We start from the raw sequence: 69,349 nt of genomic DNA on the forward strand, positions 1-69,349 counted from the left end.
TCCGTCACGGACGTCATCAGTGACGGACTTTTCGTCACGTCACGTGTCCAGACTACCCCGTCACCGTCACGGGCAATACGTCACCGTCACCGTCACTGTCACGTCATCCGTCACAAGTCCGTCACGGTGATGCGTGACGTGACGGATGACGTTTGGCAATCCCTAAATTATTTGACAAGAAGTTAACGGTTGAGTTGTTTATTATGTCTTTTTAGAATTTTGAAATAAATATCTGGGGATGGAAAAGAAACTATAAATACTTCGGCCTAACAGATCAGGAAGTTATCCTTCTCTTTCTCTCCAATCGTCTGGCGAGCTCGCGGGGAGCTCAGCAGTGGAGATGGCGCGCACCTTCGGATCTGTCCTCCACTTTCGATCGCTCTCCGCTGCGACAGCTCCTACGGAGTTCTTACTCCCTGCGAAGCCGCTCGCTGGATCGTTCAAGCTCTCTTCTTCTCGCGAATTGTCTTCATCCTTGGTGTATTTGCGCCATCTGAATGCTTGCCGTTCTCCAGTCGTCCAGCGAGCTGTCGCTGTGAATCAGGAGCAGACGGAACGGCTTCAGTCGGATGTTGTAGTCACAGAGACAAAATTGCCGCGCTCGAGTGTGAGTATGCTGATGAACACCGGTTCTACGCTCGAATTCCGCGGTTTTGCATGGATTTTGCGAAATTCCATGAGCTGAGCGTGTGTCGTTTGAAGGCTAGCGATTCTTCTCTGTTGTACAGGTCGACATTGATTGTTTTTCTGGTCGACGGTACTTTTGCTCAATTTTCGACTTCGATAGTGGATGTAACGAAGTACTGCTTTTCTCTGATTGTGGATTACGTTTTATTTTAGTCCTTTCATGATCGCCATTGTTCTTTTCCTTTTTGATGTCTCTAAAAAAACTTGCATTTTTGCTTTAACCGACAATTGTGTGATTTTGAGTCAGCTGACTACATAATTTTTCTGGTTATTTCAATTCAATAAGCTGTTGAACGCATTAGAGCGTGCAACTCATATTCCGCTCATTATAAATTTCCAGTAATGTTTTTAATTGATTATCGCTCTGACATAATCTATTTTCTTCTTTCTCTCTATAGGTTAGGCTAAATGTAGAGGTTCCGACTTCTATTTCTGAGCAATGTTACAAAGAGGTCTTGCTGGAGATTTCGAAACGCGCAAAGGTGTTTTCCAGCTCCAAGTATAAATGCATTATCTCATTTTTACCAAGATTTCAGAAAACCATTTATGTTTATAGAAGCACGCTGAAATTTCTTTTATTCATCTTTATACTTTACTTAAGACCTTTTGGGTAGAGTTACAGAAAGCTAAATCCTTAGATTTTCATGTATTTATTGCCAAAGTGGATTATTATGAATGGTGTGGTGGCATGTGCTTTTACCAACCTGATATTTTGTCTTTTCTCTCTCTTCAGTTTATTCATCATGGTAAAGTGGCTGTACCAAAGATACTTCATTATATCCCTATTTATTTCAGTTTCCAAAGGCAGTATTAGTACCAAAATGTGTTCTCTAGCTATTCAAGTCTTAGCGTTCATTCATTTCTTTTGTTTCTGTGTTGGACCTTAAATGTTACTCAATCCATCCTTTCAGATTCCTGGTTTCCGTCCTGGAAAGAAAATTCCAGAAAACATTCTTGTCAATTACGTTGGAAAGCAGCAAGTCCAAAATGCAACAATTGAAGCAATTCTCAAGAAGACCCTTCCCAATGCCACTTCCACGGTGTGTATTAATTAATTATAATTTCTAGAGCTAATGTGCTCCTGTAACTTCAGGGCTTTATGTTTTCCATTCAGGCGACCACTAATTTATACGTTTTAATTCACCTGGGAGGAATGAAGAGAAGCGGGCACATCTTAATACAGATATATCTTGTGTTATTTTATTCTGATTTTAGGCTCCTCCAGGAACATACATAAATTTTTTTGATGGCCCTCATCATAGTTGTTTTACAAAAGAATTTGTCAGATTTTCGGTTTGATGACTTTCACAGTTATTCCAGTTATAAAAAAATATGACATTTGTTTTCTGTTGGAAATTGTTATTCCCATTCCTCCAGGTAGAAGGAAGAGCATTGAAGGACACCATTCGAATTGATACTAAATTTTCAGAGATGGATGAGAGATTTTCGCTCAATGATATTTTCAGGTGAATCTTCTCGTTTTCCTTTTTTTCTCTCCTGGCTGACAGCTAAGAACAAACGGGTTAAGTCACCATGTAATGTTGCTAATCCTGTTTTTCTTCCCAGTCTATCACTTAGTTTTTCTTTCCCCAAAGCAAAAGGGATCATTTATTTCTTGAGCCAGATCCAATTTCGTTGCTGATTGTACACAGACAAATCTTATGTCACAAAGCACCGTTTCCAATTAGATTTCTGCAAACATATTGGTCGTTTCGGTCACTTTCGTATTATTTTCCATGAGTTTTTATGATTTTTAATGGTCTAACTCCTTTTTATTGCAGATACGATGTTCTCGTTGATATTGCTCCGGAGGTCAAATGGATAAAAGAGAGCGGTTATAAGGGCTTGAAAGTTGTTGTAGCAATAGACAACGAGATATTGGCTGAAACTGCAGCTGAGTTGGAGTTGAAACGACGACATAAGTCTTTAGGAGCCCTTAAGATAGTGACAGATAGAGGACTCGAGGTATATTATTATTCTTCAGTGTTGAAGTAATCCTCTAGCACGCCTTTGCTGGCTTCAATTTCAGGTTTTTGAAGGAATAATTTCACTCTTACAAATCTGAGCATAAATCGAAATTGAAAAAACTCAGGATGGCGATCTTGCGGTTATTGATATTTTTGCTACAACAATCAATGAAGATCAATCTGATGGCGAGAAGATTCCTTCTGCAGAAACTAAAGGTCCTGCTGTCCATATTCTAATCTTAATATTTAAGAGTTTATTGCATCACTTGGTTTTGATATTTAATTTTTCCATATGTTTCTTGTAGTAATTGACTTTTCGATTGTAATTATAATAAATTATTTCTTTTCTAGTTTGAATGACCGTCAATGGCTAGTCTTTCCTTCGTCCTTATATGCGGCTGCTCACTACCCTCATTCTTCTGTCTTCTTTTCATGTAGGAAATAAGTTTTTCGGTTTTTAAATTATAAACAAATGAGACTAAAAGGTCTCTGGCGCCCTGGGTTTTATAAATTGCTAAGTTTGGAGATTGGTTGAAAATGCAGAAGAAGTCATTGGATTTTCTTTGCTCGGCAATCTCTCTTTCTGGTTTCCATTCAATTCTCATTGGATGGAACATCCAGATAATTGTCTTTAGTTTTGTTTAACTTTGAAGAGGTATCATGTCCACTAGAGAGTTGGGGTAATTATTTATTGTTAATGATAGACTATCCCTCATGGGCTAATGGGCCCTATTCTATAAGCCCATTAGCCCTATTATCCTCTCTCCCTCTTAGGGTACATATACCCTTACATGTACTCTGTTCAAGTTATGTCATTATCTTCTTCTTCTCTTCCCCAACATGGTATCAGAGCTCCAGAGCTCCTTCCCTAGGGTTTGACATCGCCCACCTACAGCCGCGCAAGACGACAGCAGCCGCAGCCCGCAGCCGCCAGCGCACGCACAGCAGCCGCAGCCCGCAGCCGCCGCGCACGCACAGCAGCCGCAGCCCGCAGCCGCCGCGCACGCACAGCAGCCGCAGCCCGCAGCCGCCGCGCACGCACAGCAGCCGCAGCCCGAAGCCGTCGCGCACGCACAGCAGCCGCAGCCGCAGCACTACCGTAGCAGCGCCGTAACAGCACCATGCCGTTCACCGAGACCGACTTCCTGGAGAAGCCACTGTCCTACAAGGTGGCTCATCCGCTTCCGTCGGTCCCCGAGACGACACTCTTACGGGGCCCGAATCTACTCCCGTGGATGCGCTTCGTCGAGACCACCTTGAAGGCGCGCCAGCTCTTCAAGCATTGCACTGAAGACCCCCTTACCATCGACCACCCACATTATGCAGCGTGGGACGTTGAGGACCAGTTCATCCTCGGCTGGATGTATGCGTACACCCTGGCTCCAGATTTCCGCGACCGTCTTCCGCATCAGAAAACGGTGAAAGGCTTCTGGGATCAGGTGCGCTCTTTCTGTGGCCGGGAAAGCGACTGGTGGCGTCTTTATTCCCTTGCAAGTCAGGCCAGCAATCTCCGTCAGGGGTCGTTGACGATCTCTGAATATGCACTTGCCCACAAGAAGATGTGGGATGAAGTGGATTACTACCTACCGCCCGACGATCCGACGTCCAAGACGTTCCAGAATGTGCTTCTTCTGCGGATCATGGGCTTCCTCAATGGCCTGAACCGCGAGTATGATGACGTACGTCGTCGTGCCTTGCACCGCAAGGAAGGTCCTCCTGCCCTCGAGGAGTTGGTGAAGGAGCTTCAAGAAGAGGAAAGCCACTTCCTCCTCCATGGGACTCCCTCGTCCGGCCCCCCGGGTGAGTCGACCGCACTACTTTCTGCCCTCCCTTCAGGCGGCAAGGCACCGTCGATCCTCCCTACGCCCACCTCCGCCGCTCCTCCAGCTGGGACGACGATTTGCTCGTATTGCGGCAAACCGGGCCACGGGAAGAACAAGTGCAAGAAGCGCCTGAATGACTGGCGAAAGAAGAAAGAGGCCGCAGAAGGCAAGGCCATGGTGGCCCATTCTGATTCCTCCTCCACTAGCCCCTCCGCAGTGACTATGGACCAGCTTCAGGCAGATTTGGCCCGCCTCCGTGACCAGATGGCTGCCCTGCAGAATCCGTCCACGGCCTACTTCGGCGGCTTTGGTGCATCTTCCCTTCCTTCATCTTCAGATGCATGGTAATGTGGCCATACGGCCTTCCACTCACCTGTCGTCTCCGATACGACTTGGGTCCTTGATTCGGGGGCTACCGAACACATGACCCCGAGCAATGCCCGGTTTGTATCATATGAGCGGCATCGTGGTGGCCGCACTGTCCTCATGGCCGGGGGTGGTCCACAACGTTCTCCATGTCCCTGACCTGCGGGCCGTGCTTATGTCTCCGCAGCGCTTAGTTGATGCTATCTCCTGCTCCTTCCACCTACAACCTGACGGCATGTTTCTGTCTGACAAGGTGGGCCGGACTACACCGATTAGGCGGGAGAACGGACTGCTGATGCTGGACGATGGAGGCCGCTCCCAGTGCTTCATGGTGCACCGGACTCTTCTCTCGGTGGCTGAGCAGCGTCGGGGATGCCTTCTAATGGAGCATCAGCGACTTGGACACCCACCTTTCTCCACTTTATAGCGTCTTTTTCCCTCGTTGTGTTCGTGCGTGGACCTTAAGACTATGCTTTGTGAACCTTGTCAGTTAGCCAAGCACCGCAGATCCTCCTTTACTTCATCCTCGTCTCACACATCGACCCCGCTGTTCCGAGTCCACAGTGATGTTTGGGGGCCGGCACCGCAGATCAGTCTGAAAGGGCACCGCTACTTTCTACTCTTTGTGGACGAAGCTACCCGCTATACGTGGGTCTACCTCCTGACTGCGAAGTTGGAGGTTGCGCAGAATGTTCGACACTTTTGCGCCATGGTACAGACACAGTTTGGTCGAGGCATCCAGCGTTTTCGTTCCGACAATGCTCGGGACTTCTTCAACGCTGACCTCGCCTCCTTCTTTGCCGACCGGGGCATCCTCCACGAGTCCTCTTGTGTGGCCCCGCCCGAGCAGAATAGCATGGCTGAACGTCGCATCGGCTATGTTACCTCGACGGCGCAGACATTACTGTTGGACTCCAAGGCGCCGGGGCGTTATTGGGGAGAGGCGGTTTTGACAAGTACTCACCTCGTTAACCGTATCCCCACCCCACTCCTGGAGTTCTCCAGCCCCTTGGACCGGATGACTGTGGCATTCCCGAATGCTTCTTTGCGGACGGGACTCTTGCCTCGTATCTTCGGCTACACCACCTACGTCCATGATACTTCTCCCACACGCAAGAAGTTTGATGCACGCGCACTCCGGTGTGTGTTTGTGGGTTACTCTTCCCTCCAAAAAGGGTACCGGTGCTATCATCCGCCTTCTCGGCGGTTCTTCATCTCGGCAAACGTCACCTTTGCCGAGCATGAACCCTATTTTGGGGACTACTCTACCTCATCACGCCTTCCGCTGGATGAGGCTCCCTCGGCCCCCCCCTTGGGGCCAAGTCCGATCGTGGAGTCCACCACTCCCACTCCACCCTCCTCACTTCCGGATCTTTCTCCCCTTGATTCCTCTTCCTCACTTCCTCCTGCGGGGTCCTTGGACGTGTCCTCTACCTCTTCTTCGTTACCTACCCTTCCCCTTTCGGCTGCTCTCCCTCTCCCATTGGTCTCCGTTCCTCCTTCCGGCCCCCATCCTTGTCAAACCCCGGTGCGTCACCCTCCTCCTCTCTCGGTGACCAACCCTCGTCAACCCCCCTTCCGGTCTACCCTCGCCCTCCGGTGAGTCTCCTACGACTCCCGGTGTGTCGTCTACTGCTCCTCCCGGGGAGTCCTCCATTGCTTCCGCTCCTTCTCCTATCGATGGTGACGATCAGTTGGGGTGGCCTATTGCTCTACGGAAAGGGGTCCGTCAGTGCACTAAGGCCCCCCTCTATCCTCTCTCTCATTACCTCTCCTTTGACCGGCTGAGTCCTCCCTACCGGTTGTTCCTCACCCGCATCGAGTCGGATCCCGTTCCTCGACGCTTAGCCGATGCTATCGCTTCTCCCCATTGGAAAGCGGCGATGGACGAGGAGATGCAGTCTCTCCTCAAGAACCACACGTGGGACGTCGTTCCACTACCTCCGGGCAAGAGGGTAGTGGACTGCAAGTGGATTCATGCCAAGAAGCATCATGCGGACGGTACTCTCGAACGCCTCAAGTCTCGGCTTGTGGCTCGGGGGTTCACTCAGTCCTATGGCGTGGACTACTTCGAGACGTTCTCTCCCGTGGCGAAGATGGAGACTGTCCGGCTTCTTCTGGCGCTTGCAGCGCACTTCCACTAGGCCATCCGCCAGTTCGACGTCAAGAACGCCTTCTTGCACGGCGACTTGACGGAGGAGGTGTACATGCAGCAACCCCCGGGCTACTCACTCGGCCCCCCCGGTCACGTGTGCCGACTGCGGAAGTCCCTCTATGGACTCAAGCAGTCCCCGCGCATGTGGTTTGGGAGGTTCTCCTCTGTTCTGAAGACCGAAGGGTACACTCAGAGCAATGGAGATGCCTCTCTCTTCTTCCGTCACCGCCCGAACGGTGTCTCCATTCTTGCCGTGTACGTCGACGACATCCTTATCACGGGATCTGATGCTGCCGAAGCTGTCCGCCTCAGCACTGCCTTGGCTAAGGAGTTTGAGATCAAGGCCCTAGGCCTTCTTCGCTACTTCCTTGGTCTTGAGGTAGCCTACTCCCCCTGTGGGATCTTCGTCTCGCAGCAGAAATACGCCGTCGACTAACTGGCACTGACAGGGATGACCGATTGTGCGCCGGTGAGCACTCTCATTGATCCCAACGTGAAGTTGGGCAAAGGGGAGGATTCGCCGCTGACGAATTCCCACCGGTATCAGCAGCTGGTGGGGAAGCTCCTCTCTTGACGCACACTCGGCCCGACATCGCCTTCGCCGTCAACCTGCTCAGTCAGTTTATGCACTCCCCACGGGAGATTCACCATCAGGCCGCCCACCGGGTCCTTGCGTACCTGAAGGGCTGCCCCGGAAAGGGCCTGCTCTTCCCTCGCAGCACTGACCAGACAGTGAAAGTCTACACTGATGCTGACTTTGCCGGCTCCGTTGTGGATCATCGGTCTACCACGGGCTACTGCACGTTTGTTTTTGGCAGTCTCGTCAGCTGGAAAAGTAGCAAGCAGGACAAAGTCTCCCGCTCTAGCGCCGAAGCTGAGTACCGCGCACTCGCCGATGGGGCCTCTGAGGGCCAGTGGATTTACGGCATCCTTCACGATCTTCGCGTGGAGTATGCTGGCCCGATTCACTTCTTCTGCGACAACAAGTCGACGATCGCGTTGGCCAAGAACCCTGGACAACAGGGCCGCATCAAGCACATGGAGCGCAACCGCTACTTCTTCAAGGAGCGAGTTGACGAAGGATCTTTGACCTGGACTTTGTTGCATCCGCGACCAGGCAGCGGACGCGTCCTTACCAAGGGACTCTCCGCCTCTTCTTCAACGTGCCGCCTCCAAGCTCGGTATGGAAGATATCCATACTTCTCTTGCGGGGGGGTGTTAGTGATAGACTATCCCTCATGGGCTAATGGGCCCTATTCTATAAGCCCATTAGCCCTATTATCCTCTCTCCCTCTTAGGGTACATATACCCTTACATGTACTCTGTTCAAGTTATGTCATTATCTTCTTCTTCTCTTCCCCAACATTTATAATGATGAGTTATGCTTTCAGATTCAATAAATTAAGTCATTTTTTCCCTCAGATGAAAGAAAAGTATCTTAATTTGTCTCTTTAGGGCTCACATATTTATAGTGTGTTTTAGTTAGTATTTCTTTCTTCCACAAAATTTCCTTTATACTCTTTTCACGATGAACGGCTGATGTAATACTGTTCTAATAAGTTTATAAAAAAAATTCTGTTTATCAGGTTTCCACTTGGACACAGACGAATGCAGCAATCTTTTACCCGGATTTCTTGACTCACTGAAGGGGATAAGACAGGGCGAAACTAAGTCATTTCTTCTAACATTCCCAGAGTCATGGGAGCAAGAAAACCTCCGAGGCATTTGTGCTCGTTTCACTGTAAGTTTTCTATGATAATTTCCTATAAATTTTCTCCTATGCTTTTATTAAGAAATTAGTATCGCACCCTAGAGGCCATGCTAGAATCCCATCATACTGTCTCAGATGTATCATAGGGTGGGGAAATCTGAGCGCTGATTGGTGTGGTTGGATCAGCCAAACTGCGCATCGATCTCTAAAGTCAAGACAATCAGATGATTGAACGTCAAGTTTTCATCAGTTAGGTTTGTGTTACGATCCCCATGGAGATCTAAAAAAATCAAGAAACAGGACGAGGGATAGAGAGGAGAATAGAGTGATGGAAGAGGCAAGAGAAAAGAAGAGAGAGCGATAGGAGAACAAACTCTCAAGAACCTCCAAATCGGGAGTTCTTGCCCTCACGAAAGCCGGATACAGCTACTCGTGCCAAGAAACCACAGGGTAATCATTCATCAAAAGTCCGTCTAATGACCTTACAAGGGGGTATTTATAACCCTACGATTTCAAGAATCGGTTATTTCATGAGGACTCTAACAGTTTGCTGATTGGATCGGGCTTCTCGATGATCATTAAGGGTAAAAGCTAATCTGATCTATTTCTGATTGCTTATTAGATCAGGGGGACTAAGAATTTCTGAGTTTACTATCAGGATAACTTGTTCCCCTTCCCCTTTCAAAACACTGAGACCATAGGCGCCCTCTGGAAACGCGCAGCTTGCACGGAGTGTCTGTATTCAGTCTGAAATCTGCGGGCAGCAAGCTGAGCAGTCAGCGGATATGATATCCTGGGGGGTTTACATGAAACTCCAGCCTGGTAAGGACTCATATTTAGGACATTGGCGTTATGCAGAGAAGCCTAGCCAAGACTGATTGTGAGTTCTGTTGCTTTCTCTCTCCCTTCATGGCATGACCAATACCCTTTAATAAGTTCCAAACATTCTTACCTGTATGTCAGTGGCATTCATCTGGAGCTTCATGAAGATCTACCTGCGGGCTCCTCCCTCTATTATTTCCCTCTAGTTCCAGTCTTGTACTTGTTCGGCCCGTTAAGATTATCATTGGAGATTTTGGAATTGAAGTTGAATCGAGTTTTTATTCATAAAAAAATTTCACACTACAATTTGGATTACACCGTTACAACCCAGGTCATATCATCCAAATGGGAGAGGCATTTAGCTTGGAACATTCATGGGCAGTGAGCATTGAGCATGTGGCATGGCGATCAGGTGATTGATCAGATCCGGGTTGATTGATACGCTACCTTTGATCTGCGATCCACAATCAGATCTTGATATGATCATGGCCCCTCATTACCTATCTGATCCAATCACGGGACTGATTGGCAGAAGTCCAATCAGATCACAAACTTCTCACTGTGATCATCAAATTTCTCAATCAAAGGATGTCTTTCAAAATTTAAACGATCAGATCTTTTCTCTTATCCCTACTTGACGGTGGAAATGCTCTGCCCACAAAAGGATATCTACCCAATTTCGGAACGAGGAGAGGTTATATCACAAATAAAACTATCTCAAGGATATTTACCTGACTGTCCAGAGTTGGTATCTAGTGTAGCTGTATGTGTCACAGGTCAAAGTGTCCCATGTACACCCTGGGGTGTTTTAACCTGTTATGCAGAATTTTGAACTGTAGGTGTGGCTGAACCATCAGAGGTCAGACTGAGATGACTTGGGAAATTTCGAATCTGAATCTGGACAACCATACATTCAAAATTCAGTTTATGCTGAGGTTTGAACAGTTGAACTCCGGGAATTTCAAATTCTGGTTGAAGTCCCAGGAGCTACTGATAGACTTGATCACAGAGATCATAGTCCGTTGGGTAATCGCTCAGTTTGCTAACGAGATCACAGGAACTGCGGTAACATGCAGGCTGGGGAATAGTGGCTAAGGAGATTGTCATCCGTCAGCGTGCAGGCCAGAAAGGCACCGGTGTTGGCAGAGCATCGTCCATTGACAAGATAATTGCAGTGGGGAATGCCTTCTAGGCAAAGCATTGTCCATTGATGGATATTGGCCAGAAAGCCACAGGGCAGGCAAGGCATCATCCAAACAGTTTCATCCGCCCACAAGATCAGTCCTGAGCTCTGATAAAGTGATAGTTGAGAAGGCAGAGAGAAATGAAGAGAAGAGAGAGAAGATGGAACTCCGATTGAATAGACAACTAGGGCAAATCGATATAACTTATCTACTCATTATAAGTGATAAATTCATGATTGTATTGGGCGGGACTATGCATGGCCCAGGAGAAATTACAATTGGACGATAATGGTCGTATTTGCCTCAACTGTGTAGCATGTGAGGGTCACATGCCATATAATAATGGCATAACGCATTTTTAACCATACGATACATCGCTGAAGTTTGTTTTCTGCTGTTGCAGATTTTGTCTCGTAAATAGTTTGATTTTTTTTAAGAGAAGCTTCCTAGAGATTTTGAATAAACTTCCTGATTTATCTGTTAACTTTCTTTAGGCTGTATGCAAAGAGCACTTTTACCGGGATTTGCCTGCCCTGGATGATTCCATTGCTGAAAAGCTACTCCCGGGATGCAGCACAATCGAACAGGTTCCTAAATTTTTTTAATTCCTGTGGACTATTGAAAGATACTTGTAAGATGCATAATTTTTTAAGGGAGTATGAGAAATACAATTGTTTTTCTTCTCAGGTCAAAGAATCACTTTTGCAAAGGTGCAGTGAAATAGAACAGAATGCTAAGGAGCAAGCTACAGATAACGCTATTTTGGACCAGCTTTGCAAGGTGATTAGCAGTTCAAGATATTTACATATGAATTACCGCACATTGATGTGGCTTACAATCTCTCTCAAATTTGGTTTCCAATGCCATTTACGAAGAGTACACCCTATGTTTAATAATTCATCATATTGGTGGAAAATCTTACAATAAATAATTTCCGATCACGTTTCTCATTTTCTGACTAATCTTTACCTTAAATACATAGTATTGTCTGTCATCCCGGCCCATTTTTAATTTTGACAACACCATTGAATCTTTCAGTTGATTGAGGTTGATATACCAAAGTCCTTATTTGAAGAACAAGGTAGGGAGCTGTACGGGGCGCAGCTGCTAGAACTACAGGTATGTGATTTTGGGCATGGTCTTTGTATGAAAGGCCAGTATTCATGTACAAATGTCACTTTCATGCAGGCTCGACGGGCAATTGATGAGAACCAGCTGTCTTATCTTTCAAGTGAAAAGGCTGTGCAGGAGTTTTTAGAAATCCAAAAAGAAAAGATCGAAAATGTTGTGAAACAGATGCTGGCCATTGGAGAGATATTTAGACGAGAAAATCTTCAGGTTAGTCTAGTTATTTTTTATTTATACTTAATACTTTCTCATTTTCTGTATTCAATTTCTAGTGTTGATAAAAGTATGACTAGATTTTTTTCTCTATAGAATTTATTTCTATTTTTTTCTATGCATTAGCTGATACAAAGTCGAGATAAGTCACACAATGCGACTAACTTTAGATCACTCTCGATTTTATTTTCCAATCAATCACTTTTGTTACCAAGTTCAATATCTTATTTTGATGCGTAAACTTTAATTTTTGAAGGATTGAAACAGTTTAGGCGGTTATTCATTCTTTTTAAAAAGGTCAACTTCAATATTCAAAGTCAGATTACAGCTTACAACTTGTAAATAAAAGATATATCATAAATACTTGAACCTTAGATTGAGAGTTGTTTTATGACCTTAGGCAGACACAAAGTGTCAACATTGCATTTTATCCTTGAAATATTAATATGAAGTGAGATCTCTAGAAAGTGAATGGATATAACCTTTCTTAATTTTTTTGGTTTCAAATATATATCTGTCATATTTGCCACTAAAGGTTGATAATCTTAATTAACCACGTCGGTTACAGCTTTTAACTGAAGACCTGGTGAGGGAGGTTGAGAACTCTATTGAAGAGTTCAAACGACAAAACCAGGAGTACGACGAGGAGCGAATCAAGCAGCAGGTTCCTTAATTTTTTATTCATCAAGAAATCACTAAATAGTATAAATGCCTCTTAACATTTAAGATCCCAACTAGTAGACTATTCTTGACGTTTAACACCTCATTTTACTTTCCAGGTGCAGGAAGTTCTAGAGGGTGCAAAGGTTTTGGAATGGCTCAGAGAAAATTCAGACATTGAATATGTCTACCGCTAATTTTTGAGATGATCTACCCACCATCAGGTTTGAGATGATAAATCCTTATTTATGCAGAGATTTGCAAGGTTTGAAGAAAAAAGAATCTTCAGTTCCGAGAAATGGCATTATGTAATCCAAGTTTAATCTAGAATATTATGATTAATGTCAGATTGTGGCTTTGTTGTGGGAGCTTGTATGAGATGAGAAAATATGAAAATTGATGGGATCAGATCCAGATAGTGCACATTTACAACTGATTTATTTGTTATTTATGACTAAGAGCGGACATCTTGGTAAGATATGCATTCAAGAACATTTATCCTTTGATTTGCAATACAATTACTAGAGAAAATATAATAATTTCAAAAGGCAATGATAATAACTTTTTGTATTAGGTCTATATATAAATGTTTTGGAAATATTTTTTCGATGTACTTCTATACAGATCAACACTGAACATCCTTCATGTACTATGTGATACTAGCTAATCAAGTTGGTTGTGTTTGTGTAAACCATTGGAATTCATGACTGAGAGCAAAGGATCCTACTAATGACACCTTGGTGTTTGATTGGAACCAAATTTAATACTTATCATAAATTCAATAAATATGAGCAAAAGTAACATGAATGAAGTTATAACAAAATGGCTAATAAAAACACTTCTTGCTACCTTTCCAAACAATCAGAAAAATGATTTTACTCATTAATAAGGGGTTGGCGACTTTACCATCTGGTAATAAAATGGATTGAGATGTTTGATCAGATAACAGATTGTACCGGAGAGTTGGTAAATAAATGTGGACCATTAATTGACATAACAGTAAAATAACTAAGCTGACTTCTAAGATACCAAAAAGGTATCAATAGGCAATATATCATTAAGTTAGTTAAGTGCATGACATGATGCAATCAGTTCCTTTTCTACAACATCCACAGACCAGATGCGAGGAAAAATTGATGAGATTTTAAATCTGTAACATGTTTTATTTGTATATGCACAATGTATGAATAGTTTAACTATGTACTTCTCAATGACAATAATAGCTTGACACATATATGGAGATTTCCCACACATATTAACAACCAAGAGGTTTATTTGTAATGTTTTCTCCTTTATGATGGGATAAAGGATAGTTTATTTCAATCGAGAGTTTTCACTTGCAAGGTCCAGAAACTCATTTCACATTTTCATATCGACTCATAGTTTGATCAATTGTCGTTGTTTCACCATTTCAATCGCATCAAGAGGGGAGGGCACCCAAGGAGATAAGAAAGAAGAAGGTTGGACTAATGAAATTTTTGTTCTTGGTAAAACTTCTTTAGGGACTTATTCTATTTATACTTGGATTTTTAGAAAAACTCTTTAACTTAAATTTTCATTACATGTGACCCTCAAGGCCCATCCATCACTCTGGTTAATGACTCAAATAGCCCAATAAACTTTATTGACCAACCTTATTAACTATCTATATCAACATATATATTAATTAATCAATGATCCATTTAACCCAACCAATAGTTACTATAGACATAGACTCCATCATCCATTTATCATTCCTTAGATGACTCACCGCATGGTCAACTATCAAACATTAATTATTCCTCCTATCCAGTTGATGCATTGAGAAATAATTGTAGTACTTTTCTCTAATATTCTTTTGTCTTGGCCAAGAATTTTATCGCATCATTTTGACTTTTCTCTTCTTGTACCAAGGGTTGACAATCCCACCATGACCGTTCAAATCTTCTTGGTGGACCTCTTGCTAAATTTAAGCTAAGATGGTTTGGAATCCCTTCAATAGAAAATTAGAAATAAATCTTTAGCCCTTCTCAAGTACTCCATAATTTAGAAATTAAGTGTATGTGGATGCATTTCACTGCTACCTAGTGTTCTTCTCTTGAGTATCCATCAAATAGGAATATTTGGATACTTGCAACACTCATCGCAAAGCAACATCAGGCATAGTACATAGTATTTCTTACATAACTGACCTGATAGCCAAAGCATATGAACATTTTCCACCATCGCTTTATCTTAAGGAGTCTTGGGCGAGTGTTTCTTGGATACTTGAATGGTCCCAATTTTGTCTATTACTGAATTTCAAATTCTCCAAAACTAGGGTTATTTTGTCCCTCGTCAAAAGCCTATAAATTGGACATTCCTATATTGAAAAAGGGGGTTGTTTTATGTGAGAATTTTATCTCAAGAATTACCTTGAACCCCTCTCTATTTCTGCCCCCAGTGCTTGCTGCCATTGCGTAGAAGGGAGGGGGACTTATCATATGTGTTGCGGTCGTCCCATGCAGCCATCACATGTGTCGCCATCACCTGCAATGTCATCATCCGTGTCCAGCCATGTTGAAGCAGGCATCATCAGCTTCAGCCACCAAACACTTCTCTGACTCTCCGCATCACCTTATCACACAACTCAAGTGCCAAAGGTCCACTCCCCCCTCTTTCCCTCCGCAGTCAGACTGAGTACAGTAGGTTAATTTAATAGCTTTATGCCCTCTCATGTCCAACCATTTGACACTTGGATTTGGAGCTTTTATTACACCATGACGGTCATAAGACAGTCTTCCCAGTATACGAAGGGAAGGGGCTGCACAATCATCATCATCTCTGGCTTTAAATGTTTGAATTGATCGTGTTGATTTGTAGTTTGTTTTATCCCTCCTTTGGTGGCCTTTATGATGGATATTATGTGGTCTTCAAGCCAATCACACTGACATGTTTATTTAAGTTCATTGAATAAAATATTTGCATTCATTATTATTCGGTGTGATGTTTATAATGAAGTCCATGAATACGTGCAATGGCGTATTGAATTATGATGAGATTATAATACAATGATCACTAGTATTTAAACATGTATTATAAATATTCCTATTTGATGGATAGTCAAGACAGACATTGAATTATCCAGATAGAATAGCACTAGTTGATCCTACTTATACGATAAGTATAGCTTATCTTGTGGTTATTAGTGTGGCGACACCAAGGACAGATAGTGAGTGCTCTTTGGAGAAAGAGTTCATTGAATTGATCCATACGAATCCCTGAATGATATTATACGTAAATGTCAATCAGGTTGATTTAAGTCACGGTTGTATAAGTGATCCACTGACATGAGACACCAAGGACATCTCGTGAGTGAACGACTATGTTTTGACTATGACTTACGAGCCTCTAATCATGGGATTCAAACAAGTTATAGATCGGATGTAGTAAGAAGCTTACGTAGATGATTGAGTGGTCAAGACGGGATCATCTGCCCTTGGTATAAGAGGAAATTGACTCAAGGAAGATGATGTAGAAAAATCCCTAGCCAGGGTGGTGAGGATATTGGAGAAGGCATTCTCAAATGATCTCCATTACGCATTAGTACTAATTGAATGACAGATTAGGGTTTGACAGTAATCTATACCCTAAGTCGTTTAAGAGTCTCGCGCGGATGATAGATTATACATATATGGTAATCGATGATAGTAAAGGTTCCATGAGAGAGTTTAAGACTACTCGGTATCTTCTAGAGCACGAGGTGTAGCTTGGCACCCCACGGGCTGAAAATGTAACCTATCGATTGGGTTAGATCTATCCTTATTTAATTAATCTATATATTGATATAGTTAATAAATAAGGTTGTCAATAAATATTATTGGACCACAAAAGTTATTAACCAGAATGATACATGGGCCTAGAGGGTCACACACACAAGGTCATAAGGGCTTTGGTGGATATATTTTACATTGTAGGGTTTTTGAGAAAAACCTTTGAGTGAAATATAAAGAGGGGAATGGGTCTCATTTTAAGCACACATGCAAGCCTGATTTGATAGCCCCTCCCTTTCTTCATTCTCTACATCAACCAAGGAGAGAATCTCCAAGAAGAGTTGAAGAGGAAGAGATGGAGATGCAAGTGTCAAGAGATCACATGGATTCTTCTAGAGGCCGGACACGTGAACGGCTTCAGAACGATCTCAAAGTGAGCATGTCAAGGGTGGAATAAGTTCCCCAAAAAGGTACATTCAATGTGTGTTTTAAAGATCAATTTTGAATCGATCAACACACTTCTGCATCCATGGAAACGTGTTTTCCATGGACAAACCAAGGCACCAAACCCAACACTTTAGTCATCCCCACCAATGTTAGTCCTAGTCATCCTGCATCAAATATGTCAGAATCTAACTTGTCTCTAGCCCAGATCCCGCACCTCCTCCTGCACTTTCTCAACCACATAATGATGTATGTCGCATTTTAGAGATTGTCCAAAATGTTTTCCATTACATTAGCAGCCGCAAACCAATCTGTAACCAATTCTAACGAAGCAGTTAATGAGTGAACTCACCTGTTAGAGACTCGAGGATGTTTAATGATTCACCATGATCGTGGTGATTTGTATCCACACAAGGAACAGGTTCAACCTCGCGTTAAACATCTTTATGAACATGACAGACCTCCACTTGAGTATAGAACCAAAGGGCATGATAAGAATCATTCTGATTATGAGTCTCCATATCCAGCTGAGGACATACCTTGAGGTTGTGATGGGATTCGTCATGAACATAATAATCCTCCTCCACCCGAAAATAGAACCAGATGGCATGATAGGAATCATCCTGATTATGATGGTCCATGTCCACTTGAGGATAGACCCCACTGTCCTGATAGAAAACATCACACTCATGATTAGTTTATCAACTTGAGGATAGACCCCAAGGTCATGATAGGAAATTTCCCAATCATGACGATTTTATCCACCTGAGGATAGAGCCTGAGGTTGTGATAGAAATCATGCTGATCATGACAATCCTTATCCAGCGAAGGGTGGATAGCACGCTCATAATTGCGGTCTTCCTCATCTAGATCATGACAACCAATGGTAGAAGATCCAAAAGATTGTCCAGTTCAATGTTTCATACTATGATTACCTTGACTGGGAGTCTAAATTAAAAAGATAGTTCAAATGGTATGATATACTTTAGTGACAAAAGGTCCAGTATGCTGAATTGAGGTTGGGTGGTCATGCAAATATTTTTCTGGGAGAACCTTGATTTTTTTATCTATAACCAAGGTGATGATCCTATAGAGGGTTGGCCACAAATAAAGGATCAAAGTGTGAAAAGTACATGCCCATTTCATATTTGAATAACTATTAGATCAGCCACATAAGTTGCAGTAGGGAAACACCGAGTGACCAAGTATATTACATAGTTTGAATAGTACAATATGAGATGTAAAGTAGAAGATAACCCACATGTTTTCATCTCATGCTTTCGGATCAGCCTTAGTCCATATCTTGAGACTGAGTTTCTTGTCCAAAATGATGAGATACTTGATCATGCCTATCATATTCTAGAAGATCTGGCCTGATGTCTGAGTCTTCATAATAATGCATATTCTTCAAACTCTACAGACAATAACATGTCTCTGCGGGCAATAACATTCATATATATTCTCAATGAGTATAAAGTCACCGACATACATAATCACGAATGTGATTGCGCTACTACTGGTCTTCTTCTATACACATGTCCATCTTCATTCTTAATGAAGTCATAGGGTAATGATAGCCTCATCAAATCCAATATATCAACTTCTCAAAGATTACTTTAATCCATAAGAGATATTTGCAAACTCTTTGGATGCATAACCCTCGGGTTGTGTCAGATACACTTCTTCCTCAAGTTTTCATTAGGGAAAGTAGCATTAATATCCATTTGCTAGATCTCATAGTCATTGCATGTAGCTGTAGGCAATAAGTTAAATATTTCAACATAGTCACCTCCTTGCCTTTGACAAGAACCTTTCATAACTAGTGATGCATTGTATGCATCAAGTTATCCATCTGTTCTGACATTTTTTCGTAGAGATCCACTTACACCCCATAGGTACTATACCTCTAGGAAGGTCAACCAATTACTATACTTTGTTTTATTTATGGACTGATTCAAAATATATTTCACCTCATCATTTCATAGCCCTCCAAGTCTAAGGAAAAAACATAATCCATATATCAAGGTGACTTTCATTATTTCTTATTTATGTATATCCAGATTTGTTGAAATAAAAAAAAGAATTGGAATATTTTTGGTAAATCTCAATTCATGTAACATCGTAATGACTTCCAAAAAATCTTGCATTTTATTTGAATCCTTAATTCTCGACTACTTCATTCATTTTAAAAAAGAGATTACATAAAAAAGGATGATATATTCAAGAGTCTAATACACCAAATTGGTCGTACGAGATGATAGAAGGATTGTGTTCTTGGTGAATTTTACACGATAACATGGATAATTATATAAAAGTATATTCTTAGAATGGCTCAAAGATATAACATTAAATTAAAAAAATTTAATGACATATTTATAGCTGATTGTTGACAGCATTTACATATATCTTAAGCTTCAAAGGAATATTTATGTTTGTCTCTTGTCATAATGCATCATTTTTTCTTGAGAATGCATGAATCATCAAATAATGGTTGAACTGAATGTTAGGAGGCTACAAATATTTTACGTTGGTTGTGGTGAAAAATTGTGAGCAAGGTACTTTAGTGCAATGAAGTTCATATTTCTATGTAGGACTTATTGTTATAAAACAGAATAAAACATTTTTTATATTCAACCAAATTTTAGTTATGCCTTTAATGCACGAAAATTCTTAATATCCATTTGATGTGTTTTTCATGATGAGTTAATAATGAATTTAACTACTCATACACTACGTATGAATTTTTGAGGTAACTTGTGCTTTTATGTAAAAAATTATTTTCTCTATTTGACCTTCAAATTATAGAAATCAGTTTATTTTCATAGACTTATATGTTGTTACATGTGTGTTGATGGGCTAGGCTATGATCGAGAATTTGCAACAGTGGATAAAAATCAAATGGAACATTTCAAACAAAAGCTAAAACTTTTTTGTGATCAAATCACTCACTGTGTGGCCAAAATACACTTTGGAAAAGTTTTCTGATGCTGCATATACTTTATGCTTCTATATGTATCGCTTAAGTTTTCCATCCCTCAGATCTCATGTCTTAGACTCGACTATCAAGGATAGAGAGCGAGGTAAATAAATTGCACTATTTTACTTGCAACAGAGGAGAGAAAAATTAAGATAGATAAAGGGGATGCCTACTGACAAAATTACATGGTGGTTTCTCAATTAGGACTTTGATTCACTTGACAAAATTGCATGGAGGAGGTAGATATATTAGGCGCACAAGTATATGTGTGATTAGCTTGAAATCATATTATTCCATAAATCTTCCTGATGTAACACGATGAGCTTGCCGGGATCGGTCGGCTCGTGTTACAACACAGGTGAGACGACAAATGAAATGCAAGTGATACAATGTATGCAAAAGTATGGTGAAAAACTAATGAGAAAAACATGGCAATTGCTGATTAGATCTACAATTGACTAAAGATTCGAGAGTGGACCATTCACGGTGAGACTCCCAATGACTCCGTCTGACCAACTAGATGTACCAAGTGGTGAGGGACACGAGATGTTCAGCGGCATCCACTTCGTTGCTAGTGAACTTAATTGCTACCTCAAGAAATCCCTACCTCTTGACAAGTATGTGGCTAGTCTTATATGTTAATATTAGTACTAGGCAAAGGAGCATGTAGTGGAAGACGACACTGAAAGAAGTAATAATAACGCAAATTAATGGGGAAACGGTGGTACATGATGGTTCAAGGCCCGGAAGTCAGTGGCGAGGAGTCGTTTCATGGAAGATGATGAAAGTCGTGGGCGGGCAGCGCACGTGCATGGCGACGCGTAGGCACGCAGCAAGAGCGTTCAAGCGGGGACTCGGCATAGTTGATGCTTCGGGAGGAGTGATCTTGGCAGTGAGAGAAATGAAGAAGCCCCTGTCGAATTGTTCTTGAATCTGATCCAAGAAACTCCATGAAGTAGTTTCTTGGAAGGTCGTCAACCCACGAAGGGTTCTTGGAGGCAAGGAGGAGACACGATCGTCTAGAACGGAGCCAGGACGATGACGAGCAGTAGGAGGCCGGCATACTTCTTGTAGGCCGTCCGTTCTTGGAGATTCAACTTCTTCAATTTGCTCCAAGAAGCTCCAAGAGTTGGTTTCTTGAAGGTCATCAAGCCACGAAGGGTTCTTGGCGGCGAGGTGGAGGGGAAATCGTCCAGATTAGAGCCAGGACGATGACGAGTAGTGATAAGGTCAGTGTGCTTCTTGCAAGCCGTGCGTTCTTGGAGAGGTAACTTCTTGATTGGGCTCAAAGAAGCTCCAAGAAAGCTCCAATAAGTGGTTACGTTGTTCAAGAAGTGACGATGGTGAACTCAGGTTAGGTGTCATCGTCAACGCAGGCCTGAACCCAAAAAAACAAGAATGGACATCCAAGAATAGACGCTCTTGGAATTGATCTCCAAGAGAACTCTTCTTGCACCAGCTTCTTGAATGTTAGCTTTCAGAAGTCTCCAAGAAAGAGGTCTTGGCACTATGGTGGTGCACGTAAGCGGTGACAGCGTGGTTCTTCCTCGGAGGCGTGGCTCGACAAGGTGAAGATGATGGCAGCAACATGCGCTCCCAGAATCTACTCTCTAGAAAAACTGTAAAGATAACTCTCAATGGGAGGAGGCGAGAGCCTAGATGATGAATTTTCTCTCAATTTCAAATGAACTCCAAGCTTCCTTGGGCATGCCATCCCTTTATATAGGGGAGGGAGGATGCCCAATTGGGTCGGACAAGGGGAAACCGTCTCGTGAAGAGGGATTTCCCCTTAAACGTACATCAAAACAAACAAAACAAAAAACAACGGATGATTCCCAAACACAATGGCCCATCCGATCGTTTAAAAATCAAAATACAAGAAAATAAAATAAAATAAATCAACGCTCACGACTGTGAGTACTTGAAGTCAGCGTCGTGGGCGTCAGCTCGGGCTGCACAGTGAGGTTGTTGGTGTCCCATGGTTCGGCTAGTGAGATGGTCACCCATCACTTCCACTTAAATAAAGCTAATCACTTTAAGAGAATATCATTGTGGCTTTCAAGTGATGTTCAAAAAACATATTGGGCCAATGACTTTGTCAGTATATCTGCTATATAGTGTGTTGATATCATCATGATATCTCCACCAGCAATGTCCTACCGAATCAAGTGAAAATGTCATAGAATTTATTTTTATTCTTATGAGACTGGCTCTTTTGTTTCTGTAACAACACCATTAGTCTCTCACTATATTGAATCAGATAATGACTAAGATCAAAGATGACTAACACCTTGTGGCGTTGAGCTATAACAATGCACTTAGCCTCAACCACTATTTTTTCCATGGTGATCTTCTTTAAAACTTTAACAAACAAGATCTCCATTTAGTGTATGTAAGCAAAAAACTGGATGTAGACTGGTCATCATTTGTATCCAATTTATCATTGGAATCTGAGTAATCGTGTAGTTTGAATATTCCTCCATAAACCAGATATATATTTGTAGTGTTTCTCAGTGTCTATAAATACATACCTCATCCTTCAAGTTTTTCTTAAATAGATCTATTTTGAATATTCATATAACATAGAGTGTTGGCCACATCAACCCTTGAATATAAAAAATAACATAAGATAAGAGTCTTGGCCAGGATATTCACTGTTAGAATATGTATAGGTATTGATTTCATTCAAGGTCAATTTCATGGATTTATTGTTCTAGGAGATTTTGTGCCTGCTGGATTGTGCAAGTTGCAGAGGAGCCCCATCCATATCCACCATCTTTCTACCTTAAATTATGTCACAGAAGACCTTTCAATTTTGTGAATCTGATGGAATTTATGAATTCCTTGATAAAATATCTCTTAGATCTTAGATTGCTCAATAGAATGAATTATGTTCTAAGCAATCAATTAAGCAAGATGATACTTTCAATATCTGGAACTGTTCATACATGGAGCTTAATTTTGTCTGGCTTTGGACATAGGATTCACCTGTGTTACTGGGACCATGATCAGACTTGTCCAGAACCGGACTACGACAGGATCAAATTCAAACTTGAACAATATCTACTAGGAAAATTATGGAACTGTTACTTCCATTTGAGGCCTGATTAGTTGTCCCTGTTATCTTTAGTCACCAGGGTAAACAATCATGATTCAAAATTATACTAGACATTTGAATTTTTGTAGAAAAAGAAAAACAAAGACCGAAACTTTGAGACCGGTGATCGTTGCCTGCCAGACCACCAGCTACTGATGAAGAGATTGGAAGACTGCTTTTGTTGCATCATAAAACCACCTGAAAATGAATGAAAATAGGAAAGATTAAGCAAAAAAACCTAAAAGCCTAATACAATCAGGAGGGGGGGTCTATGATCTGATCCAAATCTTTATTAGATTGATACAATCAAATGATCTTATAAACTGATTGATCTAGCTGTCTGGATAAAACAAATTGATCAGGTAATGATCGGAATGGCCATTCCTGGTAATTTCAATATGATAATGGAGGGAGCATTTTGGTCCTTTGTGGCCAACTTTTTTCCCAAGTGTCACATACTCATTTATTTTAAAAAAAAAATTATCTATCAAATCGTTTGGTCAGATGGGTTGATCACTGTTACGAGGGTCAAGATTAATTGATCAAATACCCATTTTTAAGTGGATCTGGTTCATCTGACGATCCAATCAAGATCCGCTAAGCTCAACAATCGGAATAAATTCAAGATTTTCATCAGAAATTGAACTTAGAATTGAATAAATGAGATTTAAGGAACGGTTCAAAATATAGAGGTAGAGGACAAGAAACGGAGTGAAATATGCTCACCTGTACAAAAAAAGGGGATTCGATCCAGCAATCGAGTTATCTTCTTGACTCTTCTCTATTCTAATGTCACATACTCCACTGAGCAAATCCACTCTGATGATTTGTACAACGTTGGTATCGTATACCTGAAATTTGACAATTCACAGAATTTTCAAGACATTCGCAACACTTAGATTCGCATAGCTTTTCGAAGTGAAAACATAACTTTTTTGTTAGAAGGACCTTTCATGTAATTTTCCGACGGTTCTGATAAGATCCCCATCGTATCAATGACATTTTCGTCATTTAAATCCATAGGGGTATTTCGGTACTTATTTTTGCTCCGTATTTTTTCCATTTAAATAGGTCGGCCCTCCAATAGAATCCTTCCAAGTATTTATCAAACAAGGAGATTAGGTGGAAGAAAATCTAAGAACATGCGAGACATGCTGCAATGCAAATAAGAAGGGAGGGTTATTTATAGGAATCAAGAAGTCTGTTACCGAATTTGGAAAGGGAGCAGAGATTCTCACGCTCGATGTGAAAGGTGTTCCGATCCGGCTCTACCTTGACATCAACACTGAGAATTGCCGATTCAGTATTCTGTCCACTAAATCATCATCAGAGATCTCACGATAAGTGAATTCCTTCTAGTGAAGTTCTGGTATTGTTCGCTACTGGACATTACCTATTACTATGCTTCTTCGAGAATTTCCCAAATACTCTTCATTCTCCAATGGGGCAAACGTTCTCTACATTGGTTACCCTTCAAGACATTAATCTCGATCAAGCTCGAAACACCCTCCCATTAGGGTGCAGGCAAGCAATATCAAAGTGGATTTGGTTCCTTACCTCTTCAGGTGGCAGGCAGCTTCAAGTGCACACAACAGCAGAGCTGCTGCAGCAAAAGATGATGCCAACCCCAGTGGATGCCGATGAGGTCAGGGCACAGGCCACAGCCGAAAGGGCCGCCCCCAGCCCATCCACCTTGCGGCAGCACTGTAGGTTGGTGATACATTCTTTACAAGACGAATTAGCCAACCAGAACACACGTGCGAGTCCTCGCACGTGTGAACCAGTTTAAAATAAGAGGTAACCTGCGCGGGAGAGGGATCCGGCATTTTTCTTGGAAGTCTCCCAGAACCGGAGCAGCGGAGGGACCATCCGCGGCCAGAGGGACTCGCCCATCAAGGGCAGTCCATCTTCTATCTTTTTCTCTTTGTTTTGCTTCCATTTGATGACCTACTTCTCTTGAATGGAATACATTTGATCATGTATCTGGATACATGATCGTATCAGTTGGTAAGGCGATAACAGTGTGGCAATGGCAGACAGTGGTGTCAGCAGAGATTGGCACTATGGCAGAGGCAATTCTGGAAGTTGAGGTAACAGGGAGGATGGTGTTGGGCCAACGACTCCTGCAGCTGAAACTGGCCTAACACGGCCAGGCCCCGAAAGCAAATTTTGAATCCGAAGTTAGGACAAGAAGGTTCGGATCCCACATAAGTGGAATCTGCCCCAGCAGCAAGCTTGGGGGCTCCCAGGTCCACAACCATCTGGGAGCACCCTTCCCTATCCATCACGTGGGGACCCATCTGATCATCTGGACAACCATTATTAGGGTTTTATTAATTTGAGACCAGTGAAGAAAGCAGAGTGTCAGGCTGTTATTTGTGCTCCAGTCATTCGGAGCCAACAGGAACTGTCACTTTCAGAAGCAAAGGCAGCAGTTGCAGAGATGCAAATGACGTCGGCGAAGGGGTTGCAACTGAAGGCTCTGCCACACAATTTCCCTTCTAGCCATGCTCCAAGCCCTCAACTGTTGGTAGTCCGCTGCTGGTGGTTGGACAAGAAGCCATGGCTGATGGTCATCGTGTTACTTTACACCTTGAAGATGAAGCCTTCTGAGTGTGGAGCTCATCCAACTTCCTATGCATGGCCACTAATCCTCTTTGATGGTGCTCCTTTCAATCTTCACTTGGAGATAAAAGAAACATGGGTCAAATTTCTTGAGCGCTGCTTTCTGGACCCCTTTTGATTCCTTTGGGATGATAATTCCCTTTGGCACAGTCTCGTGATCAGATTGTTTGAGCTTGGATAACATTGACATGAACCCAAGAGTTCTTGTCAGGGAAGAAAGGGATAGAAAAAGAGAACCTGGGGTATGATCGTTGCCTGGAATTTAGTGAGAGGGAAGAGCGCCAGAAAGATCATTACCTATGGAAGAAGAGTGAGAACATTGCGTGGGAGAGAAATACAGCAGCCAAGATACCTCTGATTTGCTTATTCACTGCCCCCTCAAAGGGAATAAATACATGCAGAGAGTAACATGAAAAAATTACAAAAGTGCCCTTGATACGATGAAAAAATATTCGCCTTGGAGATCATGTTCCTATCCTGACAAAAAGTGTATGGAACCTAAATGATAATGGAGTTTAGGTTTATTCCAAGGGCCTTCCTGCTCCTCTATCTCCGTGATTCTTTTTTTTTCTCAATCTAGAATTTACCTTTCATAATTACAAAGGGAAACTAAAAAGCCGAATGTGAATAGTTCAAATTTTAAACACCTAGAAGTAATCAACAAAGAGAGGATAATTCAGACCGAGAAAATGGCAATGTATGAACCTCTAATAATGTAGCGTGATTTCTATCTCGACCCATTTTATTAACGAATATATAAAAAATAAATACACAAATTAATAATTCATTGGAACACAAAGAAATATTAATATTTAACGTACGACATATCTTTTCCCATAAAGTGATTTTTTTGTTTTGTTTGTAACAAACAAATTTCTAATGACTACAATCTCATATTAGTCCGAAAGGTTTCTAGGTTTATTTAACACGTATACGTAAAAATCCTATTTCATTATTTAAGCCACCTTTTGAAATTGGTAAAAACTAAGAGGAAGCGAAAGAAGTCAAATATTACCTCATTATTCCAGGGAATGTCAGGCGCAAGAACGTTTTCAGGAAGATCGCTGGGATAATAAAAGCGACGGACTTTAGCCCACTTGATCCCAGTGGTCTTTTCTTCCCAAAGAGCCTGACATTGAAAAAAAAAAGAATCAGTCAAATAAATATAGCTGGATAAAAGAAATGAAACTCCATAAATGTTAAAAAGAGGCACACCTCAAGTTTAGACGGAAAAACTTTGCCATCACTTGAAGAAATAATAACATGGCCTTCCACTTTATAGACTACATCCTTTAGGGAACACGAGTGGTAGTACGACCTGTCTTCAGAGACTTCTACAGCTTCCCCAAGCCATTCTGCTACTTGGCGACCAAATGTAGGAAGTTCTGTGGATTCTCTTTCAGATATTTCTCCTCTATTTTTCCCCTTGATAACTTCTTTTTCACTTCTGACTATGTCAGTTTGCGGAGCACTTGACTCATGGCATGAAGAACTTTCATGATCAAGAAATTTGATGTTTTCATTTTTAGCATCATGATCTGCACCATTGAAACTTTTCATGAGGTCAGACGTGTTCTGTTCGACACACCGGACTTGGGCTTGAACAGCATTTGTTACTGAATCCTTATTGGACACATGAGATGAAGGATAGGCGTGAAGATGGGTTAACTTAATCTCTTTGGTTGAGCTGTTCTCAGATATATGCTGCTGCATTTGGCAAGGTAACAGTCCACTATTTATGTGATGTTGTTTGGAAGGAATACTGTTCGAATCATCCCTCTTTCTTTCAGAGATTGAAAATTCTTCCTCACTAAAAGCTTTCTGATTCCCTGTGTTTCGTTCATCGGCTGATTCGATTTGACTGCCCCCGACAGTGGAAACCTGCAATGAACTAGGCTCACCATCAACTTTTGATTCCACATTTCCCCTTTTTTCAGTCCCTTGAACGCCACCAGAATGCGATGAAGCCCTCGAGGTGGTGACGCTTCTGGTTACACGGCCATATTTAGGAGGTAATGGTTTTCCATGGCTGGAAACCAAGCACTGGGGACAATGCCATTCCCCTTTTGGAACAAGTCTTTGATTGAAAGACGATAGACATTTCATATGTACACCCCTCTCGCAGGCATCACAGACAAGAACACTCTCAACATCATTTATAGTAGCCTTGCAGATCTGACACTGAAGGGGCCTGTTTATATAATCAGTTGGAGGAGGAACCCAGTTAGGCTGCTCAATTGGCCTCTGCGGCAAAACCCTTTGAACTATTTTGGTAATATCATGATGGCTGTTTGCTGATGATTGATCATAAAAGATCGTTCCCGGAGGAAGTGGGTATAAAAGATGTTGATTTCCAGGAGTGTGAGCAGCATGGTACTTGGCATCCTGTTTTTTTTTACTTAAAGGAAGTTAACCCAGTGGACACGTAGACATATTAATCTGATATGCATTGAGCACAAAACTATTTTACCAGGGCAGGGCCCGCAGCTGACAGTAGAACTCCCTGCGCTGATGGCATCAGCAACTTCTCCGGCAACTGAGACACTGAAAATAAGAATAAATTTCAATATTTTGATAATTATGATTAGCAGACCCTGGACGAAAATCGAGAGACCGATTTTCCTTTTCAAACCGTTGAATTCTAAATTTGCATAAAGAAATAGGATAAAATCAACAGTCAGTTAAGAGCTTCGAATTGATCACTGAGAATAGATGGACTACAGCACAGCCAGTTTCGGTTAGAACAAAGATACAATTATTTGTTCAATCTAATGCCTACAACGCATTTGTGCGCAATCATCCTCCAGGAAACCTTATAAGGATTAACATTATTGGCTTCAATAAAGGTGTCTACCAGGCAACGCTGAAATTTGAACTAATTTTATGAAAGATGCATCATGCTACTTTGCATTCAAGAGCGACAATGAAAAACCTTCTAAAGAAAATAAGAAAACCGAGATAAAACCCAAATGGACAAACAAAAGGGAGAAACAGTTAGCTCGTTCATTTTTCTTATAGTGGCTAGGAACCTGGTTTATCTGAGACAATCTTCTGAGCTGCATGGAGCATTGAAGTACGACTCTCAGGCTTCACTCCAAAGCTCACAGACATAAGCTGAGATGCTTGTCCTGATGACTGAACTGCCATTTCCCTTGCTTCTTCCATCTACGAAAAGGATGACAATCAGAAAACAAGACATCTGTAGTCTCCTGAGTGAAAGATAGATGTCTATAACCAACTTGCAAAACCATGTAAAATTTTTTTTTTCTTCCGAAGAAAAATAATAATCTCCCATAGAAGAAAAATAATTGCATGTTGGACGATAGATTCACCAGATAAGATTATTTTTAAATATGTACGCACACTGAACCATATTTAAATATGACTGCCAGGTCATTTCTCTTGCTTCTTCAATCTACAAAAAGGATGACAAATAGGAACTCTGACAGCTTTAAATACATGAGTGGAAGAAAAATCTTTACAACCACTCAGGAAACCCATAAAGCAATTTGAAAGTTATATTTCATCACAAAAAAGAATTGCCTCGTCACAAAGTTCAAGGTCCTCATAAAGCAATTTGGGCAGAAATATTGCCTGTCGGACGATTGATTTACTAGATAAGATTATATTAAAGTACTTTATGCATGCTGAACCCCTCAACCAACACAAAATAACGGTAAGTAGAAGACATCTATCTATAACCCACCGTAGAACCATTTGAAAATTATATTTCTCCTAGGGAAAAATATTGCAAGTTCACTAAGATAAGGTCCTCGGAAAGCAAATTCAAATGAGCATTGCATGTTAGAAAATTGATTCACTAGATATGATTATTTTGAAATATTTATGAACACCAAACCCCACGACCGCTACAGAATAACGATATTATCCCGTTGAAAGTGTCCCATAAATGCTAGTTTCTTCTACGGAGAAAACTGTAAAGAAAAACGGAACTTGAAATTTATGTCAATTTCGGAAAGGGAAGAAACCTTCTTCTTAGTTATCGTGACTTTGTCGGCAATAGATAGCTTTGGAGGTCGGGGAACGTTGTCCTTGGGAGGATTAAGACCATGATCAACAACGAGCGCTATCGCCATCTCTTTGGTGAAAAGATCCTTCCTGCTGGACATCTCCATAGACTCACAGAATTTGGCGAGCTTCTCTCTTGCCTCAGCCATGAGAGCCCTCTCCGCAGCCGTCGGATCCTGACCTCCTCTCATCTGCCCCATGGCGGACAACACCATCACGATCTCCGCCACCCTGGCGAGATCCTCAGACCCCGATGAACATCCTCTTCTCCTCTTCCGAGATTCTGGCCCCCCCGCAACGGCAACGTTTGCACCGCCATCCTCCCCCATTTCTTCCCTCAGAATACCCAAATTTAATTGCAATTCTAGAAGAAGAAATTCACCAATCGCAATAACGAACGCAAAGATCAAGCCCTAGAGGGGGACGATCGAATGAAGAATTTGGATAATCAACACAACTCCGCGATTAAAATATCAGTAACGTGGAAATAATCAAAAGACAATCCGCTAATTATCGTCGCGAGCTTGAGCTGACACCGATCGCCCGCAGTAGAATCTCCTCGGACGATGCTGACGACTTGTGAACTACGAATTTTTCAATCTCCCAACATGAACACCCGGTATTTATACCACTCATGGAATGACGCGTAAAAAATAATTATTAAATTCTTTATTTACGAGGGTAAAACTATCATTTTAAGCAGCAACTACCACTCGGGGGTAAAACTATCATTTAAGCAGCAAGTACCCCTCGCGGTAAAACTGTCATTTAAGCAGCAACTACCCCTCCGGGGTAAAACTGTCATTTAAGCAGCAACTACCCCTCGGGGTAGGTAGTCACATCACAGAAGGAAAGGTTTAACGAATTCATACCTAATTGAGGATTAAATGGGAATTATTGGTAGTTAGTTTACACTATAAATAAGACGGTATTTGTTTCTTATCGCTCTTCATCTTCAGCAGTTCAGCCATGGCTCCTCTCAGATCCTTCGTAGATGTTCCTCCGGAATCGCACTTTCCTCTCGAAAACTTGCCCTACGGCGTTTTCAGATCGATTTCTGGTGGCGATCCACGCCCCGGAGTGGCCATCGGCGACTACGTCCTCGATCTCTCGGCGGTTGCGGAGGCAGGCCTCTTCGACGGACCTCTGCTGAAGAATTCGTCTTGTTTCTCGCAGGTTTTTCATATGTCTTTGTGATTCCTTGTCTAGAATTTTTCAAGAGTTTTCGTGCGTGATTATTGTTTGTTCTGTTATCCAATGGTGCCAGCTAAGTGATTTGTGGTGTTGATTTGTTGATAGACCTCCCTCAAGAGTTTTCGTGCGTGATTAGTGTTTGTTCTGTTATCCAATGGTGCCAGCTAAGTGAGTTATGGTGTTGATTTGTTGATAGACCTCCCTCAATAAGTTCCTCGAGATGGGACGCTCTGCGTGGGAGGAGGCGCGGTTGACCCTGCAAAAGCTACTTTCTGGTAATTGTTTACACATTGATTCCCACTATTTAAAACTGCGGTGGTAAGAGCGGAAAGAACTGACGTGAAAATTTATACTGAAATCGATATGATTGTTAATTGCTGATGCGCATGTGAATCTTATTGAGAGATCCTTAATCACAGCCAGTGATCCTTTGACTTTCCTTAATCGAGAGGGTTTTTTAGAGTGTTTTGGGCTCTATAGCAAGTCAGTGTGATTAAAAACTGTATTGTATGGGATGAATCCCTGGAAAAATAATAGGGGCAACGTCTTTGCAGCTGATGAACCAACTCTTCGGGATGATGAGAAATTAAGGGAGAAATGCCTGTTCCCAGTGGTAAATTTACTACTCAAAATCCACAAAATTTCAGTTGTTTGACTTTATTTATTTTGCGACAATTTTTTTTTTTTTACCCAAGCAGAGTAAGGTGAAACTCCTTCTTCCTATGGTGATTGGGGACTACACGGATTTCTTTTCATCAATGCATCATGCAAAGAACTGTGGGACTATCTTTCGTGGCCCAGAGAATCCTATCCCGCAGAACTGGTGCTTATCCATCAATCTGATTGACTTATAAACCGTGATATTGAAAGTAATTTCCAAATGCTTCATAAATTTTAAAATTAAATATTACCAGGTTTCATCTACCTATCGCTTATCATGGTCGCGCCTCTTCTGTTGTCATTTCGGGGACAGACATTACCCGTCCAAGGTTAATTCTCCGACACCAAAAAATTTATTTTTTTTCAATAAGATTTCCCATTTTTAGCTTCACTCAATGTAGGTTCCTATCGAGGAAAATATTCTCCTTGTTAGATTCAAGCGCTTACCATTTGTGCTAAAAGCTATAGCTTTTTGCACAGTAGGTAAGTTAATGAATCAACAATAGTATCAGAGTTAGGTGGTAGGTTTAAATCCCAAATGCAACACACTGCATGTTTAGGCCATAAACAGGTCAGCAGCAGGTGTTGTGGGGGAGTGTTGAAGTGCAACATTGAGCTTAACGATGAAAGTAGTGTCCTTGCTATCAGCTATAGTTTTTAACGCTGTTGGTAAGCACTTGAATATAACACTACTTATGGTGTGTAGACAAGGATAGGCATTGATTGGGGACCAGCTATCTGGAGATATTATGAAGTAGAGATTGTCGCAAGGGGAAGGGATCAAAAGAAGGGTCAATGGGGAGAGAGAGAGAGAAAGAGAGAGAAAGGGAGAGAAAGTAGACGAACCTTCTAATTCTGCTTCTACTAATTCACTGTCCTCAGGACTCAGGTTTGACTACAGATTTTTAATAGGATAACTACTAAATGCAAAAGACTAAAAAACCTCATGTTTGTATAGTGACAGAAATACTCTTAGAAGGGTTGGGGTTCATATCAAAAAGATCATTTTTGAAGCGTGATCCTTTTTGACCCTGGAGTTTCACAAAGTGTGGCATCTTTCTCTTAATAGACATTTGCTCACTGCCCCTGTGCTTATTTGGCCGAGGATACTTTTCTCGACAGAGGTCAAGCATATCCTGCAGCTAACTCTCCACCGTATTTTGGACCTTCGAAGAAGCTGGATTTTGAACTCGAGATGGTCAGTATTTATGTGATCAAAACCCTCTTGTTGAGATATTTTCATTATAATGTATAATAAATTATGAAAAAAGATTGTCCTGGATTTTTTTCTTCAGTAATTGCATAAATTGTCTCTTCGGAGGTTTCAGATAAAATTGTAGCAATACAGAGAAGATTAGCATGGGCCCTTTCCAGGAATGGCACAGAGAAATTGAGAAAGGGTCCAAATAATTGTATATATTCATATTCAAACTGTGTCATTTGTTTGGTTGGTTCGTTACCCAGTAGACATGGTTGTTCGGTTCCTTTCGTGTGAATTGTTCGTTCTGTTCGGTTTTACAAACAGAACAATATCAAATTCAAACAGAACAATATCAAATTCGCACAGACCCCTGTGCGGTTCTATTGTTTGCTTTGTGCTAATTTTGTTCGAATGTGCAAATTTCGTTCGTTTTTGCACAAAAAAAGAACAGAACAAAGAACAAGGACCTGTACGGTTCTTTTGTGCGAATTTTTTGTTCGTTTCAAACAAACAGAACAGAACAACCATGTCTATTACCCAGTAGCCTTTTGATTATCTGGAATCATATGCCAAAGAATGTCTAAAGTTTTATCTCTGATTACAGGCAGCCATAGTTGGGCCAGGAAATGAGTTAGGACATCCTATCAACGTCAACAATGCTGTAGATCATATTTTCGGGCTCGTATTGATGAATGATTGGAGTGGTGAAGATTTGTTTTCTTCTGTGTCGTCTTTAAGTTTTGCTTTCAGTGACCTCCAAAACTGATTGAATGTAGATGCTTTTGGCAGCCAGAGATATCCAGGCATGGGAGTATGTTCCCTTAGGCCCTTTTCTTGGGAAGAGTTTTGGTAAGAAATTATGTATAAGTTCAATAGTTTCTACCAATTTTCCTTTAATTCTCATCAGTCAAAATTTATTTTCGTGTTATGATATCTTTTAAAGGAACATCGATATCTCCTTGGATTGTCACTCTGGATGCTCTAGCACCATTTGCTTGTGAGGCACCAAAGCAGGTACTTGACTTTCACGAATTACATTTTTGATCTGTGGCCTGTTGCTAACTTTTTCTTTTTAAAGAGTTGTTCCCTTTTTATTTATTAAACTAATTTCAATTAAATTTCCGACTGATTATTTTTGTGAAAACAATGCTAAACGTGCAGGAACCCGAACCGCTACCATACCTTAGTGAAGCAAGACATGTGAACTATGATATTCCCTTAGAGGTGACTGCCATTCACCGAGACCATGCTATAAACTTTATTTTTAGTATGCATATTTTATAAGTAACTTTATGATGACAGGTATATATCAAACCCGCTGGCCTGGAGCATCAATTTCTAGTCACAAAAAGCAATTTCAATCATCTGTAAGTAAACAATGTTATAAGTTATCGAAGAATTCTTTAAAATGATTTATCTTGGGAAACTTCTCGTGTGGGTCAGTTATTGGACTATAACCCAGCAGCTGGCGCACCACACAGTCAACGGCTGTAACTTAAGGCCTGGTGATCTTCTCGGTACTGGAACCATCAGCGGACCCGTAAGTTATATAACTCACACACACCATTAATATTCTATTTATCAATCTCTAAATCTCTATATACATCTTTCTACCCATTTATCGTCTTACGAAACCACACTTAAATCAATACATTGCGCTCACACCATGTAAAATAATTGAAGAGTGCTTGAATCATGAACAGAATCAAGAATCCTTTGGCTGCCTGCTTGAGTTAACATGGAATGGGCAGAAGCAACTTTCTGTGGGGGATTCTTCACGAAACTTTCTAGAAGACGGAGATGAAGTCACATTTACTGCGTGCTGCAAGGTGCCACTCTAAACAACCGTTCAAGGTTTTTTAATTCACGAACCTTATTTGTAGGATGAAAATAGAAATCTAATCCTCTCTTTACTACGTATAGGGGGACGGATATAACGTCGGATTCGGAATATGCACTGGGAAGGTTCTCCCCTTGAGCTCTTGAAACCGTTATCTATGGACGAATAAAGAAAGAGTCTGTTCTAACAGAATTCAGCACGCTTTATAGCGCTAACCATCTCCAGATGTCGAAGTAAGTTTGATTACTTTAGCTAATTTTCCGACAAGAATTGAATATGGGAAGAACGTACGCGGTAAGCTTTGAAAAACTCTTTGATAATGAAATCCTTAATGTAGTCTAGGTTCCTTCGTGGTGCTCGTCGGATCAAGAATTGAATGAATAATCAATCAATTTGGATCGATCTACTTTATCAGTGGACTATCAAATTGATTAATGATGTAGCAACCAAGACGGGTGGAAAGTCTCAAAAGTATGTGAAACATGGAAGAAAGAATCAGGCGAAAGACGAAAAAATCCCCTTAATCAAATTTATGAGATTGCCATTTAGATCTCCAACCAGTAATGATCCGATCAATTTGATCAATCAAAATGACTAGATCCAGATTCAATCTGATCAAGAGACTGACGGTTGAATACATTCGATTTTCATATTATCATTTATGTCAGATCATCAAAACCCAATGAATCTGAAAATCACCATAGCAATACGTAAATCATTCACTCGTGAATCAAACATCGTAATAAGAGTTCTGAAATCAACCACCATGAATGTACAACATGTACAACATGTAGTAATATTTAAATATCCTGTCTTTACAACTTATGAACATTTGTTTGACATGTACATTTCCTTTGTTTGAACATGCCTATATGGAGTAGATCATATGGGAGTGTGGAGGGGGGGAAAACATGAAATCTGTGCATATATCAATTCTAGAATCCCAAGATTGTATGCTCGCATGCTGAAGCGTGAATCCGTGGATGATTGGCAACGGGAAGCCCGATCTGAGCCGAGAATTCACGTAGGGCACAACAACATTGTTTAGGAAAACTCGCACCACTCCCTGCAACGAAGATTCCAAAAAGCTGATTCTTTTTTCTGTCGTCCTTTTTCCAAGATAAAACTTCTTTTTATTTGTATACCTGGATTAGGGACATGTGGAAATTTCCGATTTTGCTCCATTTCAGGCTGAGAGAAAAATCATCCATCGCAATTTTGCCGCCGAGATTATTGCCTGAAATCTCTGGAACTCCAGAGGCCAATACGAGCTGCAGTAATTAAGAGAAAAATGATATCAAAACCATGGTGAAAAGAAATATCAGCAATAAGAACAAGAGGATGCTTGCGAGGTGACGCTTACCGCAGAAATGCAGGCCACAGACACATCTCCTCCGACATCGAGAACGACAACGGTCATATCGGCTAGAACTTTTGCATCAAATCCCACACCAGAGATCTTTATGAAAGGCGGGGCCGTCAACGTGATATTGAGCTTCATAGCCTCATTAGGATACTTTCTGTACAGTTGCGGGATGATGAATCTCCATCCGGCCGTGTTCATCAGAGCTTGGTTGGGCTCGTTATCCACCGTCCAATGCATCTCCCCACCCTGAAAAACCCTCCGAAAATTTATATACCATATTTTGAAAAGGGAATGTGGAGCCAAATGCAAGAAAACTAGTGTCATGGAGGATTACTTCAAAGTAGGATCTGGAGGCAGAGCTGAAGACCTCTTCTTGTAAGGAGATTCCAAGCATTGGAGAGAATTTCTCACACAGAACATAATCTGCCACTTTCCTCGTTAACCTTCCTGAACCTGCAGGCTGAACACGACTCTGAAAGAACAATCCATTGATTGCTACTTCGATGGAGGAGCTCTTCAACACCGGCTGATCGACGACGGTCACATTAAGGGAGACAGCTTCATCAATATTGACAGACTTTGGAAGTTTCTCCAGAAGCAAGTCAATCTTTGAGGTCCCATCAACGATCTTCTTCTTGATCGCCTCTTCCACAGATGCTCTGATTTGTTCTTCGAATGCATCTAGCAGCCTGGGCGGTGCAGAAAATCATAGAACAAGTAAGATAAAGATGTGTGTTCAATTATGTGATGGTGGGCAGCAGATAATGTGTTGCACACCCTTGATATAGCCAAGAAGCTCCTCCCTCTAGGACAATCGAGATGTTATCCATGGCGCATCCGGCTTCCAACGCTTCCAGTCTTAGAGTCCCTCCGTGATTCTCCAAGCTTGCCGTCATCCCAATTTCCAAACCGTTGACCTAGATCAGGGTAAGAAATCTTTAATCCCCCACACCTCTCTCTAGAATGAATCATCTCACTAGATTGTGGATGGCATGGCTGACCCATCTCTCTCAACTCAAAAGTCTTAAGAATGACTCATCACTAAATTATATAAATAAGCGCTCAACTCTCAAGATTCTTGGGGCCTGAATGACCCATCTCTCTTGATTTTTCTCTCTCTCTAGAAATCAAGTTACCTGAATGGAGGCCATGCCGCTGTCCGAAAAGCCAAAAGGGAATAACCAGCTGGTATATGAATAAAACCAATCCATCGTGACCTTTGCCGTGGCATTCGAGGCCACGATGGTGACACCAGAAGGGCCAGGCTGGATGGTAGAAGAAGAGAGCTCAATACGACAAAGCGTGATGTTGGAGAGCTTTGCATAGACTTTCCCTATGAAAGGGATGCCAAGAGACTTTTCCATGTTATGGATATGCAAGGGCACTAGAATGTCAACCGCCTGTTCGACCACCGAATCTTTGATGAAATCCAGACCCCTTGCCGTGACAAGAGATGAGATTAAGCCGGTCTCCCCAGCCTCGGTAGCAACTACAGGCTGAGAGAAGAGTGAAGGCAGCAGAAATGCATAGAGCAATAGAATCAATGATGTTGATCTAGAGTGTCTCAAATATTGGAGACGACTATCATGGGCTGATACAGCCTTCTTGGACAACCTGTTTTCAGACATATGCTGCTGCATTGGGCATGGTAATAGGCCACTAAAGATACCCATACATTCAGAGCTACTTTCAGGCATCCATGAAGACACACCTGGAAGATATCCTTTCACATAAAAACCACTTGAATGATCCTTCTCACATGGATCACCATGACTGCTATAGGATGATGGATCAGAAGAGCTATCTCCAGTAGGAAGCTGGTGCATGAACTCTTGATTCCCACAAGCGTATCCTGCACAGATCTTGAGGCCATAATCCTTGTTAATTCGAAAGCAAGCTAAACTTTTGCATACCTTAAAATATACGAGCTGATATAATTTACCTGAGCAGAATCCTCCGTCGAATCTACAAAACCCTGTCCTAACGGTGCTGAAGACATTTCAGGCAGTTGAACCACTGTTGATGACAAAAAAAATCGTTTAATCCTTCTCCAATACTTTCGCAGTCAAAATCCACTGAATTTCTCAGAAATCAGATGTCAGAGCATTTTAAAAAGTTCATAAATAATGTTAGGCGTGATTACAGCCAGTTTTGATAAGTGGGGAAGTATAATGATTGCAGAATTTAGTGCCTAAGTTGGCGTGTGTGAGTGGCCTTCACACTAGGAACCTTGCTAAGAGTAAATGATTACTAGTTTCATTCAAACTATTCATTATTTTATCCACGAACACTGAAATTAGTCCGGCGAAATCATACTCGAGAGCTGGCATCGTTGATTTCTGGTTTCCGTCGCCATAGAGAGAATATCCAAGGAAAACTCACAGAAAACTAGTCGTCGAAGGATTTTTTTTTGCGAGATAAATCTCGTTCCTCGTTATTTAAAATATTGACTATGCCACGAAACATACATAATTTCAAGTCATTTGAGTGCGATCATTAGGATATCTACTGTCCATGGAAAATTCAGAATAGAGAGAATATGATAAATTCAGAATAATTTTAAAAAAATACTAAAGCATACTCATGAGTAGTCGTCCCTACTTTCCTTCCTCACAGAAAAAATCTACGCAGAAGTTTAACTGATCAAATGATGGATTAACTTGATAACGAAGTGAAATTCGGAACAAGTGAAATTAAGAAAACGAAGAACATATGAAATTCGGAAGCGTAGGAGAATAAATTAAAGTCCGTCTGCAACCTTACAAATCCGAGATCCGTAAGACAAAAAAACTGTGAGATCAAGTTTGAGCAGAGGACGATCGATCGAAGGAGATTCCACAACTAATTTAGGGATTTGAATACCAGTTTTGAGCTACAATCAAGCTCCTAGTCTCATCGAGAAGCTGAGCTGCCACCAGTCTTCGAAATCGCCATCGCCGTGCAAATGAAGCTCAGGAGAAAATCTCCAAATAAGATCATCTTAAAAGCATCCCTCTCGCTCGAAATCTGACCGTCCGATCGGTGGACCCTATTTAGTGAACCCACCCTGGTCAGTTGGCCGTTGCCCAGTGGAGTCTGGTGTTATCTTACTAGGTGAAAAAATCGACACGTCACTTATGATAAATAATTAAACAATTATCCAAAATTGCAGTCATACAGATTATTTTTCTTTATGTTTAAATGGGATTTAATTCTGCTGTTTGACGTTATCACCATAAAAAGTTCAAGTTTGTGCTTATTTTAAGCCTGTACAACCGATATATTTATTTCATTAAATTGAGTTTTAAAGAAGACTATGTATATATAATTCTAGCATTTTTATAAAGAGGGGAGCAAAGAGAGGTAGGAACCAGGCCCCAACAATTTGACCACTGAGGAGCCAGGTTTAATCTGCAAGTCCAAGGGTGATTTTTTTGTTAGGTTTCTTCTGAAGAACTTATATTTTTTCAATTTTTTTTTCTCTTGATGGAGTTTCAAATTTTTTATTCCTCAACTAATGTCTGTTCATCTCCAAATTCTTCATTTCTTATATTTATCAAAATCTGTAGTCAAGCTAAAATTAAGCTTAGTCCTTCTATATTTTTTACTATAAAATTTGATGATTAATGGTTGTCTTTGTTAACTTCGCTCGGATTCAGATGATATTATGCGATAAATCCTTTAATATTATTTCTTAATGGATTTTAGTGAAACGGCAGAATGTCCTTCGAAGAATATTCATAGTGGATTAGGCCAAGTCAAGCCTATGTCAATTTGTTGACTTCATTAGTTGCATTGACGGTTGTGCACTTCATATGGATTGAATTATGAAATACACACATCCATTTGATGAAGTTTTAAATGGTTTTATTAGTGTAAATGAAGATAGGTAGCCTCTGACCGACATATCAATGTTTCAAGTCATTGAGTTAGGACTCAAGAGTTGAAAACATGTAGATCAACACCCTATCTCTCATTAGTCAAATTATAAAGTCAATCAGACATCATTTGACCAATAAAACATAATATAATGCACACTCATACACCTCTCATATTTATATATATTATGGCAGTTTAAAATTAAATGGGTAACCCCTGTCATAATTTCCTTCACACATTTAATCATTTTATCCCTTTATATATTCCTAATTTTTTCCAAGGCTTTCTACTTTCAATATCAGTTAGTAAACTGATGCACCCTAAGCTTCCTTTCATGAAGCATACAAGATGAATTTAATTTTACATTCGACATGATGATCTTTATAACAGAAGTCCAAATCCATAGGATATAGAATTGTATTATTTAGTGCAGGTTTCATGAAGTTACGAAGGAAGTTTTCCTTATGGAAGTCTCAACATCATGATCTCTGTGATAATATTATGTTTTAAAGATTATTATTAAGCAATTTTTATCCAGCAGGAAATATCTTTTCAGAGAAATAAAACATATAAAATGTATACACATGTCATTTGATCATGGTTTTGAGACTTTACACGTAAAATATAATTCGTCTAGAGAAATGACTCTCTCAACAAAATTTTTAATATGATTCTAAGATCTATTTTCAGTTTATATTTTATAAAAAATTATGTATACTATAAATAAAAAATCATATGAGTTCAATTATTTCATTTGGTGCAAGCATTAAAAATAATTATTAATTATAAGCTCAGACATCGTAAATAATCTATTAGAGAAGAACGTGAAAGGGGCGATGACTAGGTAGAAGAACAGGACAAAATGTGAGGGAGTTATGTTTGAAGGGAGGTTGGTTTGACATTCCTAAATCTTTTTCATATCTTATATTTTAGCTTAGTCACACAAGATCATCTAAGTCGTCGCATATTCCTGCTGAAGCTATTTGATAAAGATATGCGAAAACTAGTGTTTGTGAAAGATCATATTGATGTTAATCTTTGAAAATATCTGAGAAATGTATATTGATATTGAGTGTTTTCAAATCTCCGAGTTAATTGAAATATTTTGTGCTTTTGACTATAAAAATAAATATCCTTTTTATTTTTAATATACTCCAAATTAAACATGATTTTTGGATTTCTTGGAAACTTTTTTGGAATCTTTGGAATTTTTTAAGTAAAAAAAAAGTAAAATTTGAACAAAAAATATTTGGGTCCGTTCAGGGGAGTTTGGCCAAAAAAGTAAGTTTGTTTCAAACTGGAGTATTGAATTTGAACAGGTCACTTCAAGTTGACTCAATCGTCAGCCGAGTTGAGCTGGTCGGAACGGTGGATCCATTGATTTCAGCCATTGGTTCAGCCTGCAACTGGGTTGTCCATTACTTTCTGGCATTGCAGACTACAATAAGCAGCAGCTAGCAGGGGATGGAGGGTAAGTAGTGGCGATGTAGGATAACTTGGGATACATATTGAATTATGGGACAGGATTGTGGTATTGTTATGATTTAAGTTAAAAATGTCCTTCCTATTTTTTCAGTAGTGTAAATAAGTAGAGAATTCAAAAGAGAAAGATAAGAAATCACTAAAACATTGTTGTCACTTCCCCCAAGAGGCGGGTGGTAATTTTTCTCCAAAAATTTTGATAAAACTTGGACCCTCTTAGCCATAGTCTTGTAGAACAAGAGCAGAGTAAAGAAATATTATGCACTAGGCCCCTAACAACAAGTTGGGAGCAGAAATCCAAGATGGTATAGAAAAAGAGGGGAGAATAATTTAAATATAAGTGATCTAACTCTCAAATGATTGGATTTAACTCTAGTGGTTTGGTGGGCGAGACTAAATTCATTTCAGTCTGTAACCATGAGCCCTCAGTCTCAGATTATAATATAGACACTCAAGTTTAAATTGCGGAGTAGTTCAACAATAATTGTCTTTATTTGACCCACTTCATAAAAAAGGACTCAAATGAGCTTGAAGGATTGAATTCCTATGTATTGGACTTATTTTTATGACATAGGACATGTCTTGCATTTCCTTTCCTGGTCCAAGACATGTATTGGGCTTCTCTTTTCCGTTTGCGTTCACTATTCATCATTTTATTTACCTAACTCCTGTATTTCAAATAGCACTCCAATCCGATGTGAGAAAAATCCAAGGTTAGTCTTGAAATTTAAAAAAAAATAGACTTTAGGAAAATAAATTATTAATTTCTCAGATGGTGAATAATGCAAGTGAAAACTTAAACATAATAGGAGAAAATGAGGTAAAAAAGCAAATTCAGTTACCCAATTTGATGTTATCAGTTTTCTTTCTAGGTTTTTAGGTTAGCCTGATTAGATTGGCCACCTCAATATATTTGCTTAGTCATTTTCCATGTAAATTGATTCTATCAAAAATATAGTTATTGGTTCCCATGCTTTAATGTTCTGTCTGCCCTCTAGTCTCATGTGTTTTGCTTTGAGTGGGTTAAATCCTTGTGCCATGGGCATATTACGCAATGATTGTTTGCACAAATAAAATGAAGACATCAAACTTCTCTTTTTATCGTCACATTAAACATGCTGGTAATTTTTGCCCTAAAAGTTGCATCAGATAGACCTAAACATGTTGGTGTCACTGAGGGATAATGATTGTGCTTTAGGAAAATAGTTAACTGAATTGACCCATCTGAATAGCTTGATACTATTGTATCTGAATGTCAACCAGGTCATTTACTATTCATTATGTAAATGATCCTTAATACCAAAGACACCAAGTACATCTTGTGGAGAAACTGTTGTAATTTGGCTATAAACAACATGTTCCGAATCTGGGATTCTATATTGCCCAATCTTGATTTGAGAAGGTCAATAAAAGGTGGTGTGTTCACAATCAGATGAGTGAATTCATTATCCAAAGTATCTGAAATATAAAAAATGAGTTTTTTCATGATTTCCTTATACCTCTATTATGATTACTAGGGTGGAATATTGTGGTTTGATAGTTTACCATGCCCTAAATTTTCAAAATAGTTTTTTGAAAATTTTATTTTATATGTTAAATTCACGAAACAATTATATCTAATATTATCAACGGGAATTTTTTTTTTGGAATAACTTCAATTTTTATTTTAAAGAAAAATCCAAGTTAATGTAAAATGACTAAAACTTAGCAATACTATTTGTTATATAGCTGATGATCCGGTCAGGAGGATCACACAGGTTTTGGATCTCATTTAAATATTCAGAACTCAAGGTCCATCACCCAGAGGCAGCCACCCAACAGTGTGGTGGCAGGCGTGAGCGATCAATGGCATAGGAGAGGGAAAACTAGGATCTGAAGGGCCAGAAAGAATAGTTCTTTGCTGAAAATTTGAAGAGAGATACTATACATTTAGTGTGGGGTTTAGAGTGAAGAAATGATGGATCCTATATGTGATAGAAAGAGAAAGTTGTGGAAAATGAAAGAAAAATGGAGGAAATGGATGAGAATGATGGAGGAAACATATATCTAAAATTTTGAAGTACTCATGATTATGTCTTGACTCCTGAATGTCTCAACTTGGATCCTTATGTTTTTACAGAATTATACATTTTTCTCTATAAGAAAAGGACGAACACTTATAAATAATTGTATAAACCAGAATGGAATAAGAGTGAGATGAAGATAATATTTATACTGGGGCATGATTTCTAAACTGTCCTTCTATCATTACCCAATTTCTATCAATGCTATTAATTCTTCTTTTCTAATTTGTTGAGGGCTCCTAACTTTGATTTTGTGTTCTCGTTACTAGGGAAGTTAAATGAATATTGGAGGGAGCCCCTCAAAATGTTGCGTTGAAGTTCACAAAAAAATGCTCGAACCCGGGCCCATTGCCCATATAGTTAGCTTTAGAACTCTCATGGAATGCCCCTCGATAATCATACCATTTAAATCATGTGAAATTATATACACACGGAACTTGCAATTTTTATAACTAATAACATTGCTTGAATACAAGTCAACCAGAGATATATTACATGTCCAAAACATGCATAAAATGATAATTGAATGGAATTCATGAATATTAAAATAATCTAGTTTATACATGATAAATGAAGTATAGATATCCTTAAATTCATATTGAATGCATGAAATCAGTTGCACAGCTATTATGTTATAAATATGATGGTTAGACAAACGATGAAGAGACAAGTAGAGGCAAAGGACCACATGTAGTGGTACCCTTGGGATGCAAACTTATTATATTTAAGGGCTCTAGAACCTATTTTACTGTAGTATATTTTCTCCATGAATCTTTGATATAAATAACTCATGCAAAAATTATCTTTGACTTTGCTGTGAATCCATGATAAAAATAGAATATTTTGCGTACTAAAATTGATTGTGTCTCTCTTTGAATTAATCTTTTGACATAAATTTTGACTATCACTTTTAAACTTTGAAAATGATTTTTGTATGGAACTGAATCTTTTAGTAGGTTCTACCAAAGCAAAACTAATCATTGACCGAAGGTACTGAAGTTTAGGAATACGTGTTTGCCAAAACTGATACCAAAACCAAACCAGTCATTCCCTTAATACATCATAGTCCTTCATTTTCCCAGTTTTTCCTATTTTTAAAAGGTTTCAATGATATCGTAGACCATCATTACAAATAGGATAAAATGGAAAAATAAAGGACTTTGATGCATTTTTCAATGATATCGTAGACCATCGTTACATCCTGTATCCAGAGTCGTCAGTCATCTGTCACATCACATTACCATCACTGATACATGGTAGATTCCTCGTCAACTGTCACATCACTATTGATTGTTAATAACACTCATGTAAGTAACGAAGAAGTGACGATTCCTATTGTCAGCTTAATTTTCATTTGCTGAACCATATTTGGCATCCCTTTTGCGACGGTAGCAAGGGTGACGTACATTGCTTGTGTGAATAGACAACTTCATTGAAATGGCAGGCCAAATTACGAGAAGAGATGTTTTATCCCGACATATAAATAACTATCCAAGTATTCCCCTAAAGGATTCCTCGTTGCAAGATGCACCGATTTCCACCATGAGATGATTCAAGGAAATGTGTTCTTCGCATTCTTGCATGAAAGTTCAGTGATTTAATTAACCGACTCCACGATGAGGCATAAATTATACTTTTTTTGGACCCCACATAAATTTTGAAATGGGTCAGTTCTAAGATTGAGTTTTCTAAGTTGACATTAATGTGTTGTTATTTATCGTGCGCTGTAATTTAATCCCTCATAAAGTGATTCAGGAAAATAATTGTGAGAAACTCACTTGGAATAAGTCATTTTATTCAATGTGGGTACTTGATACTTGTGTAGTGGCCTTGTCTATCACAGATACAATGATGGTATAGATTAGGACAACACTAAAAAGGATTAAGTCTTTTCATTATATATATATATATATATTATGGGTCATAGTCCTTGAGTCATGCGAGTGGAACATAACTCAATCGCCTCCATTACTTTGAGAGAGGACTTGTTGCTTAAAGTTGTCAAACGATTAGCCATCAAGATCAAGTTACTGGGACGGACTCAGATGTGTCTATGTTGGGCGGGAAATAATCATGGCCCTTGGTCGTTTAGGGTTTGAAAAACCATGATCAAAAGTTTCAACTCTTCCAGTATTTTCAGAAGGTTTCTATTCCATATTTTCAGGATTTATTTTGAAAGGTTACGTTGTAAAACCGCTCTGAAAAGGTATAATTTTGCTCTAAAAATTTGCATGTAATGTGCTTGTTGAATAGAAGCGAAGTTCTTCCATCTCCATTACTCTCTTGTCTCTCTTGTTCCTTGGGTGAAAAACAAGGAAAGATCCTTGTTTGTTCCAACAGTCTACTGTAATCTCTTTAGTAAAGTGATTCATCCTTACAGTAACGACTACTTTATCTTACAGTTAGATACAAGACGCAGGATTAACGCTCCCAGACGTCATACCCATAACATTTGAAAGGTTACGTCGTAAAACTGCTCTGAAAAGGTATAATTTGTCAATGTGAGCCTTGCACGTGGGTTCGTGGCCACGTAACCGCATCGTGGGCACGTTGTGCGGTGATGCGGGAGTTTCTCCATGCCACGCAACACTGGCCGATCGTGGTGATAGTTAGTTGTTTTTCCTTCCCCTGTTGTTTCCCTATTTAAGAAATGTAATAGGTTCTTTTTTAATCAAGCTTTTTTTCTGAGTTTAAACGGAGGTCCTCCTTCTTGAGTCACTGATGTTCGGTGGTGATCTCGCCGGCGACGTCTAACCGCATCATTTCTCCGGCGAGTTTCTGACAAGTGGTATCAGAGCCTAGGTTGCGGGCCGGGAGCCGATCGCGGCAGGGTACAGTCGTTGGAATCGTGATCGCGCAATCAATACGCACTGATGGCAGGAAGCAAGGACGGCATCGTCCAGAGGGTGATTTGTGAGGTGAGCACCGGGACCGGGTTCCCAATGCTCACCAAGACCAACTACTCCGACTGGGCGCTACTCATGAAGGTAAAGCTCAAGGCCCCGCTGCTCTAGAGCGCCATTGAGGAAGGGGGCCCCGAACCCCATGAAGACATGCAGGTGCTCGACGCACTCTGCAGTGCCGTGCCGCCGGGGATGTGGCCAGTGATTGCGGACAAGGATACGGCCAAAGATGCGTGGGAAGCTATCGCCACCATGCGGATAGGCGATGACCGCGTAAGGAAGACGTCGGCTCAGAACTTGCGGCGGTAGTTCAACTCAGCAACGTTCAAGGAGGGAGAGTCCGTTGAGGACTACGTGCTGCGTCTCAACAGCATGGCATCGACTCTCACCACTCTCGGTGAAAAAATCGAAGAGACGCAAGTAGTGGAGAAAATAATTCGCAGTGTCCCCCAACGTTTCAGGCAGATCGTGGTCGCGATCACGACGTTGCTCGATTTATCAATGCTCACTATCGCTGATCTGACGGGTTGGCTCAAGGCGGCAGAGGATGCCTTCGAGGAGACGCCGTCGGCGATGCACCACGAGGGCAAGCTGTACCTGAATTAGGAGGAGTGGGACGCGCGGGGGAAGAAGTGCGATGCTGAGAACAAACCTGGTGGCGGAGGCAGCAGCAACGCAGCACGGCGTGGCAGACGTGGGCGAGGACCCAGCCGTGGCAGCGAAAAGGGGTCGTCGTCAGGCGGCTCGTCGGGCAACTCAGGCCGGTCCAATGATGAGTGCAGAAAATGCGGGAAGTTGGGCCATTGGGCTCGTGAGTGCCACTCAAAGTCCAAGAAGGAGCAGGCCCACGTCGTCCAAGAAGAGGAGGGGGCTTCGCTGTTTTTTGTGGAGTCAACGCCGGTCGAATTGACGTCCCCAGCACCAACCTCCACTCCACGAAGCTCTACTGCGAGTCCGAAGGTAGACGAGAAGAGGCCAGATGCCCCGACCCAGATCCAGTTGCATGAAGAGAAGGTGTTCGCCCACCTTGGAGACGAGGAACAGCGTGATGAAGAAACGTGGGTCTTGGACACGGGTGCCACAAACCACATGTCGGGTTCCCGTATGGCCTTCACCGAGCTGGACGCAGCAGTGCTCAGGTCGGTACGGTTTGGCGACGACTCGGTGGCACAGATTGAAGGTCGAGGGACAGTCATGTTCCAGTACAAGAACGGCGAGCACCGGCCTTTCGGGGGGGTGTATTTCATTCCCTGATTGACGACGAACATCATGAGCGTCGGCCAACTCGATGAGGCCGGGTACCGAGTCGACATCGAGAAGGGGCCAATGAAGATCCATGAACCAGGCAGATGGCTCCTAGCAAAGGTGATGCGCAGAGAGAACTGGTTGTACATCCTCCACGTCAAGTTGATTCGGCTGGTGTGCATGGCGGCGAAGTTGGACGAGGAAGCCTGGAGATGGCACGCGGGCTTTGGCCATGTCAACATGGCTGCACTGAGAAAGATGGCTTGGGAGGAGCTGGTGCGTGGATTGCTAGAAGTTGGTCGGGTGGACCAGCTGTGTGAGGCGTGTCTTGCCGGCAAACAAAAGCGGTCGTCGTTTCCTGAGCAGGGTGAGTACCGGGCGCGGCTATACATCCGGGACGCGGACGGGACGACGTTTTTGTCCGCGGATGAAATTTTTGTCCCGTCCAGCGTCCAGGACGAAAACCCGGACGAGACGTTTTTTCATCCAGTAGGATGGAAAGTTCGTCCGTCTGGGATGTTCGGACGGTGGACGACCGACCTGGACGATGATTTTTTTTTTGTGAGAATGACTTTGAAAATACCAGGGCTTTATACATCCGGATCGTCCCGGACCTGGACGGGACGGGACGGGATGATCTTCGAGATCCTCTTTTTACTATTACCATAAACATCCTCTATTTACTAGTTCATTTACCTAAAGCTGAAATTTAAATTCAACTCCAATAAAATATTTAGCTAAATCTGAAATAAAAACTCATTTAATTTTAATTTACCTAAATCTGACATTTAAATTCATTTAAATTTTAACATATGTATTAAATAAATGAATTAAGATTGTTTGTATAAATAAAATAAATAATTGTCAAAGCCTTTAATGTAAAGTGTACTCGCGTTATAATTTTTTTTGTCACGAGTCCTGTAATATTGATAATTATCTTCGATTTTATCAATGTCACTCAAGTTTTACATTGATTCCTCAATCATTTGCATTTAGCAGTAGAGAACAAACAGAAGTAAATTTTGAACATTTTTAACATGCGTAACAGTTGCCCAACCTTTAAAAAGCCCTAAACTATGAAAGCAAGCTGGACGAATGTCAGAGAAGATAAGAAGAGAAAATGTAGATGATCTACAACCGGATAGGGAAAATTTGCCGAGTTGGGAAAAGAACGACAGAGATCCTCTGTCGTTGTGGAGAGGAAATCATCTGAAACAATCCAAAAGAAGAAAACAAAGTGAGATCCGGCCAAGAATGATAAAAAAAGGCCTAATCATCTGAACCAATAGCAGAGAAGACAGACGGGAAAGTTTGAAAAGAAGCAAAGAATTTTCATTCATTCTATAGAGGATCGCAATCATCAGGAAAAACAGAGAGCCCGACCAAGAACGATATTAAAAGGCCTTAACAAGGAAACAAAGCTTCAAAACCAACATCAGAAAAGATGAGGAAAATCTCCCGATAGAAAGACTGGTAGATATGTACATTGATAGGTAAGAAATCATGTAGAAAGAACACATTAATAAACTGACAGGAAGATTGAGAGATACGTACCTACATAGATAGATAGATAGATAGAAAACCAGATAGATAGATAGCTAGCTAGGTAGATCGACTGTTACATACATTGATAGCCACATAGATAGATAGAAAGACTGGTAGATAGATAGATAGAGAGGCAGGATATCATGTAGAAAGATCGCTAAATAATATGTCGGAAAGATTGAGAGATACGTACATAGATAGATAGATAGATAGATAGATAGATAGATAGATAGATAGATAGATAGATAGATAGAAAATCAGGTAGATAGATACCTAGCTAGATAGCTACAAAGATTGACTGTTAGATAGATAGGTAGCTAGATATATAGAAAGAAAGATCTACAGATAGATACATATATAGATCAAATATTAGATAGAAAGATCTATAGAAAATCCGATAGGAAAACCGATAGATTCGTAGATACATAGATAGATAGATTGATAGGTAGATAGAAAGCTACATCGAAAGTTAGATAGATGGCTACATCGACAGATAAATAGAAAGATCTTCAGATAGATACATAGATGGATAGAACAATAGATAGGAAGATCAATAGAAAAATCCGCCAGAAAGAACGATAGATACGTACCTTGCCGGCGCGCTTTCGCTTCTCTGTCACGAGCTCGGTGGAGGTTGAAGACAATGACACCGAGTTGGAAGAAAGAAATAAGATTCTCCAATTCTCCAAGGCAAGAATCGTGCTCCCGCCGATTCGCTTTGAAAGGGTTAGGGCAGGTGCCGTTTTTTTCTCTTCAATTGCGTCCCTATGGGATGAAATTTCGTCCCAAGGCATTTGGACGGGCCGAATCTTCGTCCATGTTATGTAGGACGGGACGGTCGCGGACGACGTATCGTCCCGTCCTTCGTCCCGGGTGAATCGCTGGACGTTCGGCCGGGACGAAGTTCGTCCTGTCCTGTCCAGCGTCCTCGTCCGGGACGATCCGGATGTATAGGCACGGCACATTCTGGAGCTGGTACACGGCGACCTGTGTGGTCCACTTGCCCCGGAGACGCCAAACGGTAGCAAGTATTTCCTGCTACTCGTGGATGATCGAAGCCAGTACATGTGGGTGGCCATGCTGCCTTCGAAGGACCGTGCTGCAACAGCCATCAAGGAGATCAAGGCTCGGGCGGAAGGCGAGTCTGGACTGAAGATGGGAGCGCTCTGTACCGATCAGGGTGGCGAATTCACCTCACATGAGTTCGTAGAGTACTGCGCGGGAGAAGGTATTCATCGTCAACACACAGCGCCATACAGCCCGCAGTAGAATGGCGTCGTCGAGCACAGAAATGGTACAGTGGTAGTTGCCGCGAGGAGCATTCTCAAGGCGAAGGAGCTGACGGGCTGGCTGTGGGGTGAGGCAGTGGCAACTACTGTATACATCCTGAACCGGTGCCCGACGAAGAGCGTGGATGGTATGACACCGTTCGAGGACCGCGGTCGTCCGGAACACGACGCCACATCTCAAGAAGCCGGAGGACCGCGGCCGCAAGATGATCTTCATCGGCTACGAGCGTGGATCAAAAGTCTATCGTGTTTATGATCCCACCACGAAGCATGTCCATGCGACACGGGACGTGGTCTTCGACGAAAAAGCCCAGTGGAACTGGTGCAGCGGCGCAGAACAAGGCGATGAGGGCAATGGTTTCATGGTGGAGTATACCATCGGGAATCAGATGCCTGCGGAGGATGATGCGCTGGGACGTGAGCAAATGTCTCCACGGTCCGGGCACTCCAGAAGGGGAGCAGCACCGATCGGAGATGGATGATAGGATGTGGAGTTCGCCACTCCACCCAGTGTTTGCGTCGACAACCTGGATGCTCATCACGGTGATGATGCACCACTCCGCTTCCGCAAGATCAACGAGATCATCAGCCTGGCCTCGCCGCGTGGGCTCATATCATGGGCGTTACTTGCAGAGGAGCTGCACGCTGTAAGTTCTGATGAACTAGTTTCCTTTGCTAAAGCAGAACGCCACCCGAGCTGGAAGAAGGCTATGGAGGAGGAGATGGCGTCGATTGAGGAGAAACGCATCTGGTCCCTGGTCGACCTCCCGCACGGTCGCCGAGCGATTGGGTTGAAGTGGGTGTACAAGGTGAAGCGGGATGAAAGCAGAGCCGTGGTGAAGTACAAAGCGCGCCTGGTGGTAAAGGGCTAAGCGCAGCGCCAGGGGATCGACTACGACGAGGTGTTCGCACTTGTGGAACGGCTGGACACGGTGCGCCTTCTCATCGCTCTCGCGGCACACGAGGGGTGGGAGGTGCATCACATGGACGTGAAGTCGGCATTCTTGAATGGAGATCTCCAGGAGGAGGTGATGCCGGACGTCGTCTCAACGGCGTCCGACCGTCACCGAAGGAAGGAACTCGGTGTCGTATCGCTAACTAATCGGGTTACGTCCACGACGTCAACCGATGGATATGCGGAGAACAGAAATATATGTATGACGGCGACGCGAAGGTTCTACAACGGTACGTGCAATGCGCCGACAAGCTACGAGCCAACCCGAGCGGGACGGGTCGCCAAGCTGGGTCGGTCCAACCTCCAAGTCGCCCGAGGTGGGTCGAGGCGCGACGCCGCCGAATGGGGTAACTCCCACTGGAATGCTCACACGCCCCGCACCCGACCGACAGGTAAGACGCCGTCTTTGTTTCGTCGTTCTCTCAATCTGTCCCACTCACCTATCTAACCCGAGCGCGTGGAGGCAATACGAAAGAATACTGACGGAAGTAAATGACGTAAAGAGGCTAGAAGTAGCGTACCGGCTGCAAGGCACGGCGCGCGTGCGCGCCGCTGCGTAGTGGGGGCGCGGCGCAGCGCGCGGCGCCGGGCGCGAGGCGGCATTGCTGCGGCGGCGGCGGGGCGGGGGCGCAGCGGCGGTTTGCGGCGCGCGGCGCGCTGGCGGGGCCGTCGCAGCGGGGGGGCGGCGGCGCGGCGGCGGCGGCGCGCGGCGCTGGCGGCGGCGCGCGCGCGCGGCGGGCGGCGCGCGCTGGGGCGCAGCAAGCGGCGCAGCGGAGGCGCGCATGGGCGCGCCGCGCAGGGGCGCGGCGGGCGCGGCGGCGGCGTGGCGGCGGCGCGGCGCGCGGCTGCCCTCTCTTTCCTCTCCCCTTCTCCTCTTCTTCCCTCTTCTTCTTCCTTCTCCTCTTCTTCTTCTTTCTTCTATTCTTCTCCACGACCTGACCCTTCTTCTCAAAATACCATTCTTCAAAATTTAGGTCATAAGGGAAGCGCCCACCTCTTCCCCTTATATATGGGTGAAGATAGGCCCTTCCTTAAGTCCAAAAACAACAAAACAAACAAGGAAAGGAAAGGAAATAATGAAAACGGGCTTGTCAGGCCAAACATAAAAAAAGGGGGGGGGGGGGGAAAGAGTTCCTCATATGGATCCTTCCCCGCTACACGACAACGCGATAAAACCGAAAAGCTATAGAATAAGGTAACCAAGGTGTCGGTGTGCTCGTGGTCGGCGTCGCGTCATGCCGAGTAACGGAATGCGGAATCCGTGTTGCCGCGGCGCTCGCCGTGGTGGCTGGACTCGTCTGGGTGGCGAGCTGGGTAGTGCCGGCTCCTCGGGTGCTGGGTCGGGGAAGTCCTGCTGCTCCTCTGCGGCTGGCTCGATGACGTCCGGTGGTGACGCGCCATCAACCCTCCCGGGGTGGGAAGGACTCGACTCCGGCGAGTCAGGGTGGAGGATCAGCGACGGTGGAAGGAGGTCGGGACGGAGGCGTCGGAGCTCCTGTTCTGTAACCCACGTGTCGTCCGCGCAGGTGTGGCCCGCCCAACGTACCAGGAATCTACTCGACGCTTCCCCACCTGCATGGTCAACTACCTCCTGCAGTACACAATCGATTGCCTCGTGCCTATCGGGTGAAACAATTGGGGAGTGGCGTCGGCAAACTCACTCACGCTGAAGGGGTCTAGAGAGGCTGGGAGTGGGGAGGAAGAAGGGGCCGGTATCGAGCTAGGTCCGCCACATTGAAGGTAGAGCTTATTCCCCACATAGGAGGAGTTGCGGCGACATACGCGTTGTCGCCCACTCGACGGAGGATCTGAACGCGCTGCGAGCATGCAGCTTGCTGTCCCGGAGAGTATCTCTCCGCCTGAGTCTGACCATCACTAGGTCTCCCACGTCAAATGCTGATGCAAGTCGCTTGCTTGTACAATGCATTTTGCTGCGTGATCCTATCATGAATGCGATGATGTAATGCAGAGACATGCTGGGCAAATGCAAGTGCGCCTCGGAAACCCTAACATGAGGATCTATGGGAGCTAGGTCTAGGGGTCGACGGGGTGCCTGGCCGTAGGCGATCTCAAAGGGGCTCAACCCGGTGGTTCTGTTCACCGAGGAGTTGTATGCGAACTCAGCGCGTGGTATGACAAGATCCCAAGACGCGAGGTGTTCACCTACGAGGGAACGTAGTAGGTTGCCCAAGCTACGATTGACCACCTCCGACCGCCGGTCTGCGGATGGTAGGCAGTCGAGAACTTGAGCGTGCCCAAGAGGCTCCACAGGGTCCTCCAGAAGTAACTCGTGAAGCGCACGCCACGATCGGACACGATCGAAGATGGCAGGCCATGGAGGCGCACGATCTCGGAAGAAGATCTGGGCGACCTTCATCGAGCGTCTTCGCGCAGGGCACGGTGGGCCATCTTCGAAAACCTATCCACGACTACCATGATGGAGTCGAGTGCCTCGCGGTGCGGGCAGTCCCAAGACGAAGTCCATGCTCACGTCGTCGCCTCGGCGTCGGCAATGGGGTATAAAGTCCGGCGCTCTTCTTGACCTGCTTGGCCAAGGCACATACAGGCACTGGGCAACTATGTTGCCAACATCGCGCTTTAGGGAAGGCCAGTAGAATTGGCCTTCCATGGCGGCGATCGTCTTGTCGCCAAAATGACCGCTAAGGCCTCGGCGTGACATTCCCAAGTAAGGAAGTCACGTAGTGATGTGCGAGGTACGCACAATCTGTTCTTAAAGAACAGGTATCCGTCAAGGACATAGTCCTTGTAATCCTGGGATGGTCCTCCGGACTTCCGCTGATGGGGCGAAATCAGGGCAGTTATCGCCCATCTCGGATGGTCTCGAACCCCAAGACTGTCACCTTCATGACATTGAGCACGTGAGTTCTCGAGGGCGTCGGCCACGACGTTGTCCTTGCCCTTCTTGTGCTTGATGACGAAGGTGTAGTCCAGGTACTCGACCCACCTGGCGTGCCGATCGCTCGTTTCTGCTGCGAGTGCAGGTACTTGAGCGCCTCGTGATCCGAGAAGAGCACGAACTCCGATGATAGGAGGTAGTGTCTCCAATGCCGTAAGGCTTGGATGACCGCGTAGAACTCCTTGTCGACGTGGAGTATCGGCTTTGCATCGTTCAGCTTCTCTGAAGAACTCCACGGGTGGCCCTCCCGGCCGAGGACGCCCGATGCCGATACCGAGGCATCGCATGTAACCTCGAACACTTTCCGAAGTCGGAAGCCGAGTACGGCGCTGTGTCATCATGAGCTTTATCTGCTGGAAAGCTCTCTGCTGCCGGTGTCGACGACTCCTCCTTGAGGCGCGGTGATGGGAACTGAAGTTCCGTGATGAATCGCCTATAGAAAGTCGCCAGTCCTATGAAACTCCTAACGTCGTGCATGTTTGCCGGGTCGGTCACGACGTGATGGCCCGGACCTTCTCCGGTCGGCCTGGGCGGACACGATGAACCCTAAGAAGGCAACCTCGACGCCAGGAAGCTACACTTCTTGGGGTGGGCGAGCTGCTCCTGCCAGAGGATAGTGCAGACCTGCCGAAGGTGGTCTGCATGCTCGCTCTGGATCTGCTGTAGACGAGGATGTCGCCGTAGACGACCACGAACTTCCCTATGAAGGCACGCAGTACCTCGCTCATGACGTTGGAAGGTACTGGGCGCGTTGGAGAGGCCGAAAGGCATAACCTCCACTCATATAAACCGCCCTTATCTTAAAGGCGGTCTTCCATTCGCCGGGACGGATCCGTATGATGGTACCCACTCCTCAAGTCTATCTTGGAGAAGATAGTGGATCCCGCCATCATGTCGAATAGATCCTGCACACGCCGAATGGGAAAACGGTACTTGACCGTTATCTTGTTGATGGCACGGCTATCGCAACACATGCGCCACGTGCCATCCTTCTTCGCGCTAGGAGAGCGGGTACTGCGCAGAGGGCTCATGCTCTCCTGGATGAGGCCCTTTCCCAAAGCTCCTCACTTGCCGTAGCAACTCCTCGTGCCAGCGGCTCCATGCGGTAATGCGGTAGGTTCGGCAGCGCCGGGCACCAAGTCGATGGCATGCTGTATGTTCCTCATCGGGGTAATCCGCGGTAGCTCTTCCGGGAAGACATCTCCGAACTCCGATAGGAGAGCCTCAACCTCTGGGTGCGAGGGGTCACTGCATCAGGACGTCAAGGGTGACGCAGACACATAGGTGTATCGTCACCCTCGCGCCAAGGTCGCGAGTGAATAAGGGCCCTCGGACTATCACTAACCCTACAGGTCGGGTCGCGCCGGCTTGCTGGCCGGCCAGGGTGTACGGGTGCCACGTAACTCGCCGCCTGGTGCATAAAGGAGCAGGTGTTCACGCGCCTGCTAAGGTGACGTCGTGATCATATAACCACGCCGATCGAGGATGATGCTACCCACCTTCATGGGTAGTACATCACGCAGCACGCCCTCGGCGATGTGTTCACCTTCAGGGGACGCGACCGACGCTTCACAGATAGTGATGAAGCGTCGACCCATGAAACGTCGTACGGCGTGGGGTGCTCTATCGAAGTCAACCTAAGCCACTGACCATAGTATCTGAGATCGCGTTGATGCAACTACCGCTATCCACGATCACCTTACATGCCTTGCCGTTGATCTTGATGTACGTGTAGAAGATCGCTGTACGGATGGCCGCATCATCGAACGGTGTCGGCTGTTGAGCGGCCCGTGGAAGTCTAGCGGAGTTGTCAACCCGCGGTGATATCCTATCTCTACTGCTGCCGGGTGTGTCGACAGCGATGTTGGCTAACGGCCGGACAGACGCACGGCCCGTCACGGGTGGGGCTCCTCGCGCCTCGATGATCTGGATGAATCCTATCTGTCCATCGGGCTCCTCGTACTCAAGGGCGCATTCCTCGTTCCCGTGAGAGTGGTCCTCGTCGGCTCCATCGCAATAATCCTGTTCGGTTTCCCCGACATCAATCAAAAGTGTAGATGGGCATTGGTGTGCCCGGTGCCCTCGTCCTTGGCATTTGTAGCACGTGATGTGTGCTTGACTTGGTGCAGCGCTACGGGCCGGGGCATCGCCGGTCGAGACCCGGGCTTGCGGGGTAGACCCCACTGAGGTGGTTGGGGTCGTTCCTTGGCCCCCGGTGACCGGTGCGACCCGAGTGGTCGCGGGTAGGGTGGAACGAGCGGGTGCAAGCCGAACCGTAGGAACTCGCGGCGTGGTGTGCGCGTTGGGCGCCGGGGTGTCTTCGACAGGCGGATCCATGTGCTCCACTAGGTGGTATGCCTCGTCGACCTCTGCCGGTTGGCAGTCAAGGACCTTGCTGCGCAAGGCGGGCCGAAGGCCGTGGGCAAAGAGGCCGATGATGACGCGGGGGTCCTCCACGAAACGGCAACGCATCCGGCATTCCTCGAAAGCCTCGATGTACTCCGACACCGGGAGTCGACCTTGCTTAAGGTCGAGCCACGAGAGGAAGAGTGTCATCTGGTACTGACGAGGAACGACTTGTTCTTAGCTTCCGCGCCATTTCTGCCCATGACATGATGGGCTGTCCTCGCTGCTCGCCGAGAATTGCTCATTCTCCCAGAAGATCTTGGCTTGTCCGCCGTGTCTCGCGTGGTCGGCGCAAAGGTCGTCATCCATCCTGTACCACCTGAAATACGAGTTCATTTTTGATTCCCAGTCAATGAACTCCTTGGGCTTCCTCGAGCCCTCGTGAGGTCGGCGCACGCCCTCTGGATGCGTGCACGATGCTCCTCGCGCCGACGCATCATAGTGCCGCCGGGCACGGGTAGTTTCGCCGCGGGTCCATGGGGCGACGGGCGGGAATGGGTCGTGTCCGCGGTCGTCCCGTGGTAGGGACGACCATCGTGCTCGGTCCCAAGGCACCGGGTGATGTGGTGGTGGGCATGCACCGCCAGCCCCGTAATATGGCGGGTGGCGGCCGTGGTAGTCCTCGCCGTGCCGGTGGCTCGCCAACCGCGACCACGGGAGGAACGGGTCGAACCGACGGGCGGATAGTCACGGCTCGGTCGCTCGTACTGGCGTATAAGGAGATCAGGTCGAGCATAAGGGGCCCGTCAGAGCCACGGGTGTAGTCATCCCGCGGGCGATGCATGTCCCAAGCGCGGACATCCTGTGGGTCGGGCTCTGGCTAGGCGCGGTGGCGGTACGCGTAAAACGGGCGATCAGGGACCTCGTAATCATCAGCAAGGTCCGGTCGGGTGACCACGGTATTCGGGTCTACCAGCCCCGTAAGGGGGCGAGGGGGCCTCGTGCAACCGGTCCCGCCAACTCGCTCGGACACTCGGGTGTCGGCGAGCATCCGCTCAAGCGCCCGTCCTAGCTGCCGGCGCGCGACGTTGAGCTCCTTGGTCCTCCGGAAGTTCTTCTCTTGGCGGGTACTGGCGAGTGGCGCCGTCGCCCCGCCCTCTACCCCGCAGGGGTCGCCTGGGAGTACTCGACGACGGAGATTTCCGTGTGGTCGCCGCCGCGTGGTATCCCGGTCTCGTAGTCACCGATCGGGAGTCGCCGAGGACGCGCGTGTGCCGCGTGGGGAGTGCTGGGATCGGCGTGAACCACCGGGCGATGCCGGTGATGTCGATGCGCCTGGAGCACCCGTGGACGCCGGGTGGGACCGGCGTGTCCTCGATCTGGGGTAAGGTAGGTTCCGCGAACCGCGAGGCCGGTTGAGGTCCCGAGAGGGCAATCCGTTGCCTCTCTCGTCTCGCGACGGTTCGACTCGTCGCGGGAGGTAGAACCTCCGCGTTGCGCCATCCGTGCGGATCGCGTCTCACGCCATTCCTGGGTACCGATATGGATGCACGTAAAATCGATGCGATGCACTAGATGCGATGCGATGCGATGCAAAGTCGAGACGTCTGTGGCGACCACAACCTGGCTCTGATACCAATTTGATGCCGGACGTCGTCTCAACGGCGTCCGACCGTCACCGAAGGAAGGAACTTCGTGTCGACGCTAACTAATCGGGTTACGCCCACGGCGCCAACCGATGGATATGCGGAGAACAGAAATATATGTATGACGGCGACGAGGACGAAGGTTCTACAACGTGCGTGCAATGCGCCCGACAAGCTACGAGAGCCAACCCGGAGCGGGACGGGTCGCCAAGCTGGGTCGGTCCAACCTCCAAGTCGCCCGAGGTGGGTCGAGGCGCGCACGCCGTCCGAATGGGGTAACTCCCACTGGAATGCTCACACGCGTCGGGCGCCCGACTGCACCGGACAGGTAAGACGCCGTCTTTGTTTCGTCGTTCTCTCAATCTGTCCCACTCACCTATCTAACCCGGCGCGGTGGAGGCAATACGAAGAATAATGACGTAAAGAGGCTAGGGAAAGCAGAGTACCTGGCGGGCGCGCGGCGCGCGCAGCGGCGGCGGCGCGCGCGGCGCTGGCGGCGGCGCGGCAGCGGCGATGGCGCGGCGGTGGCGCGGTGGGCTCGCGGCGCGGCGCGGGGCGGCGGCTGCCCTTCCTCTTTCTCCCCCTTCTCCTCTTCCCCCTCTTCTTCTTCCTTCTCCTCTTCTTCTTTCTTCTATTCTTCTCGACCTGACCCTTCTTCTCAAAATACCATTCTTCAAAATTTAGGTCAAGTAAGGAAGCGCCCACCTCTTCCCCTTATATATGGGTGAAGATAGGCCCTTCCTTAAGTCCAAAAACAACAAAACAAACAAGGAAAGGAAAGGAAATAATGAAAACGGGCTTGTCAGGCCCAACATAAAAAGGGGGGGTGAAAGAGTTCCTCATATGGATCCTTCCCCGCTACACGACAACACGATAAAACCGAAAAGCTATAGAATAAGGTAACCGAAGGTGTCGGTGTGCTCCGGTGGTCGGCGTCCGCGTCATGCCGAGTAACGGAATGCGGAATCCCGTGTTGCTGCGGCGGCTCGCCGTGGTGGCTGGACTCGTCTGGGTGGCGAGCTGGGGAGTGCCGGCTCCTCGGGTGCTGGGTAGGGGCAGTCCTGCTGCTCCTCTGCTGCTGGCTCGATGACGTCCGGTGGTGACGCGCCATCAGGAGGTGTACGTGGAGCAGCTCGCCGATTTTATTATCGCCGGCAACGAACACAAGGTGTTCAAGCTGAAGAAGGCGCTCTACGACTTGCATCAACCGCCAAGGGCCTGGAACGCGAAGTTGGACAACACGCTAACGTCGTTCGGATTCAGGAGTCCCTTGGCACACGCCATCTACACAAAGCGGAAAGGGAATGCGCAGTTGGTGGTGGGAGTGTATGTCGACGACCTAGTCATCATCGGCGCCGACTGCGACGACATCAAGCAATTCAAGAAGGAGATGACTGACGCATTCCGGATGAGCGACCTCGGCCTGCTTCGCTACTACCTCGGCATTGAAGTGAAGCAGAGCGCGGGGGGCATCTCGATCAGCCAAAGAGCCTACGCCGCCAAGATTCTGGAGAGGAGCGGCATGACCGGGTGTAATCCTTGTCAAATACCAATGGCAACACCTCTGAAGCTGAGCAAGAGAAGCGAGGAACCGCTGGTTGATGCAACAACGTACAAATGCATCATGGGGAGTCTCAGGTATCTGGTCAATACTCGTCCAGATCTTGCTTTCACTATTGGATATGTTAGTCGCTTTCTGGAGGAGCCACGAAATGATCACCTGACCGCTGTGAAGCAAATTCTCCGCTATGTAGCTGGAACCAAGCGCTGGGGTCTCAGGTTTCGAAAGAAAGAAGGAGGAGGTCCAGTTGACAGGGTTCAGTGATAGTGACTTCGCTGGTGATGTCGATGCTCGAAAGAGCACAAATGGAGTCATTTTCTTCTTAGCCAGCAGCCCAATTACTTGGCAATCGATGAAGCAGAAAGTGGTGGCTCAGTCTAGTTGTGAGGCAGAGTATATTGCGGCTGCCAATGCCGTCTGCCAAGGTTTGTGGCTCGCCCGGATGCTAGCAGAAATGCAGGGCTCAACACCAAGCGTACCAGCGTTCAGGGTGGACAACACGTCTGCCATTGCACTGATCAAGAATCCGGTTCTCCATGGACGCAGCAAACACAATGAAGTAAAGTATCATCTTGTCCGGGAATCGGAAGAGAAGGGACAGATCAGCATGGAGTTCATCAGGAGTGAAGAACAGTTAAGAAACATTTTGACGAAGCCACTCGGAAAAGGCAAGTTCCATGAGTTTCGCGCCAAGATTGGCCTCGTTGATGTCCAGGGTGAGCACAGCAAAGCTCAGGAGGAGATTGTCAATGTGAGCCTTGCACGTGGGTTCGTGGCCACGTAACCGGATCGTGGGCACGTTGTGCGGTGATGCTGGAGTTTCTCCACGCCGCGCAACATTGGCCGATCGAGGTAATAGTTAGTTGTTTTTCCTTCCCCTGTTGTTTCCCTATTTAAGAGATGTAATAGTTTCTTTTTTAATCAATCTTTTTTTCTTGAGTCACTGGTGTTCGGTGGTGATCTCGCCGATGACGTCTAACCGCGTCGTTTCTCCGGCAAGTTTCTGACATAATTTTGCGCTAAAAATTTGCATGTAATGTGCTTGTTGAATAGAAACGAAGTTCTTCCATCTCCATTACTCTCTTGTCTCTGAAAAACATGGAGAGAGCCTTGTTTGTTCCAACAGTCTACTGTAATCTCTTCAGTATAGTGAATCATCCTTACAAATTACGATTAGTTTATCTTACAGTCAGATACAAGACGCAGGATTAACGCTCCCAGACGTCGTACCCATAACATTTGAACACGTCGAGCTCGCTGCCGCTTCCTCGCCGCTGTACCTCAGATCTACGAGAGCGAGATCTACCCCTTCGCAAGGCGCCGCCGCGCTGCACTGTAGCTTCACCGCAATCTTCGAAGCAGAGACCCCTCTTATATTCCTGAACTTTACATCGCTGATCTTCACGCGAGACGGAGCCTGTGAGAAACCGGGTAAGCAAACATCCAAACTAAATCATCGCAATAAAACGTAGGCCGAGTCCCTGTTTTACCGTGTTGTCGCAGGAGACGTAAGGACAGTATTCCTGGTCAATTATGATGGGATTGTAGACGTTGTTCATCACAAGGTCTTCGAAGACGAAGCTCCGAGCGTTGAGAGGAAAGGAGTTCATCCACGTTTTGATCCTTACACCGTTCATAGTGCCAGTAAATGTGCAGTTGGTGACCGTCACCCCCACTACGTCTTTCTGGTTAGCGTATTTTCCCAAACTTCCGACGCTGATGCCATGGCCAGGGCCGCAGGAAACTCTCGCGATTGTGATGTTGGTAACGCCTTCCCCCAGCGAGATACAATCGTCTCCTGTTGTGACGGTAGAATCGAATATCTTAATGTTGCTGGAACTGCCAATGTGGATTCCGTCCGTGTTCGGGCTATTCTCCGGCGCGATTAACTTGATGGAACTGAAGACGATATTGTTCGAGGCGAACACAATGACGTGAAAGAACTTGCTGTCCACCGACGTGATGCCCCGGATTACAGCGTTGGCGATGAAGTTGAAGGACAGCGACTTCTCTCGCAACCAAACTTAAAAATTAGCTCTTCGGGTTTGAAGATTTACAAACGGGCAGATAGATTTAAGGATGATAGATACGCAGATAAATAGATAGATAGCTGAAAAGAAAAATAGATAGAAAAGATGGACAAATAGATGGTTAAAGATAATGTATAGATTGAATAAAGAGATGTAGAAACTTGGTCGTTAGATCGATAAAATGAAAGATGGAGATGACGATAAAGCGGGACAAGACACCGTCGGGAGAAGCTCGCAGTCGAACTTCTTCAAACGATGGTTATATAGATCGATAGCTATATAAATAGATAGCTAGACAATAAATTAAAAAGATGGACAAAATGATGGGTAAAAATAATGTATAGATTGAATAAAGAGATTTGGAGAAAATAGATCGTTAGAGAGATAAACTGAAAGATAGCGATGATGATAAAGGGGGAGAAGGTACCGTGGGGAGAAGCTTGCAGTCGAACTTCTTGGGGCATTGGTTAAAAGGCCACGCGGTGTTGCCGCGGCCGTCAAAGCTTCCTCCAGTAAGGAGAAAACCATTTAAGTGGCTGAAAGAAATCCATCTGCTGGAGGAGAAGACGCTGAGATCAGTGGGGGCTACGACGACCCCTTCGATCTCGAACACCATGGTGCCGTTGCAGGGCCCGGAGAAGTCTAATGTTCCCACCAAGAACGTTCCTCGTGGGACCAAAACCTTCGGCCTTCCCTTACTCATGCACGCGGCCTTCCAAGCAGCGAGAAAACTCTGCACATTAATTCACAAAATACATTATAAAAAATCTCCTGGGCTATGACTACGACATGTGGAAAACGAGAGAAATATTTATAACTGGTGTGCTGTCTTCATTTCCTCCTGGAATAGCGCCGAAATCAACAACGTTGAAGACATTTTCTGAGCCAGCCGCGGCGTACGCGACGAGGAACAGCGTTGAAACAGTAGCCTGGAGAATGAACCTCGCAAACCACATCTCCATTAAGTCGTCTTGTTTTCTTGTATCGCTGCTTCTATATTTCTAGCTTATATGAGAATATTGCCCGCGTATGGTATGGGCGGGCAATATTCCCTGTCGATATCGAGCTTCGTACACCTTCAAGGCGAAACGCCAAGCTGCTCTTCGACGCCATGACAATGTGTTAAATATAAGGGGCGTGGAGGATATTAAGAACCGTATTCACCCCAAATTATGCCAGTTAAAATCGATTCATCCTCAACACCAGGACGAACGTTCTATACTATTTTTGGTGCATATTTGCTACTTTGATCGTCTGCTCGCTACTCGGACTAATTCTGATCATCCACAGCTCACTATACCTGTCCGCAGTTTTCAACGGGAACGTCCAAACGATGAATGAATCCTCGGCGTTATCAGTGAAGTTGTGACCTCTCCAGAAATTCCAACTGTACCTCGAATTTTTTAAAAAGTAAAATAAATTTACGTTTTCATTATACACTGGATAGTATCATTCTGCTTTAAATCATATATGTGATCTCAATCAGCATCTAGATAGTTATTTAATTTCAATTTTCAAAAATAATTATGATTTCTCCATCAAAGAATTCTTTTACTACATAGAGCCGATGTAGGTTAGTATTGAGAAGGAAATTCTAGAAAATCTTGGGGCAGTAAAATTCTTTTTATGCAAATTTAGAAATACTCAGTATGCAGTAAGTAAAATGAGAAATATTAAATGAAATGATGGGATCTATATTATGGAAATATATTTTGAAAAGATCACAAGTTTTTTTAATCCTGTTGTGATTGTTGAGGAGTCAGCAGTTCTGAGCCCATTCAGTAACCACCTTGATAAATAGTATTTGGTAATGTTAGGTAATAATACACAAACATATACCCCTTAACTCATTCAGAGAATTAGAAGTCAAGATTGAATCTAGGTTCAAATATAGAGAGAACTGGATATAGATGATCGGGATTCAATCTTAGAGAGGAAACATAGCTGTTATAACATATTATGACTACTAGTTCAATATTGAGACAGTTTAAGGATGCTCTTATTATCATATGGGGAAAAAATTTCGCCCTTCACTTTCTCCTTGGAAGAGTTTCTTCAAGCCATTTATGTCTGGCCTCTAGATGTATTCACATGATTTATGCTTGAATTGAATGAGAAGAAATGAAGAAGCTGTCTAGGGGAGGGGAACCCATTTTAGCTGGCATGGGCTCCTCAAATGGATGCATCATTAGATTCATACTTATTGGAAAACTTTTAGAAAACATATGGATGACTTTAAGTATATCAATCAACATCCTTATATTTTATGCTTGTGATCCTGTAAACTCATGTGTTAGTCTAGTTAATTACATTAATAGTCCAACATCATTTATTGGCCACCATCATTAGTTAAACCATACGATATGTAAGTAATTAATGAATGATAAATTTAACTCAATAAATTAGTTACATTTCCACGCCATAGGGTTCCAATCTACACTTTGTCTTACAGAAGACATTGAGTATTAAACAAACATATCATGTAATATTTACCTTCATTAATAATCGTATTTATATAATCCTTCAGTGAAAAACTCTTAAATAACTTAGAGAATGTTTTTCTACCAAACTCTAGTCCATCATTCTAGTACGTGATGATGCATAAATAGGTCATTTCAGAATGCCTTTTCTAATATCTCCACTATCCTGGTGAGGGATTTTATGTATCTTCTTCCTCGAGTTGATCTTATCATATATAAAGGGCGGTTGATCCCATCTTGACCACTTAATCACCTTGGTGTACTTTATGGAATTTCATAGTGAAAACTTATTTGAATCATGCGATTCGGGATTTGTGGGTTGCAGTCAAAATATAACTGTTCATCTAGAAGGTGTCTTTATGTCTCTCAGATCATCACACCATGTATATGGCTGTGGCATGAATCAATTCAGTTAAAATTAATGTACAATTCTATTCAAGGACTCCTTCAAACTAATTCAGGGAACACTTTCCTTACACGGTACTCAACATCCATCCTTGATGTTCGTACATCAATGGCCACAACATAGTTCATACTTATCATACAAGTAGGATGAGACAGTGGCATTCTTTATGAATACTTGGATGTTTGTCTCTAATATATTTTAATAGGGATATTTAGAATACATATTTAAACATAGCAACTTAGTGTGTATTATCTCATTGTAATCTTATAAGCTATTATCTATTTAACACCTCATTATAAATACCACATGAGAAAGTAATGACCAATTGAATCAACTTAATGGTCACATAATACTTATCAATGACTTCATAAGCATGTATTCAAACTGCCCCTACTAGATATAAATAAGATTCCTATATTCTTGGCTACACCTACTTTCAACAAAATTGGAAATGCAGTTCTAAACCATCTTAATTCAAGCGAAGAAAGAAATTTACAAAGATGATTGAGTGGCCAATATGGGATTGTGTGTTCTCAGTATAAGATGAGACATCACAAGGAAGATGATACAATCCAGTCCCAGGCCAAGGTAGTGTAATATCAAAGAAGAGTTGATGATTCCCAAATGAATCAACATTAACTTTGATGATCAATCAGGTCTTCACAATTAACCATACCTTAAGTTATCCTAAGAGCATCAAGTCTTTTTGTTGCATTGAGATTTAAGTCATAATAAACATCTTTCTTGTTTGTGTATAACTGGATTTGCTACAAGACGTGTCCAGATATTGTCACCTTAATAGTTGTGATGATGCAGCTTTAACTTGAGTTACTTGAAGCAAATACTATCTCTAGAGAATATTCGTGGCAACATTGTTTAAGGAATTATACTCAACTTATTTATTTCATCTAGAAACTTTTGGTTGTTTCTTGGAACTCCACAACATGAGACTCTTTCCAATATATACTAAACATGCACATGATGTTGTGTATTCATGAGATGCACTTTCCATTGTGCATCACTGAATGAAGTTATAGTTAAATCTGAATCTGCCTGAACAAGTAAGTTAATGGAGTATATTTCCTTTCAAATAATGAAGTAAATGCTTGAAGGATTTTAATTATTGGTGGTTGTATAATGACTTTTCTGGCATGCTTTGTCAACATCAAAGGCTATGTCTGATCCTTTAGTATTATGTATTGAAGGAAACATACAATTATCCTATAGTAAACAGTATCAATAAAAGTGTCATAAGTAGGAAAAAGTACATATAAACTAGTGATAATTGTATTATGATATCATTACAACTCACTACTACATTCTTTGTACTCATGGTCTTCATTATAAACATCAAATGAGAGTAATAATAAATGAATATTTATTTAGATTTACTTAATGATATGGAAGTGTGATTGTTTTGATTGTCACCTATGATCCATCAAATTGATGATTGGTTTCACAATAGAATTTAATCAATACTATGTATCTTCTAGATCATAAGGTGTTGCATATTACTCCATGAGCTGGAAACTTAACCTATCAATTTGGTTAAATGCATCGTTGATTAATTAACGCTGATATACTTAATTAATACCATTGGCCAAACTGATATTGGGTTATTAAATTTATTGACTAGATTTAGAAATGGGCCTCGAGGGTCACATGCACAAGATACAAGATGATGGTGGATACACTAAAATAAAGGATTTGAAGAAATTTCTACAGTACAAGTAAAGGGGAATACATTTTAAATGCCTCTGCTAGCCATATGTGTGTAGCCCCCCTGGTCTTCTCCCCTTTTTAGATTCCTCCTCCTCCCCTTCTTGCAGGACTGATAACCCACATTTCTTTTAGCTTAATCTGACCATATTTACATGTTTAGTTGCATTAAATTGACTATACATGTGCACTATCAAGCTTAAAAGGATTAATTTTTAGTAGAATGATATTTTTTATTTTATGTATTTTAAGTAATTTTAGTGATTTTTCATACATCAAGTTCTGAAATAAACTTTATGAGTTTAATCTTATAATATTGTTTTGAGTCAGAATATAATCTTTCCTAAATTATTTGACATTATATTTTTAATGCTATGATTCTTCTTAGTCGAAACACATATTAATGGATTTTTTAGGGCTTATATTAATTTCATATGAATTTTGAAATATTTTTGGGCCTTTGGTTTCCACAATGCCGCACGAATCAAACGACAACCAGCCAATGATTAAGATAATAAACGGCAGCAGCCAATATTTAATCACAGACTGCTATGGTATTTATTATGAATAACTCTATCCTATTATTTAATCTCAGGTGTGACATGGCCCAATAAAAAAGGATCTTTTCGATAAATTTGATTCAGAAGATACGCCTACAGTTTTTGAAAAAAATGTTCTTTAAATCTTTGGACTAGTCCAACATGGCTGGTTGCCCACATGTCAAGAGACACATGGCACACATGTGTATAAGTGATGCAAATGTGTACTGGCTATATTTTAATACACATGTTGATGTTGCACAATTTGACGTGCCGCCACTTCCCACACAGCCTGACTCTTCTTATTTAAATAATATGAATATAACTATCATTATTCCAAGTTTATGTCTTTTTTTCAGAATGTGACATGTAGCGTAACGAGATCCATTCATCACAAATGATGAGGAAGAATATGGGAAAATGATGCCATTAAATGCCACAGCAAGATAAATCTGAATAAACTGACATGATGGCATTGACGAGGATGAGGAGAGAGAAATATTTTGATTAAGTCAACAGCTAGAAATCGTCTAAGGATCTAACAATTTAGAAATCTGATTGAGCTGAAATTTTAATGGTAGCTTCTTCTTTATGTTTTCTATCCATCCATACAACTGGTTATATATAGATTGAGCTCAAATCTTTGTAAAAAGCATTTTTAAGGTCACTTCCTCCTAGCGAGGCAGATCGAAAGAAAGTTAAGGTTTCCAGGTCCATCAAGTGTGTTCTTGGTATTATTATGATCTATTCATAATTAACTTACATTTTGGATAAATTTAAGGAATTCATCACCATCACACAAGAATTAATGAATTAATTCTTATTTGAATGAACTCAAATGAGATATCAAAGTGTAATTTTGTTGAACCCGCATATTATATATCATGATGGAGTCATGGTTATGGTGATGAGGTAGGGTGTGGAAGACTGCTTGGAGATGATCAACAGAGAAGTGGAGAGGCTAATATGCATTAGGAATACACCTTGATCATAGTGGAATATAGGGATCTAAGGTTAGACTCTTGCCTCATATTGATCATTCTTTAACACATGTTGGTAGATCATCCATATCCATCAACATTTATCATCATCCATCATCATCCCTATCAATCGTTATCTACCACACCTCACATATGACCTACACCATCACAATCTCATTATGTGTTCCTTTTTTATATTTAATAAAACTTAAATCACTACCTCCATTTTATACATTACTATATTCCTACTTTCACTATGTTTCATCCCATCGCTTCTACTCCATCTCGCCTTCACATCCTCCTATATTCTATTAAACCCTAAGTTTATAAACCTCAAATTATTAATTCTCATCTTCCTTAATTATTCTCCAATAAGAGTTATCCCAAACTCTGATCACTACTCTCCTCCTACTACTATGTCTTACGTTATACATATCTGTTCTCATCAACTGAAATTCACCCTATAGAGGGTGGTATTTCCGAAAGATCTGTTTGATGTGGAGACAACTCTTGCTCATCACTAATAAAATTATTTTATTAGTAAAGATTTCTAAATATTATTGATTAAATTCAATTTCACAACAACATAATTTTACCCCTAATTTTGAGTTAATCAAAGACTTAATGGTGGGAAGATCAACTAGATATTGATGGAGGATTGAGAAACTTTAAGAATTGATCCATCATTGCACGGATACGTTTAGAGACCGGACACATTAATGGTTTGAATAAAATCTGCTAGGGAGTCAGAGTGGAATCAGTTACACAAAAAGTGAAGTTAACGTATAATATTTTATAAACATTATATGATTTGATTTTGATAATGGTTTATATGAATGTAATCTGGATTTTAAGAATGGTTTTGATAATGGTTTTGATAATGGAATTTTAATTTCAATCAAGCCCACAGAACCCAAAAACCACTTTGAAAAGCTCAATTTGCAACATACTATGTAATCTGAACATCTCAATCCTACAATTGCACCTAATAGTTAGAAGGGGGAGGATATTAAGGAGTAAGAATTTTGAAAATATAGTCAGCAACCACTTGAATGATATAATTTATTAAAAATAGTAGCTACTAATAAACAAACAAGTAACCTATACTAATTAAGAGAATTATCACTTATCAACTGATCTAGGTTCAATGATAGATAGGATTAAAGATATACAATCAGGATTCAATCATAGTTTGGAAACTCATTGATCTTCTAGACTGGATCTAAATAAAGCTATTATGAAAAATTCACAGGCTAGGATAACATCAAGGAATGTTTTCGTTGTGAACTTTCTGTTATGATAATTGCTAGCATATTACAATGATCTTGTTGAAGTTTTATTTATTTACATTTATGATTAAACACATATATGTAGGTATGTTTGTTACAATATTTTCACATTTTTATAAGGATGCTATTATTCCATTTATCTAATTACATGCATCAACATTATCAAGACCTGGTTTCCATATTTTCTATGTAATGAATTTATTTGTACAAACCCAC

General features: G+C 43.1%; 6 protein-coding genes, 1 long non-coding RNA gene, 1 other non-coding gene and 1 pseudogene across 24 annotated transcripts; 6 read left to right on the forward strand and 3 right to left on the reverse strand.

The window, feature by feature from the left end:
• Positions 1-280: 280 nt before the first annotated feature.
• LOC144712909 (trigger factor type chaperone family protein) lies at positions 281-13,079 on the forward strand. Its single transcript, XM_078587303.1, has 13 exons — positions 281-607; positions 1,086-1,169; positions 1,599-1,727; positions 2,065-2,153; positions 2,469-2,652; positions 2,780-2,870; positions 8,585-8,739; positions 11,210-11,302; positions 11,403-11,495; positions 11,754-11,834; positions 11,904-12,053; positions 12,625-12,720; positions 12,836-13,079. Exons 1-13 carry the CDS (start codon positions 341-343, stop codon positions 12,911-12,913), a joined length of 1,590 nt encoding a protein of 529 aa, XP_078443429.1. The 5' UTR covers positions 281-340; the 3' UTR covers positions 12,914-13,079.
• On the forward strand, positions 3,612-5,211 carry LOC144713291 (uncharacterized). The gene is made up of 2 exons (XM_078587860.1): positions 3,612-4,787; positions 5,097-5,211. Exons 1-2 carry the CDS (start codon positions 3,776-3,778, stop codon positions 5,117-5,119), a joined length of 1,035 nt encoding a protein of 344 aa, XP_078443986.1. The 5' UTR covers positions 3,612-3,775; the 3' UTR covers positions 5,120-5,211.
• A 9,834-nt stretch (positions 13,080-22,913) lies between the features above and the next one.
• On the reverse strand, positions 22,914-30,210 carry LOC144712995 (uncharacterized). Of its 14 annotated transcripts, none has more exons than XR_013583928.1 (9): positions 29,580-30,210; positions 28,620-28,755; positions 28,061-28,134; positions 26,806-27,975; positions 26,606-26,719; positions 24,523-25,887; positions 24,359-24,422; positions 24,174-24,273; positions 23,914-24,056 (listed from the first exon to the last, which is right to left on the reverse strand). XR_013583928.1 is itself a non-coding variant. In XM_078587442.1 (7 exons), exons 1-7 carry the CDS (start codon positions 29,946-29,948, stop codon positions 23,115-23,117), a joined length of 2,037 nt encoding a protein of 678 aa, XP_078443568.1. In that variant the 5' UTR covers positions 29,949-30,210; the 3' UTR covers positions 22,914-23,114. The 14 variants fall into 14 exon arrangements, 2 of the variants coding, with proteins under 2 accessions (XP_078443568.1, XP_078443569.1); XR_013583929.1 differs by having other exon boundaries at positions 24,359-24,436; XR_013583925.1 differs by having other exon boundaries at positions 24,359-25,887.
• Positions 30,211-30,566: 356 nt separating this feature from the next.
• On the forward strand, positions 30,567-34,770 carry LOC144712997 (fumarylacetoacetase). 2 transcript variants are annotated; one of them, XM_078587447.1, is made up of 14 exons: positions 30,567-30,795; positions 31,010-31,088; positions 31,368-31,426; positions 31,509-31,636; positions 31,728-31,802; positions 32,596-32,671; positions 33,279-33,378; positions 33,464-33,523; positions 33,618-33,688; positions 33,836-33,898; positions 33,977-34,041; positions 34,118-34,214; positions 34,378-34,503; positions 34,598-34,770. In XM_078587447.1, exons 1-14 carry the CDS (start codon positions 30,589-30,591, stop codon positions 34,658-34,660), a joined length of 1,269 nt encoding a protein of 422 aa, XP_078443573.1. In that variant the 5' UTR covers positions 30,567-30,588; the 3' UTR covers positions 34,661-34,770. The 2 variants fall into 2 exon arrangements, with proteins under 2 accessions (XP_078443573.1, XP_078443574.1); XM_078587448.1 differs by having other exon boundaries at positions 31,512-31,636.
• On the forward strand, positions 32,783-32,885 carry LOC144713384 (U6 spliceosomal RNA). Its single transcript, XR_013584043.1, has one exon. It is a non-coding gene; the product is annotated as a U6 spliceosomal RNA (small nuclear RNA).
• A 487-nt stretch (positions 34,771-35,257) lies between the features above and the next one.
• On the reverse strand, positions 35,258-38,889 carry LOC144712996 (lipid-binding serum glycoprotein family protein). 3 transcript variants are annotated; one of them, XM_078587444.1, is made up of 8 exons: positions 38,743-38,889; positions 37,823-37,896; positions 37,017-37,742; positions 36,658-36,797; positions 36,215-36,569; positions 35,878-36,126; positions 35,660-35,785; positions 35,258-35,580 (listed from the first exon to the last, which is right to left on the reverse strand). In XM_078587444.1, exons 2-8 carry the CDS (start codon positions 37,877-37,879, stop codon positions 35,383-35,385), a joined length of 1,851 nt encoding a protein of 616 aa, XP_078443570.1. In that variant the 5' UTR covers positions 37,880-37,896; positions 38,743-38,889; the 3' UTR covers positions 35,258-35,382. The 3 variants fall into 3 exon arrangements, with proteins under 3 accessions (XP_078443570.1, XP_078443571.1, XP_078443572.1); XM_078587445.1 differs by lacking the exon at positions 38,743-38,889 and adding an exon at positions 38,639-38,678; XM_078587446.1 differs by lacking the exon at positions 38,743-38,889 and having other exon boundaries at positions 37,017-37,732.
• On the forward strand, positions 36,115-36,807 carry LOC144712999 (uncharacterized). Its single transcript, XR_013583934.1, has 3 exons — positions 36,115-36,255; positions 36,340-36,597; positions 36,669-36,807. It is a non-coding gene; the product is annotated as an uncharacterized LOC144712999 (long non-coding RNA).
• Positions 38,890-46,156: 7,267 nt separating the features above from the next.
• LOC144712645 (uncharacterized) lies at positions 46,157-46,792 on the forward strand (annotated as a pseudogene).
• A 14,008-nt stretch (positions 46,793-60,800) lies between these two features.
• On the reverse strand, positions 60,801-62,424 carry LOC144713082 (exopolygalacturonase-like). The gene is made up of 3 exons (XM_078587568.1): positions 62,148-62,424; positions 61,181-61,696; positions 60,801-61,107 (listed from the first exon to the last, which is right to left on the reverse strand). The coding sequence occupies exons 1-3, from the start codon at positions 62,421-62,423 to the stop codon at positions 60,880-60,882; spliced, it is 1,020 nt and encodes a 339-aa protein (XP_078443694.1). The 5' UTR covers position 62,424; the 3' UTR covers positions 60,801-60,879.
• Positions 62,425-69,349: the final 6,925 nt, after the last annotated feature.

Source organism: Wolffia australiana, chromosome 15, assembly GCF_029677425.1.
Source record: "Wolffia australiana isolate 7733 chromosome 15, ASM2967742v1".
Classification (NCBI taxonomy): Eukaryota; Viridiplantae; Streptophyta; class Magnoliopsida; order Alismatales; family Araceae; genus Wolffia; species Wolffia australiana.

Excerpts from the sequence above, each read along its gene's own strand:
- LOC144712909 (XM_078587303.1), top strand. The coding sequence starts at position 341 with ATGGCGCGCACCTTCGGATCTGTCCTCCACTTTCGATCGCTCTCCGCT. Across the intron at positions 11,496-11,753 it reads TTTTGGACCAGCTTTGCAAG|TTGATTGAGGTTGATATACC; the intron begins GTGATTAGCAGT and ends TGAATCTTTCAG. Across the intron at positions 12,721-12,835 it reads AGGAGCGAATCAAGCAGCAG|GTGCAGGAAGTTCTAGAGGG; the intron begins GTTCCTTAATTT and ends TTTACTTTCCAG.
- LOC144713291 (XM_078587860.1), top strand. The coding sequence starts at position 3,776 with ATGCCGTTCACCGAGACCGACTTCCTGGAGAAGCCACTGTCCTACAAG. Across the intron at positions 4,788-5,096 it reads GGCCTACTTCGGCGGCTTTG|GTGGGCCGGACTACACCGAT; the intron begins GTGCATCTTCCC and ends CTGTCTGACAAG.
- LOC144712995 (XM_078587442.1), bottom strand. The coding sequence starts at position 29,948 with ATGGGGGAGGATGGCGGTGCAAACGTTGCCGTTGCGGGGGGGCCAGAA. Across the intron at positions 27,976-28,060 it reads CAGCTGCGGGCCCTGCCCTG|GATGCCAAGTACCATGCTGC; the intron begins GTAAAATAGTTT and ends AAAAAAAAACAG. Across the intron at positions 26,720-26,805 it reads TTTTTCCGTCTAAACTTGAG|GCTCTTTGGGAAGAAAAGAC; the intron begins GTGTGCCTCTTT and ends TTTCAATGTCAG.
- LOC144712997 (XM_078587447.1), top strand. The coding sequence starts at position 30,589 with ATGGCTCCTCTCAGATCCTTCGTAGATGTTCCTCCGGAATCGCACTTT. Across the intron at positions 32,672-33,278 it reads TGGATTTTGAACTCGAGATG|GCAGCCATAGTTGGGCCAGG; the intron begins GTCAGTATTTAT and ends CTCTGATTACAG. Across the intron at positions 33,524-33,617 it reads TTTTCTTGGGAAGAGTTTTG|GAACATCGATATCTCCTTGG; the intron begins GTAAGAAATTAT and ends TATCTTTTAAAG.
- LOC144712996 (XM_078587444.1), bottom strand. The coding sequence starts at position 37,879 with ATGTCTTCAGCACCGTTAGGACAGGGTTTTGTAGATTCGACGGAGGAT. Across the intron at positions 37,743-37,822 it reads CGACGGAGGATTCTGCTCAG|ATCTGTGCAGGATACGCTTG; the intron begins GTAAATTATATC and ends TATGGCCTCAAG. Across the intron at positions 35,786-35,877 it reads CTGTGGCCTGCATTTCTGCG|CTCGTATTGGCCTCTGGAGT; the intron begins GTAAGCGTCACC and ends TAATTACTGCAG.
- LOC144713082 (XM_078587568.1), bottom strand. The coding sequence starts at position 62,423 with ATGAGTAAGGGAAGGCCGAAGGTTTTGGTCCCACGAGGAACGTTCTTG. Across the intron at positions 61,697-62,147 it reads ACTGCAAGCTTCTCCCCACG|TCGCTGTCCTTCAACTTCAT; the intron begins GTACCTTCTCCC and ends TTGCGAGAGAAG. Across the intron at positions 61,108-61,180 it reads ACGTCTCCTGCGACAACACG|GCTCCGTCTCGCGTGAAGAT; the intron begins GTAAAACAGGGA and ends GGTTTCTCACAG.